This window comes from Teleopsis dalmanni, chromosome 1 (assembly GCF_002237135.1).
Source record: "Teleopsis dalmanni isolate 2A chromosome 1, ASM223713v2, whole genome shotgun sequence".
In the NCBI taxonomy this organism is placed as follows: Eukaryota; Metazoa; Arthropoda; class Insecta; order Diptera; family Diopsidae; genus Teleopsis; species Teleopsis dalmanni.
In genome coordinates, this window is record NC_051846.1 from 40389702 (window position 1) to 40452190 (window position 62489).

Sequence of the window (62489 nt, forward strand, 5' to 3'; positions counted from 1 at the left end):
ATACATCAATTTGATATTTCGAGTGATCAAAAACTATTTTATTTGAGCTGATGTGCGGGAGCTCACATTGTCGTGGTGGAAGATGATCTTCCTTCAACAGTTAGTTTTCCTCAATTCTCCGAAGACTTCTGACAAACCAATAGTCGTGTACTACTCAGAATTGTCCGTTCTACGTTGTTCAAGTAGTATAGTTGTAACATGACCGATTTTTCTGAAAAAACATACGACCATTTGCTTGGATTTGTTCAGTTTGGAAAACCCAAACAATGAATTGCTATTTTGTTTAAAGTTTATAGGCGTAGATTCATTATTCGTCACATGTCACGTTATCGTTGACGTGATTTAAGCTACATTGGCCATATTTTTCCAATAATTTCTTGCACCAATTAATATGTGCCTTCTTTTAAGCGATTGTCCAATTATGAGGAACCCAACGGTAACAAATTTTACAGGTAGCTAAATGTATATGTAAAATTAAATGTATGTTGGTCCCATTAATTGGCAAGGACGCCTCTAGCTCCCCGTATATAACATACTGATCCATCTGAATCATTTTTAGCACTGCATCTATATTTTTTTGGTATAACTTCTATTCTTAGACAACCGTTACAAAATTCGTTGTGGAGTAAACGACGACCACGCTCAAACTCAATGAACCAGCGTTTAAAAGGGGCTTGACGTAGCGTTTCACCACTATTTGTCAATTTTTTTTGTAGTTCGATATACATTTTTTATACGTATATCAAGTTATTCATTTATTATTATGTTAAATTTTTTTGTGTTTTTTGACGAAATAAATATATAGAAAGGTTTGAATAGTAATTAAGAAATAACAACAAATATTTTGGTTAATTTATTGAAATTTAGTTGACCGTACCACGCTGTTTCGAGTATTACCAAGTACTCATCTTCAGGGATCTTACGAAGTATTCGAATTTTTATATACCATAATTAGTCAAATTAGTGCGTATATAATTTGTGAGAGTGCAATTATTATTATTGTTTGTATAATAAAATGCAATTAACCAAAGGGTTTTGCTTCAATAAAGGAAATTGGCATAAATAAATAACTTAATTAGGAAAACTTTTTTCCATAGAAAATGCAGCAAATAAAACAAAATAACATTTTTAAGCTGATTAAAATTATTTTAATAAAATAAAACTTTTCTCATTTGAAAAATAAGCAATTTTCTGTTAAAAGTTTCTCAACTAAAACTTATTGAAAGTATATATTTTTTATACATAGATATTATATTTTGTAATATAACAGTTTTGACTTATTGTTTGAATATCAGATTACATACATATATAAAGTTTCAATTTTGTGCTCAACGGTTTTGGAAAATTTATTGTTTGTTTATACATTTTCAAATGTATCTGAGTTGAATTGCTTATGTTGAAATGTCGAGAGCTCATTATTGTTTGACATTAAAAGCCGACAAAAATGGAAGGTTAGCAGATGTATTGCAGGCATATCTATGATGAATGCATACCGATATTTTCATATGTACGAGTATACAAATTACGTGTGGTTGTACAGATGCATGTCTGCACTTGCAAAGTCAATGTCACAATCATGTGGTTAAATACTATTTGGAAAAGTTTGCGGTAGAAGTTATGACAGTCCATGTTAGGTTTCTGGCATAATTTTGGAATTATTTGCTGTGCAAATCAGTAATTTGCAGTCATTGCACGAACATGCATTCACTGCGTGTGAGCAGGAAAAGTCATTACTGAGCTTAAGTTGCTTTTTAAGGCTTCTAATGTGTTGAGGTGTGAGCTAACCACACATAATACAGAGGAAATAAATATGTCTCTGAACGAATAACAGCTAGTTTACAATTACTTTCATATGATTTCTATTTTCATTCATAGTCATTTTTGTTGCTAAAGCAATTGTAATATAAATTTTATGTTATATACCATACATGCAAAAGCCAAAGCCACAAAACAATGTCGAAATTATTGGGCAGTTGACACTGAAAATGACTCCAAAAGTTTTAACCTTAATGTTTAGTGCTTTTTTTCAAGGAAAAAATTTCAAAATGTGAAGTCCTGACATTTAAAAATGTTTCCTACAATTTTCCTAATTTAAATGCATAACATAACACTATTAGGAATATAAGGGATTGTTTTATTTAGATCAGGGCTGTCCAGACCAGATGCGATCGCAGGCCAATACAAATTACTGTATAGATCGAACGCCCGTAAAAACAAATACATACGTTCATAGTTCTTATTATAATTATATTATAACGGTTATACGGTTATAACGTTAAATTTAGTTTTATTAATTTATTAATTTAAATTCTTTTATTTGGTATACCACAAAAATAAAATATTGTGATTTTACCAGTACATCAAAAGAAACTTTACGTGATTGTAGTAAAGCAGTCGCGGACCGCATAAACATTAACCTCGGCCCGCATGTGGCCCACGAGCATTATTTTGGACAGCCCTAATTTAGATAATGGAATTATCTGAAAATATTTTAAATTATTTACATTATTTTATATTTTTTTTTGTTAGTTAGAAGAAAAACTACGAAACAAAGCTTTTTTACTGCTTTAATGCTATAAGATTTATCACTCTCAGATATGGATTGAACCTCCTAGAACCACTGTGAAGACCATTAACATGATGCTCTAGCGTCAGAAGATTCTTCATCAGAACTAACTTCTGATTAGTTAAATTGTTTACTCTGCTCTTTCCTCACGCTCGGCATAGCGAAGTTGAATTGTTATTCCCGCTATTCCTTCGCAATATCGTGTCATTTATCTATATTGTTTCAAAAGTATGGAATAGCATTCTTCACAGTGAGAACTTTCCTAGAAATGCATATAAGGAATTATTTTTTCTCCATATCGAGCGCATTCCAATAAATTATGTGTAGCGTGTTTCAGTAAGGTGTTTTCTATACAACAAAACTAGTTTAAATACATAACAAGCCATGTTTAGGAAACAAGACCAGTTCTCTTGTGTTGATTACACTTGAATATAATAGATTAATAATATTTGGACATTCTTTTCCTACTAGTAGTAAAGTTCCATATTTTTGCAGTCAATTTAAGAGAATATGGTATTTCAAAAATTAATTGAAAGTGTACAAACAAAAGAATATTTCTGTCAGAGATTTTGTAAGGTTGTGTAAGGAAACACAAACACATAGTATTATTCTAGTTCTAGATTTTTATTCTAGTTTTTTTTAATAATATATAATAATATACATAATTTTAATAAAAACATCTTTTTATCTTTAGGTTCTGGTATGTTGGGTGGTTGGTGGTTTGGTGCTTCACCTTCTTCACCTGATAGTAATTTTCTACGTGTTGCGAATGCATTTCCAAATCGGCGACTCTCCGATAACACTTTGATGACACCAAAAATACGCATTGCTCCTTCGTGTGCGTCATCGCCAGGCGGCACACCTGGCAGTGGTTTGCCAACTCGGCGCCACTCAAGTATTGGACCTCAAGAGAGACGTGGTTCGACAATTAATTTATCTCCGCCAACTGTAAGTAGCGACTGCATTAGTTTTAGTAATTTTGAACATTGTTTAGTTTTTATTTTGTTAATGTTTAGCGGCTATTGCCTTTCATAATAATTAAATTTTTCGTTCAATATATAAGAATTTTTAATTAAAATTAATATTCATTTATTAAAACCAAAAAATAAAAATATTGTTAAAAAATATAGTACATATTTTTAGTTCGTTTTTATGTTTGTTAACTCTTTTGTATTATATTATATATAGTTCTATGTTAAAGAAATTTATAATTTATATTTTTCAAATGCTTTACTTAGCTGCTAAATGATATTTCTGTAGGGACTTACTAACTATATATAAATATATATACATATATTGTACTTTATTTTTTTTTTTTTGTTTGTCAATTATTTTATTTATGATAAATCGAATTTTAATGATTTAATTAATTTATAACAAATTTGTAAACATTTTAAATAATGTCCTTAGACTTATGGTTTCGGTGCCCGCGGTAGCTCAGGATCAAGTCTTTCAGTACCCTCGTCTTCTGCTTATGTTGTAAGTTTAAAAAACTCAAAAGAGTGCCCCTCTCTATGAAATATAATTGAGGGGCCTCATAACGTCTGAGTGTTCGAAAGTGCGAGTTGCAGTCTTAACGTGTTGCAACGTGTAAAACTACAAAAAAATTATCATAAATGCATATATACTATTTCGAGGTCGCACGCTCGTTTGCAATGTTGCTAGTTGTCACCTAAAAATTTCTTTCAACGAGGAATTAAATGGTTGCTACGTTTTTCAATGAAATATTTTCGTTATTTATTTGTTATATTTATTTAAAATAAATTTTTGCATTTTGATGTACTATTTTATGTTTTGTCCTTATTTGTCAAAATGTCCATATTTTCTTGCATTGAATTGGTATTATCATTTCTTTTTGTTGTGCAAAATTATCGATAAATATTTTTAACTTAAAAAAAATTAACAATTTTTTGCTAAAATATTTATGTGAGTAAGTGTGACTGTGGAAATAAATTTATTTATTAAAAGAAAAAATGTATGAAAAATATTTTTTTTCAACACAAAATAATTGAAAATTCAACAATGTGTGAAATTACAAGTTGTTTTGTTAAGGACATTAAGGTATAAAAATATTATAACATATGAATATTACAAAGAGAACGAATAAAGCAGATTATATGCCTAAAGAATCAAAAAATGAGTAAGTTTTGATAGAACGTGATGAGGAGAGTAGATAACACTAGCCAAGCAGTAGTTAGTAAATACGATTAAAATATATATTTATATTGTAAATATGTTACTTATATTAAAACTAGATTGTTATATGCAGTTTAACTATCTAATAATGCAATACATCATTATGACATCATTAGATCTGTTCACTATAGAGAGTTTTTCATTCAGCGAAAAATTTTAAAAGGAAACCCAAACATAAATGCGAACTTAATAAGTTTTAATTAAGCTCAAATTGGAATGTTAGTACTTTTGTGTATTGCTTTTAACAAACAATTTAAATTATGAATAATTATAGTAATTTTTTATTAATATATTTAATTAATAGTATGTTCGTTTTAATATTATATATGAATAACTTTTGTCAGTATTAAATTTTAAACGATCCAATATATTATAATAGATTATAGTTTCGTAATATTTTCCCAGAAGCACATGATAGTCCACTAACATTTCCCAGTGCCCCACCCAAACTTATTATTAGTTTAAATCTAGTATAAAAACGCGTTGAAACTCAAATTTTTAAAATGTTCCAGAAAAAAAAAACTTTTAAGTCTTTTCTTAAATTACGTGAAATTTTAATTTTATATAGTAATAGGTAATAAATTATATACTAAAATTTGATTTATAAGTTTTTGAACACCATATTCTGTTCCAGCTTTTATTACTTAATGTAAAGCAGATGTGCAACTAAAGTAACTCTACTATTTTCGAGAAACTTGAAAATTTCGAATAATTGAAGTTTTATCCAAATGTGCGAATTCGAATATACTGAAGGAGTGCGAATATTATTATAATTAAACAATTAGAAGCACTACTACGACTATAATCAGAATATTTATTTAAGTGATATTACTATTTAGATATTTTATATTAATATTTACAACTCGAATATGTTCGATCAGCTCAATCATTTTTAAATATTTATAGTGTTCGAATTCGGATATATACGAACTGCTCGAATATTATAATGTTCGAACAATTTAGAACTTTACTACAAATGTAGTCACGGTATTCATTTACGTCTCAACTATGTTCAAGTAATTTATATATTTTCGAATATTTGCACTGTTTTAATTTAAATATACTCGAACTGTTCGAATGTATTCGTGATACCAATTTAAGAATTATTCTTTTCCAAATAAATAGTTATAATATTTACTCAATATGAAAATCAATAACCTTTTTGCAGTTTTTGAATGAATAGTTTTTATTTAAATTAAATATTACAAAGTGCTATTTTAAAACCCTGATACTGTTAAGTGCTCTTTTGTAGCACTTAATTTTTAAAATCACAAGTTTGCCATCAACATCAACATCAACTAACTTCTGCGGAATGCAATACAATACAGTATGCAATATTTGGAAATAGGCCTTAACTTATAATATGTATATTTATATGAAATAGTAATTACTGACTACTTTACTTAAAATTCATTTCAACGAATTTTTATTTTAAAATAAAATTAATATTTAAAATGTTGGTCATAAGAGCTTAAATAAATTTATTCATTTCCCAAAAAATATATCAAAACAGCTGGGTGTGCATTTGAGCGTGTATGTATATGCGAGAGGTTTGTTTTTTGATAACTTTATGTATGTAAGTGTGTATATTTTAAGAGTCCTTGGGGATATTTACGTTGTGTATCTGTATTTTTAATAAAATTATGAATAAATTTCAACATTTTATGCATTAATTGTCGTATATATATAAATATTTTATAATTTTTAAAACTTCGCTACTCAAAATAAAATTTCAACGAATGCATCAACTTTACCAATAACGTGAAAATATCGTAACTATTTAAACTGGTGTAAATTTTATTTAAAAAATTTATTTCATATTTTATTGATGTTTCAAAAAAAAAAATTAAAAAAAAAACAATTTCTACTATTTTTCTGAATATTTTACGTGTAAAGATATGTCAAACGGATGAAATAAAACTGTGACCGAATATATTTTATTGCAAATTTTTATTTTATTTTTTATATTTTTTTTATTTTTTATATATATATATTTTTTTTTGTTCGCTAAATTTTATGTTAATGTTTATGTATAATAATTATTATTGATTTGTGTTACGAAAAACTTATAAATAAACTGTATAAATCTATCCAAATGTCTGTAAACTTCATGTTTGTATATCGTTTATGTTTTCGGTTTTTTATCTGGAAATTTCGCAGCTTGCACGGAGCATGATCGTGAGTACACGTTTTCGCTTTGACTTAACAATTTACTGACAAACCTAATAAATTTTTTTGTTAAACCAAGAAAAAGCCAAAAATATATTTCAAAAAATTAATAGAGAAACCGCATTCAACATAAACAACAGACAAAAAAATATGTGACAAAGCGAATACTTAAGTGCTGATTTCCTTGTTTGTTTCAAAACTGTTTATTGTATCCTTTTTGATGTTTTTGTTTTCTTTGCTGAGCCTTATGCATTAAATATAATTATTTTATACATATTCGATTTGTTTATATACATTTATAAATATATTATATATATACATATGAACAATATATTCGTTGATGACACAAAAACTACTATCAATTAAAAGATTCTAATATTATTTTAATTTTTATTTTGGTTTGTTTTGTTGCATTGAAATTTTAAAAATGTTCAAAGATATGAAATGCAAAATATTTCTTGTTGTTTTGTTAAATGTTTTGGTTCTATCGCCAACAGCTTGAAATCAGCTTGCATAACTCTTCATCACAGTATTTACATAACATATGATACTCAAAATTAAATATATTTATATATGGTATATATATGTAAATATATTTTGAATAACTCGAAATATACAAAACTCATTTTTATAATTTTCTAAAATAAAAGAACATGATAAAGTTGATTAAAGTAAAATCAAATATAATTAAACATGCAAAACAAAAATGATTTAAATGAATAAAACTGACATAATAAAGAAATAAAATAACATATATACAAAATCACTAAAAGAAAATGAGAAAAAAAGTGTTATGAGATTCCATTATTTTTAATCAAAGCTTTACAGTCCAGTTCACGTCAAAGCGTTTCTGACTAAATACCTGATTACATACTTCTCAGAGATCACTTCAGTAAAATTTATAATATTCCTTATATAAACGTTTTTTTTTCAACATTAAACTTCTTAAGCTAAATTTTCTTCGTCATACAAAATCCTTATATTACAAGATTATATACCAACCAAGAAGTCATTTAGTCATATCAATAATAGGACATTGCATTAAAAATAAGTTTTACTGAACAATTGTACGTAAAAAAATTTAAAAATGAATACAATCATTTAATTGTATACAGTTTGTCTCAGATCCCACAAGACTAGTTTGATTCGGAAAGAGATTATTTCGGAAATTATTCCTGGACTGGAAACCTTCAATAAATTTTCTGAAATAATTTCGAAAATTATCTAAGTCATTATCAGGATGGTGTCGAAATGATTTTTATTTATCGCTAAATCCAGTTTGAAGTTAGCCAAAAATCGTACTAAGACAAATCAGTTATTTAACTGATTGTTTAATAATACGCTTAATGTTTGATAAGATAAATTCATTTTTTAAACGAGTATAACGTCATAGTGCATTATCGTGCAACAAAATCTAACTGCCTGATTAGATATTGAAATGGTTTTATTTTATCCTCATTAGCCGAAAGTTGTACTAAACCAAAGCAGATACACCCGGGGTATGATTAAATCGAAGTAAACGGTTAGCATTATATTGGATTTACTCCTCTAAAAGTTTTTTTGATGCAAGTGTAATAAATATGACATTTTATCACAACTTAGAATAGCTGACATACTGGACGGGATCATTCAGGACACTTTTCATTAAATACGCACAGACCTTCCTTTTGCCTAAATCTTCGGTATCGCAGTTTTCTCTTTATTAAAATACACAGCAGTTGCACCAAATTATGGTTTCGACTTTTTTAATGTTTCGAAATTAGTTGTAATTCTCAGTAATCGTCTTTAAGATCTATACGGCTGTCAAAAAATTAGCCAAACCAAAAATCTGTGCGTAAAACTTGTATTTACACCTGTACACACCTGTACCTGTACATAGTATCGGTATCATTTCTGAACTATGTCTAATATTTGCTTTGTGTTCCATATAAAAACGTAAAATGTGAAATCACAATAAAATGTCAAGCGAATCAGTTCAATTTTTGACTATACTAGGATGAAATGTGTACCATTCATTTATGTTCATTCCCTGACAATATGCCTCGTTTCAAGACTCCACACCTTATTCGATTCAATAAACGTCAGATAGAAGTAATATACTCCTATCGTGACTATTTTATGATACCATGCTATTTTGTTAACGATAAATCAGAGCATCTAAAATAATGTTACTTTGTTCGTGATACGTTTCCCAGATATAAGAGAATGATATATATCTTAAAAAGGTATTTGAGAAAATTGAAGTAAAATTTTGCTATTATAATATAATAAATATATTGTTAGTATTACATTTCTTTTTATGAAATGAAATAGTACACATAAATATTATTGGCAATGAATAACAGAAGAAGAATTTAATTTACTCCGAATAGTTATTATTAAAATATATTTATTTTGAAATAATCTATTAATCACGAAACTAATTACCATATATACTCTTGCTTTGTAAAATTAATATTAGTTTCAATGCATTCAAATATTTATAAATATATGTATTTGCTATTTTGATAACCAAGTACATTTCATATAAAATTTATCCAAAATTGCTTAATTCCTACACTGCTTTACTTATTCATATTTATATGAATTGTGACTGTATAAACTGTATATAAAGTGTCAAAATATGAAAATAATATATGTACAATACTAAATCTCATATAAATTCTAATTCTTCAATTTAGATTTTATTTCTCATACTCGTTTATGTCAGAATTCGACAATGTTTTTTCATTTTAAAACTAATTTTGTACACCTAAAAAAATATTTGTGTGATTCAGAGTGATATTGTATAATACAACTGTTTTTATAATTCAATTAAAATTAACTTTATTATGTTCTTTTAATTTATGCTTCGCACAAGAACACTCTTGTCATTTTTAAGAAATCCGCTTTTAAGAAACTACATAATCTTTCAAAGAAATCTACTTTATATTCCTCACAAAAACAGGGTGGCTCCATGCCGAACACATCAAGCAGCGTACCATTTTTGCTGTCGTCTAGCATGCAGTCAATACGTTCACGTCGAACATCAACTGTATTATCTGGCGGTCCACTTGGTTCTGGTTCCGGTCTTTTGCAGCAACTTGGATCGGGAATGGTAAGACAAATAACCTCAGTATCGGGCACTGCTAGTCCTGTGCATCAACTGACAGTCAATGGAACCCGTAACTACGTCCGAAAGTGTCCGTCACTCAATATAACGTTTAGTCAGTAGAAGCAAAACATTCATTTAATAACACGTTAATGCGCCCGAAATTATACAATAAATTTGTTGTATGGGAGCAACTGACTAAAATGAATAATAAAAGATTGCAAATTTCAATTAATAATCAAAAATAATTGATCAAAATGCAAAACTTTGCACAACAATTAAATATTCACTATTTAAAAATTTAAATAGTTGTATGAAAATAACTATGAATAAAAGAAAAGGTTATTAGCATTTGTTGAATTTATATATATTTTTAATTAAAATGATACTGAAATTTTCGTAACAAAATTAGCAATATTGAGGGGCAGAGGGTAGAATTTTATTTAAATTTGTTGTTTTTTAATTAGTGAAAATATATGCAATCAAATTTTTAAAATTATTTATAATATACTTTTTAAACGTTTACATTTGTATATTAATATAAAATATTTTATTTCAAATTTTAAATGTCATTATTTATCTTATGATATTCGTACGTAAATTATACTATTTATTATAAATAATTAATTACTTGTATAATAAACAAAACATGTATGATAAACATTAATCCAAGACCATTTGGTTGAATCAAGTAGCTTTAGTAATGTGTTCGAAATTAATACAAAGTTCTGGAAATATGTGACATATCGAGAATAAAAAAATACTTTTAATTCCTTAAATTTTTTCTAAAAAAAATAAAAAATAATATTATTTAAATTATTAAGTGTTAGAGTCTGCAAAATAATATTTCTTTTTAATTTAGTATTATTCTTTTCGTATATAGTTTTCAGCTTTTTGCAGAAAATTTAATATTAAACGTTCTTGCAAAGCTTTATAAATTTTTATGTTTATGCATCTTGAATAATAACTAATTAATTAATATAATTAATTTTGAATTTTAATTTTTTTCAAAATTTTTTGCATGTTATAGCAACTATCAAGTCATGAAAATATTTTAAGTTCAGAATAAATTTTAATACAGTAAGTTAACTCTATTTATATTATTAAATTTACATGTAAGTAAATAGGATAATAATAGAAGTATTCATCCTTCACACTAATTACAATTCCTAATAGGACTTATAGAGTATTATCTTGTGTCTATTATATATATATATATATATCGCTGATAAGAAAGTGTTTTTAAATTATCACATTTAAGAAAATATTGCATTCTTTATACAAGCCTTAAACATTTTTCAAAGTGAAAATATCTAAACACAAAATCTTTACAAATAGATGAGTGAAAAAAATTTTTGAGAGCTCAATCGAAGGCTTAGAGTTCTGCTAATGTTTTCATACCAAGAACACAATGAATATTTTTTTAAACAATTTTTTAAAAATTCTATTTTTTGAGAGAATTTCTTAATTATATAGTCCTGGCTGAGTTTGTCAAATAAGGCTTGATTTCTTTATTACTTAATTTAGATATTTTCAATTAGTTTTATGCAAGAACCTTATATCCTTAGCTATTTGTTAGAATTAATATATGGTCTTCAAATAAATTAATCAAATAGGCAATGAGAAATATATTACCAAAATCATACTCTTAACTTGATTGCTGTACTTTAAAAGGTAACGTTTCTCACTCTAAATCGCGAAACAATAATGATATCATTTTATTAAAAATAATATTTATTATAAACTTATAAACATTTTGCTTTAAATAAATACACATGTAAAGCGATGAAATCAAAATTTTCTTTAGGTTAATAATTCTTTGCATTAGAGGCGGGTCGCGAGATTTTATTTATTTAAACTATTTGGAGAGTTTCATAGAAACAAAATAGTTGGAAATTGCTGTTATAACGGGTATAAAGATTTAAAAAAATAAAGAAAAATAATTTCATTTTTAAAATTAAATTTATTTCAGTCATTAAAATGATTTTAATTTAAATTTTTCATAACGTTTTTGAATATTTTAATCTATACCTCGTCAAACGGCGCAGACAATTTTTATATTCAACCCTTGAATTAGGTATTAACTTTTGCGCAATACCTTATGATTTCGACACTTTCACAACAAATATACTATCGGCGGTTATTTTGATGATCTAAACCAGGGCTGGCCAGACCAGATGCGATTGCGGGCCAATACAAATCTCTGTACAGATTGGAGGGCCGCAGAAACAAGTACATACGTTCATAGTTGTTTTCGACAAAAATAAAAACACGGTTATAATGTTATATTTGTTATATTTAGTTATATTAATTTATAAATTTAAATTCATTTATTTGATATAACATAAAAATAAAATAATGTAGTTTTACCAGTACACCAAACATTACCCGTGGGCCGTAGTTTGGACAGCCACGATCTAAGAGATCAATATCCAGAACAATATATACAGCTTTCTTTTTACGAATAAATCTACTAAATTACTATAGAAGTAGAAGTAAGACTCATGGCATCATGTAAGAACAGTCTGAATTACTGAATATTTGTAAGTACTTAGAATACATACCTATGTAAATAATCAATAACTGCATTTCGGCAGTAATTGGCGAAACGTAGCATTTTTGAGAGTGTATCCATAGCGATAGATCTCCTTTAGATTATCATTACTCCAAATGGGAGATTTTCTTCTATAAATAAACCTACTAATGAGGAAATAAGACTCATATACACATATAAGTATACCTATATAATAATTAAAACTGACACGTTATTTAACAAATAATACTTAATATTCATAAAACGATAATGTTACTCGGCAGATTAAAAAAACCCCATATTCGAGTCTTATTGAGTAGCTATTAAAAGAGATTCTCTATTTTACTGTATGTTATTTTCAGTCATATATGTACATATAATTATGATTAATAAATACCTAGTTTGAATCTTTACCAAATAATACTAAATATTCATAAGACGATGGTGTTACTCAGCAAATTAAAAAAATACTAAGTTTGAGTCCTATTGAGTACCTACTAAAAGAGATTCTCTATTTTATTGTATGCTATTTTCAGTCATATATGTACATATAATTGTGTGTAAAGAAACATATTTATATAGTACTAATAATATACTATATATAAAAACTATAATAAATATACAATAAAATAGTACTAGAAATGTATGTGTGAAATTTTAACATTTTATTTTTTTGATTTATATAAGTAGATAGAATAGTTTCAATTAAGAGTTACAATTCAATAACTGTATATGTAATATGTATAAAATTAAAATTTATTTGAACTGAGTTAAAATAATAAGAATCTATTACTAGTAATCTATTTGATTCTGATTACTATATATAGCAATTTTATTAAGTTAATTTTCATATATTTATTTGACTTTTATTATGAATATTTTTGTTTTTAGATATGCAATAAAATCAATAAATGCTTTTATTAACATCAACATATATGCAAGAATAATTAAAAAAAAATCACATCTAAATATTTTGCATGAACACAAATCTGATTCAAATTGTCTTGTTACTAACTTTTTACTTTCTGCCCATCTGACATTGCACAATTGATATAATATAAAATCAAACTAAAATCAAAAATTTAACAATTAAAATTTATTATAAGAATTCAACTTAAATTTGCTTTTTATATAGAATACAACAAACATAAATACGTGTACATATGTATAAATACAAACAACAAAAGCTCACTAAACTTTTATGAAAATATTTTGTTTCGAAGATAAACTTATACGGATATTTAGCAATGAACTCTGTAAAATGCTGTCATTTCGATTTGTTTTGAGTATTGGTTAATGTATGAGAAATTGATTGACTGACACTTAAGGCCAAGATTAATAATATATATGGCTAAGAGCTTCAAATTGTTATGTTATTATGAAGTCCTTTAGCCAAAAACTCGTGCATTTCATACGTTATGCTTGCCTTTCTGTTATCGTAAATAGAGAAATTATTATTATAGTTGAATACCTAATTTATTTATACAAAACTTTACATAGTATTAGAGAGTAGTTGAAATGATGCACATATATTTGTGCTGCTATTTATTCTAAGCAAATTACGACTTAAACTATATATATACATTAATACATATCTATCCTTAAATGATATAAATTATTTGCATACTTTGAAATGTGGCTTCTAAACTATTTTCATTTCTATAATTTTTACTTTGTGAATGTCGATTATTGTCAAAAATTATTATTATATACATATATATATTTCTATATATATATATATTTATATATATATGCATATACACGTAGTAAATTTTTAATATCTTGTTGTTTTATATACAAAAAAACAAACACAAATTAATATAAAATAACTATTTTTATTTTAATAAATTTCTTTAATGAACTTCCTAAATGACATGAGAGTTATATTTTCAGTGTATGCACTTTTTATATAATTAATATATATATTTTTTCTATTACTTCTAAAATTTTAAATATATAATTATTTTTAAAGTGCCTTAAACTAAAGCAAATTTATATTTATATAAAAAAAATATATTATAAAAATAAAATAAAACGCAAGTAAAGGCTGCATACATTGAAAAGAAAATATTCTCAAAAAGCTGAAAATTTGTTATTATTTTTAATATATTTTTACCTTGAGAGCCGCAGCCTCCTGCGATATCCACTTAATTATTTATTTTTTTTCTTAAAATTTAAACAAAAATATATAATTACTTATAATAACATATAATTAAATTTTTTAATGTTTTAGTGTCAAACATAAATTGATATCAATTATTACACAAAATCAAATTCTTTAGTGTTTTAATGTGAAGTATAAAATGAATTTATATTAATATTTATAAACATATAAGATGGTAATTAAATAATACGATACCCACGAGCCTGCCTATATCTTAGTAGTAGTTGTGTGAGTAGTTAATTGTTTAGATACAATATTTAATATATTGACATACATAAATAAATGTATGTGTTTTTAAATACACGGTAAATATACAGACACACATGCATCTACAAATCTAACTTTATACTACTAACGAAACAATATTTTAACAATAACCAGAACAATAAAAAAAAAGTATAATATTTTTTATGTGTCAAAACCCATACCATTTCTAGATGTTTTCCTGATATGTTAGCACAAATGCAGCCACTTTTGTTTTCGATCAACGATGTGGAAATGAAATTTATCCCCACGGCTTAACACGTATTTTCTATTTAACTCCACCCAGTAACCTGACCCGTAAAATATCCTAGAAGGCATATTTTAGTACAAATTGCATGTTTTTTATTTACGAGTATTTTTCAACAATAAAAATTATCGTATTTATTTTTAATTTATCATCATTTTACGTATGTTATAAAATAATCAATATAAAATTTTGTTTTTTTTTTGTTGCTCTATAGAAAAGTTCACTTCAAAAAGTGTTCAACTAGAACACCCACTTAAATTTATAAACCTTATCTTGAATGAGAACCATAAAAAAACTTTGTTTTTTATGAACATCATTTGGCACAATAAACCTTTCTTTATTGATTCTTATTATCAATAGTTCCTTGAAATAAAGAAACGTTATAGAGAGCTATTCTATAACGTATGTAGAACGTATGTTCCAACTAATAAAGATTATGTTACTTCAAGAAGTAGATTAAAAGATATTACGATATTTGTTAGGGATGCAATTTTAGATTCTAAAAGAAAAATAACTTACGCCAGTTCATATCTACAGATAATCATTAAATGTGACTCAACTGTCAATCCTAAATTATGCTACGAAATTCATTCTCCAATCTATTTATTTTCAATGGATGTTCTATCTTGAGCGATATTCTCAATGGATGTTCTACTGTCCCTCTGGAATAAATGTTTGATACCCCATACCACAAATTTCCAAAAATCACATTTATGTCTTTTCAACCTGGATTTCAACAATTTATATTTAATAAATATAAATTTATTTCTCCAATCAAAGAACCCTCTTATTTAGTTTCCAGTTGTGATAAATTCATGGATTGTGGAACTAGCATTGGTATTAGTTTTAATGCTAGTGCTAACTAAACTCAGCAGACTGATTCAACTAACTGTTATAAAAAATTTATTATAAATTATGATTGCTTATAAATTTACGACTGCTTCTGATCATATTTCTTATAATTATTAATGGCGTTTCTGATTCATAAATCTGGATTCGATCTAGATTTATTCTCGATCTGTTGAATTTTGTTGCCCAATCGAACGTTTTTAGACTAATCTAATATTTATGTAGTTGTATTAGTAAGCATTTATATCTTTCTGTTTATAAATTCATATGTTGAATCAAAACAAAATTTATCTGTCAAAGTAGACCGATTTTTTAGTCTCTGGCACTTGTAATGGCAATAATATGTTTTTAATAGCATTAAGAATTGATCCATGGCCAAAATTGCATACATAGAAATGATAGACCTGGGGCATATTTTAAATGTACGTACGTAGGCACTTTACGTACGTAGGCACTTTAATTTAGAGAATTACTTGCATCAATACAATTTTCTATGTACTTTGATAAAGTAAGTCATAACCCAAATGACTGCTATACTCTATAAGATATCGTGCTTTTTAAGAACTATAGACTTTATATAAAATTCTAAAACTCTTGCTATGTATAGGTTTTATATAATTTTTCTAATAATTTTTAATAATTACTAATATATTTTTTGCATAATTCTTTTTTCTTTATAAAGTAGATTTTCATTTCTTGTCAGTCTCTTCACATCATAAGTAGGATATACACTATTATGTAGCTTTGCTTAAGCCAAAAGTCAACAACTTTTTATTCAATATACAATAATTTTTTCTATATTTCCCTGTTTCGATGTTAAACTCCTACAAGTTTCCCCTACACTTTTACTCAATAATATTAACGTGCATTTATAACATTTTATTGTTTATTTTTAAGACTCTGAATGTTTTTATTTATATACATTGTACTTGTAGCTGTTAATAGAATAAACAATTTTTTTATTTTATTTGAAACAAAAATAAATAATATATATATTATTTTCTTTTTTTTTTCATGGAATGGTTTGTACCAGTACCAATTATTCTCCGGTCGAAACTAAGTATACATTTGCAAAGAAAAGAAGTATAACTTGAAAAATTAAAACACCAAATATATATAAACTATTTTTATTTAAACAAATATTATCAATTAACTATATTAGCAACAATTTATTCACTTCAACTATATATTTATATATATATATATTTAAATATTTACATAGTAATTACAAATGATATTGATGTATGTGTGTAGTAAAGAAATGCAATATTTAAACTTTTACCAATTATTTAAATATGGATTTAGGAAATTTTGAATGTTAGAAATATGATGTTAAAAAATTTTCTTACATAGTACTTATATAATGATATTATAGTATATATACAAATACTACATATAAACTAAAGTTTATGCATATGCAATCATTTTTGAAAAGCAAAAATTAATAATAAAAAAAATCAAATAAAAACTATATATATTCGTATGTCAAACGTAGTAAGAAATTATTATTTTTAATTATTTTTAAAGAATCATTTTAAAATTTGCATTATTAATGTTAGTTGAGCAATTTTTCAACAATTTCTAGGTGTTTTAGATATTTTAGTCTTTAATAGATATAGTGGGTAACCAACAGTATACATGTGCATAAGACTTAGTGGATAGCACATACCGTTTGACTTAATGAGTGATTTGCAGCTTTTTAATTTTTTGAAATTATTTTAAAAATAAATTTTAATAAAAGTATTATGAAATTAATAAATCTTAAAATTTTGATAGTTTAAACAAAACTTTGGTCAAAAAAATTAAAATATTTATTAATAGAATTAAGTTTCATATATAATCAAAACATTATAATATAATTTTCAATTATCTAAATAGATTAAATAATATAGTTTCACACTGCTATTCATATAACATAAACACAATATTTTTAATTTTAAAACTTTAAATGAATTATTGTATTTATTATGTATTTTTCTACCTACTATATAAAAATAATATTTATGATTTTGTTTCCTATGTTATAATTATAATTTTTTCAAGCCCATAAATATAAAGTTAATTTCTTATTATAGGACTTGACGCGTCTTATGACTAAAAGAAAGTATTGCCAAGTACTCTACATCAGTACAGTACTTGGCAATACTCGAAACAGCGTTGTATGATTAGCGAAATTTCAATAAATTAATAAAATACATGTTGTTGCTTCTTTATTATTGTTCAAACTCTTCTTAAATACTGATCTTTCAATTAATTTTTTTAATTTCAAGTAGAAAACAGTTTTCTTCAATTTAATATTTTTCAATTAAATAATCTTATTAAAAGTATCTAGTATTTCCAAATAAATTTAAACCCAATTTAAGTTAAGAATTTAAATAAAGTGTGTATACAAAACTGAAGCATTATTATTATAAAAATATCTTACAATACAATTATAACTTAAACTAAAAACAAAGGTGGTAACGATTTGATTATTAGGTAGAAGTCTGTTGACGACCATCCCACCATTCCCACCAAAACTGTCAAACTGCGCATTATATAGTTAGCATGAATTATAATCGAGTTCTGCTTTTAAAGTTTTTATCTGGTATTGCTAAAATGCAATGTATAGTCATATATTAAAGACGAATCAGAAATATACTTCAGTTAAGTTAAAAATACTTATTTTTAGACCAATTTTAACTTTAATCACAAATATTTTATAATTCAGTAGTATCACAGATACTCGAATATATGATCAGATTTACTCAGAGTGTTAGGTTGTTAACACATTATATATTGATTGCATACATTATATGAAATAATATATTTCTCAAATTATTTCGACAGTGGAAACAATCAGCAACCTTTTCATATAAAATTCTTTTTTCCTACTAATAATATCTAAAGCATATTTCTAAATCCTTATTACATCTTAGTGGCTAGAATGTACTAGCTGCCGATGACTTCGACTTTTCATATAATGTAGATCATTTTAAAAATAACCTAACAACAATATAAGATCAATCCTAATAAAGAAATATGGTTTCATTCGAATATAACGAATATTAGCAAAGAAATTCATATATGCATTATTTATGAAGTACTTTTAACATATTTAAAATATGCTTGCAAATATTTTAAAGAATGCAATTTTTATGTTATACGTGCTCACTTAAAATGCACTAAATGCAATTGATATGCAATTTTTGAAAATATGTATAAAGGAAGCTACCAATAAACTCCAAAATATTTAGTTCAATAAAAATTTTTGAATGTTAGGGAACTTATGAAGTTAAATTTAAAGCAAAAGCTGCCAATAAAGTTAACACTTTAATTTTTCTTATTATTAAAATGTCCACCGACTTAGGTAATTCAAATTAAAACATAGATTTCTAGCATTATTTAATTAATATTTATATATTATTTATAATAAAAACAATTTTAAGCGAACTTATTTAATAATACAATTGCAATTGCATTATTATATCGTACATATTGTGCAAATAGGTCCATATCGTCCAATTTCGGTTACTTATTTTAATTTTTTTGAAAAAGTTTTTTTTTACACATAATAAAAGACAATCACTGATATTGAACAACGCTGCAAATTATTCAAAATTGAAGTTAATATTCATTATCTATTCAATGTTATTTTATTTATTACAAAAGAAATTATTCAAAAATAGTCGTCGTTATAAAAAAAATAAATATTTTATTAAAACAAATAAGTAAAGTAATGATTAATAATAGAATTTGCTTTCGATTTGATGTAAGTAAAAAATGTTCAACTACTACAGCAATTACTACTAAGTAAAAGGATTCTCATGGGCAGGCCCCAAAATTAATTTCCCTAAACCGAAGGCACTCGTAATAATTATATTTCCAATTAAAAGATGTGTATAAACTAAAACAACTGTTCGAAGGCTTCATGCTGGACATTGGAGCATGTTTTATATATAAAAGTAAGTTAAGTAACATTTATTAGTTAATATAAAAATAATACAAAATATTTTTAATATACAGTGGCATAAAGATATTTCAGATTTTTAAATAAATTGGATTGAAATCATATAAATTTCTTTATATATATTTTATAAATAATAAATCCTCAAAAGTACCACATACACAACAATGACACTAATATTCCCTTAAATAAATATAATCTGTAGATGATTTTCGCTTCGAATTTTTAGTGCTCAGTACATGTTTAGTATTTTATTGTAATCGAATTTTAATCTTATTTTATAATTTGGATGAAGTTCATTGGCCACAAGTGCTGATTAGTTTTTCCTGAGACTACATTAGATGAATTATAGGTGAAGATAATTCGTAGACCACGGAAACCACGGAAAAGAAAGAACTGAGACATATATTATTTTAATCACCTTCTTAACTAACTGAAATGTGACAAGATATTTTAATTTTAAAAATCGAAAACACTATGTAAAAATCATATTATAAAAACTGGTTTAGATCTGATTTAAGTCCTGCTCTAATGTCTAAGCACTTAAAGATGAAACATTTAGAAATATTTTAACACTATCTTCATAACTGGATCATATAAAAAAAATGTCGTCAACATCTTCAAAACTGTTTCTATAAGACTTTGATCAAATTTCTTGAATTAACAGGGAACTAGTCTGCATCAGAGCAATCTAAACCAGTTTATTTTCTCCAATGTAATCTACTTTTATATAAAATTAATGATTGCATTCTCATTGCATTATCTATTATATTTTAAAAAAATTTAACCTTTGACTATTATAATTACAAGACCTTACTGTTATTGGTCGTTAAAAAGATTATGAAGTAATTCATTTTTAAGCCAAGTTCCAATTTTTTTCAGCAAAGCTTAAATTCGCAAAGAATTTCAGTAAAGGTAACTAACTCAATATGGCTTAGTTTTAAACATATCGGTTATAAAAGTTTGACATTTTTATATAAAAATCGCGATTAACAAGTTTAACTCATTGTTTGTTTAATCAATGTAAAAATTGATACATTATTTGAAGGTAAAAGCTTCTGTAATATTTTGTTAGTAAAATCTATATAAAACCGTAACAGCTTTAAATTTAGATATCTAGAGGTGGGAACAATATCAGCATTCAATATCAATATGAACGTTGTTACTCAAAATAGCTGACTCTATTCAAATTAGTCAAACCAGCGTGAGCAGGTGATCGGAATTGCACCAATTATTATATATATAAAGAACTAATATGATATTAAAAAATACAATCAACTTTTGTAAATTCGTTATGCCACTGTGATAACATAAAAAAAATATTACATTTTTTAAATATATCTGAACTCCAACACATGTGCCAAATATTATTAATTTAATGTAACATTTAAAACTCTACAATTTAAGTTGTAATCTTGTTACCATATTGTTTACACTCCAACATATTAGAAATAATATATCGATATATATGCATACGCTTAGAGATCTATGTAATAATTTCTGTTAAAATAAACATCAATTGTAATAAAGATATAAATAGATAAAGAGATATTTAATACATATATGTATATGTGTAAATTGTTAAAACAAAAATGTGTAACAGCAATAATTGTAGAACCTCAAAAATATAATTACTATAAAAACATACTTTGAATGTCAATTTTAAACTAAAAAAAAAAAACAAAACAATTAAATCTAATCACTAACTAAAACTATGACTATAATTGATGTGCACTATCAAAACAAAAAAAAAACTAAAATACTTTTTATTTTTATTAAATTATTATTAAATAATTTATTTATTTAAAAATAATTATTGTGTTAAGCAAATTTATGAGGAACCAAAAATATTTCTATTTATTGATATCTTACAAATGCTATAAATTTCATATTAATATAATGAGTAACAGCACTGGCATTTAAGATCTTCAATATTTGAATACTATAAATTATAAATATAAGAATTGCTTACAAAACTAACTTCTAGACATTGACTTTTCGTTATCCATTTATAAAGAAACATATATAGATACTATATTTGTACAGTTTATAAAATACGATAAAACTGTTGAATTCGTAAGTAAAACAGTTCAGGTTAAAATTGAGGAAACTGACACAATATTAGTTAATTTTTGTTATACTGATTCTTGTCATAAAAATTTTGGACACCCAAAATAGTGGTGACATTGTATTTAAGCCAAAATGGTAATAGGATTCAATACTTCCACACAAATACCTTCAGATCATATAATTACTTACTAGTTCTATAAGTATCAATAGTTTTAAAAAACTACCATCGATGTGCACTATATAAATATAATAATATAATAACCAAATGCTTAAACTAAAGCTGCAGCTGAAGATGAAACTTATTCGATCAGTTTCGCTTTGGAACAAAATCATATTACTTCGTCTCTGGTATAGCTTTATTTAAACAAAATATAATTGTTGTAGTCTTTAACTAACCTGTTTCGGTGTGTAAGTCTCTGAGATTTTCAAACCAATTAAAAAATGATTGCTGTAATATTGCAAAAGAATTAAGTAAAATTTCATTATACTTTAAAAATGATTACTAAGTGTTTTTCTGTAACAGTACACGTGCTAAGTAATAAATAGTCACGAACTCAGAATATCTAAATAAATAAGTACAAAGCACACCAGCAGTCAAAATAATGTGAAAATATCCACTATGATAAGTTGACAGGAAAATTTCGAAGAAATTGATTAATAATAACTATTAACGAAATATTTGCAAAACATGACTTATTTATCTTTAATTTGTTAAAGATAAAAAGATAAACTTAACACCAATAAGGAACAAGTTAAACAATATGATAGTTCTTAATACTGAAGAATTACTCAGTAGAACAGTAATTTTTAATGTGATTATGTTAATTTTTGAGTTGCTACAGTATATTACAGAAAACATTTTTCCTTATGATCAACACTGAGGGAATGTACTTACTACACTAAATTATGTATATTTATTGCGATATGTTATCCGATTTATCGCGATTGAGTATTTACAATTATAATGAAGACATGCTACTTAACGTACTTGTACCATATATGTAGGATTCTATTGAGTTCAATACCCGAATATGAACAAATATTTAAACTCTCAAAAATCAATACTTTATACAAAACATTACAATAAAAAAATTTTAATCTATGAATGAAGAGATAATTCATAGATATCTCTTCCCGGACATCTATCTCCCGGATGGTTTTTTCTAATTAAATTGGTTTATATGGTTTGTTTTATATATAGTCAGTTATAATTAGTAAATTATGCAAAATAAACGAAATATCCTAAAACCTATTATAACATTCCTTACAGTATATATTTTCTGCTTTCAATAACTTAATACAACCTCTTTTAATATTTGTTTATTTACGAATTTATTCACAATCAAGTTTTTTATTCCAATTAATATAGCAATTGCATGAGTTTAAATCGATATTATCAATATTTTTTGGTTGAGATACAATTTAACGAGAATTTGTTTAAATTTAATGCACATTTGCATTAAACAACTGCAGTTGGTCGATGTATTAAAAATTTAATCAATGCATTTAATTGTGGAATTGGAATAAATTTTCAATGAATCTTACCTCAAATGTGTAAATGCAATAATTAAAGTGAGTACAATTTATAATGACATATATTTCGAAACAAACATATATTCTTTAATTATTGTCCCAAATGTAATACAATAAAATTTTTACCAAAAAACATATTTTTCAATCTTTAAATCTTTAAATTTCATATTTAAAACCATTTTTAATTATTTAATTTAAAAAATCACTTTCTAATATAGCCTATGTTTTGCGTACGATAAAATTTGATTTAATACAGTGTAGTCACACATTTTATCATATGGTTAAGTCCTACAGTTTAATCATATGGTTTAATTGTGTGACTTGATCCTCCGGTTTATTCGTATCCGGTTTAATCATACAGTTTAAACTGATATTCTCTCTTTTGCCATCTACAGTCATCAAAGATTCAAAAAAAAAATTCAAAGAACAATATATTAATTTATGGTTTATATGAATAGATTTGGTTACCTCATAATGCAACTTAATACTATCACGTCTTATAATATAACGTATTGTACTTATAACTTTAAATTTTTTCGGTCTTCACTTTTTTATAAATCTATAATTTATAACCTTGAATAATTTATTATCAAATAATTATACATTTAAATTATGAAGGGACAATCAAAATTCTTGTACTATAAATAAAGGAATTAATTGAAAAATTATATATAGTAAAGTATATTTCTGAAAGGAATACTTTTTGTTAATTAATGTAAAAATTAAAAAATTTTATTACATGTATAAAAAGTGACTAAAAAGTGTAACCATTATTATATTAAAACTATTTATAATATTATGTGTTATATTCAAAGTGTTGATTCTGATTTTGATACTTTAATTCTATATAAAGTATACAAAATATTTACAATTTTCTGAATACTAAAGATATTATAAAAATAGTGTTAACTTATTTCTTATTAAAAATATCAAATCAAATTTGACTAAAAGTTCATTTTACGACAATCTTAAAATCTATCATTATAAATATATATATTCATATATGTAATTTAAATTTTATTAATTTTAAGTATTTAAGTTAAAATTAATGAATATACTTATTATAAAAAATTTAATTTTTATTATTTAAAAATAATTATTATTTATAAAATAATATTATTATTAAAATATTATTATTTTAAAAAAAGTTTAAGAATAATAAAAATTTTATGTGTATGTTTTAAATATTTTTGATTTATATTGAATTGAATTGAATTAAATAATTTTTGTTTAAAAAATAAATTAAAGCATATCACTGTAATTTTTAAATAATAAAATAATTTATATTTTTCATTTAATTATTATGCTATTTATTATTATAAAAACAAAATTTTTTAAAAATTATTGTGAAGATTAAATTTAATTTTAATTGAAGCAAACAACAAAAAGGGGAAAAATAAAAGCTCAAACTGGACTGAATTTATTATTAAATCTTTATATTAAAATAAATTTAAAAAAGTTATCTTAATTTAAGTATTTAATTAATTTAATTTTAAGTTATAGATTGTAATTTTCAATATTAAGTCGTTGTGTGTATGTGTGTGAAAATATAATTTAAATGTAATTAATATACAGGCTAATTTAAAACAACTAAAAATATGTAAAAATTGAAGAAATATTATAAATTAGCCAATATGAAAAGAAAAAAATTAATGTACAAATAATGAAATTATTATTCCTTTTGTGATTGTATGTGGTATTTTTACTAAGAATTAATTAATTTATTATTTTTTCTATTTAATTTTTATTATTAAAAAGTCATCTCAAAAACTTAAATAAAAACCTAAATTTCATATATAAATGTTAGAATACTATTTTTAAATAAAAGAAAAAGGAAATTTATAAATTTACCACAATCTTAACTTTCAAAAAAAATTATTTTACTCAAAAGTATATATGCAATTTAAATAGCTATAAATATATTTACTTGATATTTGAAAACAAATAAATCCTGCACATGGAATTAGCCAAAAAAAAAGAAAAAAAAAAACTAAAAATATGAATACTTTATTTATTCAATATTTATTAATTAATTGTACTTTAAAATGTGTAAAACTGCATAAATAGTTTTGAAAAATTTTGAATGTGTTTATATAAATAATTAGAATGTACGTACCCAACCAATATATAATAATGACAAAAGGTATTTTTAAATATTTAAAGCAAACTAAAAAACGCAAAAAATACTTTTTGTTAATCAAATTGTAATAATTAATGAATGATTTTAAAACAATTCATTTAACATAAAAATATTTACTTATTTATGAATGTATTAATTCATATTGATTTATGTGAAGTCTTCAAAACAGTTATAATATATTTGAATGTGAATTAAATGTGAAATAAATTATTAATAAAAAAAACTTTCCGGATTTTTATTTAATAATAAGCTCTTCAGCTCAGCTCAGCTCTTCAGTTCAAGTATTTACACTTTAGCTTAAAATTTTAGAACTTAGTGAATAATAAAACAAAAGAAAAAGAAGCTATTTATTTATATATATATTTTTTTCAATATTTGGTTTTTAATTGATTCTATACCATATTTGCGTATTTAAAATCTTTTTAAAATATTCATTCATTTATCCACTTTTTTAGAATATGTATTTTATATAAGATCGATTTTAGATGAGATATAGGTTTATTTACATCTACAATTTTGCAATTTAAATCAATTTGTTTTTGAAATTTGTTTACTCAGATTTATTTTCTCTTCGTTTTTCCAGAAGTTGCACCCATAATTACTATATAAGATTTTTTTTACTAAGACAATGGACTTAAAGATTAGTGTGTCTGGCACACTCGTTGGTATGGCAAATGTAACTGAACCATAAACGCTAATCGAGATAAACCCGAAAAAAATTAAATAGGATAGTCTAAAAATTCAATAATAATTTAAAATTCTAATACAAAAAATTATCTTTTTGAAACAAAAAATAAAGTAAATAAAACTAAAAATAAAGGTCTCTTTTTTTTTGTGCATAAAAATATAGCAAACACCTTAATACATACCCCGATCTGCGAATTGTTTAGTGATGAATAACTTATGTACTGATTGTGAACACTGTCAGTTCACTAGAACTTTACAACCCAAATTATATAGAAGAATAAAGAATAACTTTTTGGGTTTAAATAAACCCGCAGTTCGTATGCTTATTAAACTGATACTGTAATATTGCTGTGAAGCTTAAATGGTTAAATATTATAACAAGTGCACTGGATAAGAGGAACAAAGATGAAAACGTGGAATCACTCCAGCAATGCAACAATATCTTTATATTTCGACTACAAATGATGCGACCGCTTAGGATATTATTTTGGTACAAGTCTGACAAAGAAAGCGAAAAGCCTGCTAAAAAATTACAGGCACCTATAAACGATTTTGATTGTAATAGCTCTGGGAATATAGTTTCTCTTTTTCTTTTTCTTTCTTCTAAATGAAGAAATGGAAATTATTTCTTTCTAGGTTAAAGATTAGTTTCATGCCTATAAGCAGCTAGGTTGCTCCTTTCTAAATGCGTTTAGCTTATGTTTTTTTAAAAATTAAGTTTATAAAATAGCAATTGTTCAAACGAAAATATTTTGAAAATCATAGACCATGCCAAATTTTTTGCTCTTTGAAAATTAGGCTTTAAATATTGGCCAAGTGTGAACTGATTTTCATATATATTATTTCTTAGTTGTTAATATTACTATATACTGTATAACCGAATATTATCATATGTTTTTATTTGATATTATCTATTTAGTATGCTTCTTTTAAAGAATTCATCATCAGGTCATATAAATGAGCATTAACATTTTCATTATTGAATAGCGGTTGGAGTTGATGAAGAATTTTGATTTCGAAGTTGATGAAGCTAATTCTTTTCAGTTGAACATATTTAAGCCATGTGAATCGTTTGTCCACCGTGATGCCTAGATATTTAATGCTATCCTCCCAGTTTATTACCATATATCCCACTCTCACTCTCGACGGGTTCTGTCTCCACTTACGCGTAATAAATAGAAATACTTATATAGGCTATGAAAAGAATATCTTCCAGTAAATGTTTTAAATAATTCATATTCGTTATAGAAATGATAACTAAAAATAATTCATTAATACGAATCGATAGGTTGTTATATTGATGATTAAAAACTTACTTTTCATACATATAATATAATCCAACTTATTATCCTGTTTGTATGCAAAGTCTCAGTTACTCAACTCAGTTTTAATGATAAGACTAAAGATCAATTAGTTATTAATTAATAACGCTTTTATTGCAATTTCAAAGCAAAAGATTTTATTTATTTATTTTTAAATACATCCATATTATATATAAGAATTGTATGGGATTTTATATATAAAAAATTTTAAATTTTAAAATTGAAATACATATATATATAAACTAACTAATAAACATTGTAAAGTTAATAATAAAGTAAATACAAAGTACTACGTGTATATATATAGTAATATAAAATAGAAAAATATATTATATAATGTTCTAAGTCATCCATTTTAAATGCGCAATATAGAACCAAATACTGACTTATTAGAATTAAAATTTGAAAATTTATCAGTCTGCCTGTCACATAAAAAATTATTATACTAACAATTAATTGATAGAAATATTATCAATTTTAACACTCATTGCACTGATAATTGATATGTTCTCCAAACTGAGAAACTCGATATTTATAAACTGCTATTAAAAATATCAGTATATATATATATATTACTATATAGAACTGTATATATAAATATATATATACTATCTATATATATAGAACTTACACTATATATAGAACTTATTATTATATAAATTTTACTACGTCATAGTTAAAGACTTGATATTGATATTTTTTTACTTTAATTACTTCATCACACAGTCCAAACTCTACTAAAGAAAATAAGTTATAAGCACTATTCGAAAAACACACGATTTTTGTTATATAGCTAATTAATTTACTGCTTTAGTTTGAGCTTGGTTTTAATTGATTTTGGGCACAACACCAATAAGTTTTTGGTAGAATTGTTAAGCGACACTTAATCATCTGACAAGTGTATACGTAACATAGACCTTGTCATAGACCTATAGACATAGGCCTATAATAGAAGAAGACATAGGCTCAGTACACATGAGTGGCTACTGGATGCAGACCCCATCGTTCTTAGAAGTTTAATTTATAATTTGTCCTTTTTAATAGTCTTGGGTTTTCTATAGAAAAAAGAAATTCATATTTAATGCCGATCAGATTTATATTATTTTAGAATGCAAATAAAAGAGGACTTTTAAATGAACTTTGTAATTCATAGTCAAATTAAATGAAAATTGTTTTTCGTTTTTTAAATTAACAAAAGACAAAAACAATTTACAGAAGTCCACCTATAGTCTTCATGATAACATATACTTACATTTAATTGGTGTGATATGAACTGTTGAAATAAGAGAGAAATTGGGAATACTGGCAGTTGCGCATCTGTCATATGTCCGTATACTTTTACTTAAAATTATAATGTTGTATATAAAACTATATAATAAATGCAACAATTCTTCATTTTAAAGTTGGATCAAAGTATTTCTCTTTAAGTTAGGTTAGGTTCGGAAGGCGCGTTCTGACCGTTGTCAGCACTTTCACTCGGAGGCATATATTGCCCATTGTGATGTCTTTAAAAATTTTGCAGGGAGAGGCGAACTGCTAACCTTTGCAATCCTTGTTAAACCATTTGGTTTTCCAGATGAAGTTGAGGAGATCTGATAAGTTTACTTTCGTTATCTCTTCCAAGTCAGCGAAAAAGCGATCCCCGAGACATTGAAGTCGCTTTGTGTGAAGTCCTGGACAGAGACAGAGGAAGTGGTTGATAGATTCTACCTCCTCTTCATCTTGGCGTATTACCATACTGAACATAGGATTAAAACATCTCTCTTTTTGTGTAATACCTTAAATATCAAGATTTTAGAAATGCAGATTGTTCTTATTTAGTGTGTATTTAATATAGTCCACATATAGTCCACAATAAAGTTGATAATCCAACTAAAAGAGCATTGTTCTCATATAGTTTTACATCACTGTTATTACCCATTTTAAGAACTGAATTAGCCGAATATTTTCTATAAGACGGACCACCACTTCAAACTACCATCTATGATGGTATATGCAATGAATTATGAAATATACATTAATAACACCTAAAACAACATCCATTTGATTATTAAACTTGTAACATAAATGCTTGAATGAAACTAAATAGTATAAATCATAGAGACACGTGGAACTATCAGAATTTAAGGATGTAGGTATTGAATCAATAAATTGAATTCATCAAAAAGTGCACTGAACATCTGTGTCACTTCCAATTCACCTTCTATAAAGGTAATCAACGCTTTGCGTACTGTTCTTTGAACGCCAACATCAAATCCTTGAGTTAAACGTTGCATTTCATGCAATTCACTCAACACAAAGCGTAGATAGTCACAATACTCGTCATCATCCATATTATCTGGTGGAACATAGCCAGGTGGAACATCGCCAGGTTGAGGCTCTGCTTGCTCAGGATGTTCCTGCTCATGTTCTTGCTGCTCATGTCCTTGCTCTTGCCTCTCTCCTTCCTGTTGCTCAGGCTGTTGCTCAAGTATCATTATTTGTTAGTTTATAATATAAATCCTTAGAAATCAACAAGCTATCAGCGACACAATTATTTTGCAACAATCAATAAAATTTATTATACACATATGTATACAAGTAAAATATAGAGTTACCAACTCCTCTTGTGTTAATGTCACGTAAGCAAAAAACGTATGGAATTATCTACGTACATATAACATATTTAACACCGGATTTTATCAAGCGCAGCCGTCTTTATCACAGAACTATGTTAATATAGTTTTCTTTTCGAGCTTTCGGGTTTTAAAATTAGACATTTTTATATGAAAACGACTAACAAGTAAATGCGACAACTGCAGTTTTTGTAAGTGTGAGAGAGATGAAAGAAAAAAATTAACAATTTTGTATCTCCACATCTCAAGAAATAAGCTACGTCGGTATATAGCGCAGAAAAAAAAGTTGCTCAAAGTACCTGACTTTACTAAAATCTGATATCAAATCGGTTGGACTGGAAAATTGGTATCACGTTCATTTATTTCATGTTTTTTTTTGTATCTACATGAAGTAGTTACTCTTTCATGAGAAGTATATTTTATATATATATATATATATTTTGAACATGTCCTGGTTAAATAATAATTGTTTTTTCATGAGAACACGATTTATTATTCACCGTTAGTTTCAGAAGAGATAATTACAGTTATTAGATAAATTAATAACTTTTGTTACTATTGATTTTTATAATCAAGCGTTATGTTAAACAAATTAGTAATATTAATAGTATATAGTAATTTGTTTTAAAACGTAAAAATCTTACGTCATTTGCTACGTTAAATCGCACATAAGTGCCACCTAGCGGCAATTTTGCACTTAAATTAGTTCATGTACGCACCAACTGCGTAAGTGTGGTGAATATGAGCGGGAAAAATAAGAATTTGAATAATTTACTAAAATATATATATTTATTAATATTTTTTTAAAGCAAATTTTTTAAAAATTATATTAGAATTCACTTTGGTACATAAAAAATATTAAGAATTGGTCTCAAATTAAACCGCAGACTGAAAGGTCTATTATTTGAAAAACAATCTTATCTATTTTTAGGATTTTTTCGAAGTTTAAGTTTCTTTCCTCTATCTGTATTAAAATGTTTCAGAAACACAAAAATAATTTTTTGTAGCAAAAGGAGCCACCTATGTAGACAAAAAGATTTGAGATTGTACAAGAATATGATTTTTCACTTAGAGACACGTAGTTCAAATCAGTCATTAGATTTGACCGTATATACTGACAACTATAAAATGAGTTGTAAAGAAGTTTTCTTGAAGTTTCAAGATTGCTGTCGACTGCGAGTTTCTTTTAGACAGAAGTCTGGCAGAAGTCTAATCTATACAGTGATTTCTATTGGCCCGCGATCGCATCTAGTCTGGACAGCCCTGGCTTATATTTTAAAGTAGATATACGTTATAAATCCTTGAGTTCAATCCAATTTACATCTAGGACGTTTTTTGAATGCTACACATCTCGAGATGTCGATAAACATGTGAAAATTGAACAATACGCAGACATTAATACGTAAGTAACTATTTAAGAAAATGTTTTGCGATCTCATTGATAGACGTCAACGAAATATTAGTCTTGTGGTAGGTTTGTTGAGATAATCTTTTTTGAGGTCAGGTTATAGGTTCCACCATTTACAGCGGAAGATTGAATCACCCATTTAATGATTGCTTTTGCAGTTGTGTGGAAAATAAAAAAAAAATGCTTCACATCTGTAATGCTACTATACAGTGCGTGCACAAGGATGATTAATTCATGATTAATTATGCTACGTACTTACTTTTTAAACTATCGTGAGACTTTAACACACTATAACCACCCCTTAATAATAAATGCAGAAGATTTCCCCCGAAATGCAGAAACCTCATTCCAGCAATTATGGGAAAGAGATTTGATCAGGAGCCTTTATACCTAGAGGTCTTTATTTATCAAAGGTAGGTACAAAATATGTTAGTCAGTATTAAGAATTTTATTTTTATAGAACGTTAGGCTCTGGTGGTTTTAAATAATTTTTAAAACTTCAGTGATAAAGAATAGCTCAATCGATCAAGTGAATCCCAAAATTCACATAACGAATAACGAATAACGAATAACGAATAACATAACGAATAGTATAATCCCTACTATTCATTTTAAACCCTTTGGCGCCAATTGCTGCTGTCCTATATGTTAGGATCAATATTGGAAAATAAAACCAGACCGTCGATAAGTCATATAAGTTTTGAAAAAATTGTTTTGCTTATACGTATATCTCCTTTTTCGTTTCATGTTATGAATGTAAACAGTATTTCTTTTATCCTACAAAGGTAATGAGTTTGAACAAAAATGATCGAAGTTAAAACGAACATTTCGTTCAGATATTTTTATTGTCTTTATTAGTATATTGAGTAAATGGAATTATTTAGATTTCATATACTTATTGGCGTCTAAAATGATCAGTTGGGTATTACTTTCGATTTCTAAGCCATTTTGAAAAATGAAATTGAAAAACTAAATATATAATTTACTCAAGCGTTTTACTAGTGCTTGAACTTTGAAACTAATACAAATTGCATTTACATTTGTATCTTAATAATGAATGAGGTTATCTTTTTCTTGGAAATATTTTTAAAGCAACATTTTAGTCCTTTGTTCATTATTTATTTAGTTCTTGAATGCGTTGTACGCATGAAAATAATTTCGAAAATTAGTGAAATGATTTTGGCACTTCTCTAAAGTATATTACAGACTAAAACTTAAAGATCGGTACTCCTTAGTATTTAAAATTTAAATATTTTAGTCATTATTTTTTTATTACACTTTATTTAAAATTATGAATTATGATATTTATAAATAGTTTAGGTCTTTCTTACGTAGAACTTGTGTGTCTTTGTCTATTTTCTATCAATTTGTTTTATTTTTATAGCTTTCGTACATTTTTTTGTAATAAAAGACATGTTAAAATCTTGTTTGAAATTAAAAACAAAAATATAAATAAAAATATATTTCTCTAATAAACTATTAGTTAGCATTTTTATTATATAGGCTGTCGTTTTTTGTAGAGTGAATGGATTTTGGGAGTCCCCGTTTGTTATTGTGTGACAGACGCTTAAAAGCGTGCAAGCTCAAAAGCGCTACATTTTTTATGAAAGTATGTTTCTTTCATAGATTGCTTTTTGTAGTTCACAATATAAACTTTGGTACAGCGAAGATTTATATAATTAATAATTCTTTTATTTGAATAAAACCTTATTATATTGAAAGGTGAGATCTCCTATTAAAATGTGTACTATAAATAAATAATACTCAAATTGAATATTTTAACATAGAATATTCAGTCTCTAAATATGCTATATTCGATCAATTTGAATTAATGAAAGAAAAAATTAAAAATGACAACATTAATAAGATTTCTGTTTAGAACTATTGTTCTATAAATACAAAACATCGAAATAATTTTGGGTTAATATATAACCAAAAATATATTATATATGCATATTTATATTATATATGTAATATATATTAAATGGATTATACTTCATACGGACAGAATCTAAATACAAATTAATAAAAAATTTTATATTAATTTTTTAGAGATTATTAAAAATTAGAGCTTTTTGTAAAAGGCAACCGCGGAAGCTGATTTTGTAAAGATATCTACAATATACTTAAAAACATATAAGATAATATTTATAAATATTATATTATCTTGATGTTTATTTAAATATTTTATTTTTTAAAAATCAAAACTGTTATCTAGAAGTATAAAATAGCATAAATGTTTATTCGGTCCGTTCTAACTAATCAAAACGAGGTATGAGTTCTTCGTATTTTAGATTCCAAGCGAATTGTAGACTTTAAAAGAAAAATTCAAAGACAAATACTTGATCCGATCATAGTTGGAAACTTATATAAAAGTCGATCCAATTTAAAACTTAAAAACTAATTAATCACATAACAATTATTTGTTTAGTGAAATCACAATGTTTGAAATGACTTAGACACGTCAAGCATGTATAAGTTATTATCGCATTAAAGAGAATCTTAAAATTATATCAATATGTATCCCGAGCTGTGCATTCTCCGAAAGTCGCTCTTTAATTACAATTAAAAATATCTCAAATAAGATAAACATCCAAGATAAGATACTATACTAATTGATATGGAAAGAAATTATGAAAGAAGTCATGATATCATGAAAGAATACAAAAGCTTCTTGCATAACATTGTAATAATACTTACTCGCAAACTAAATTAAATAATTCAAAAACTTAAAGCTAAGCTATATACACATATATTTAAAAATTTAAAAACAATCTTTTAAAAACTTGCATAAATGCTAGTCTTAAAAATCCTGGAAAATAGATAACTGCTGTCAGATTGATAACCTTAAAAGCAAATGTGTAATTAACGCAAACTTATAATATTTATAATGAAAATTGATTGATATAAACAAATTATTAACAGTAAAGAATAAAAAATTATAAAGTGAAAATTATTAGTAATGATATTACCGGATTAAAAAAATAAACATGTTTCCAAGTGAAATAAAATTTTATGTTTATAACAAGGGATATATGTGACTATTTAGGAAGGCATTGTGCATAATAATGAGACAAAGGTTATATGTGGATTATACATATAATTCATATGTGGATTATATAGTTTATATATGTGGATTCAAATATATTCAATGTAATAGAAACTTTATTATTGTAGCTATATATATGCGATTTATTAACAATAATATATAGAAAAAAAATAAATTTGATTTCAAGGTCAGCTACGATGGCAGTGACTATTTTATTTAATATAAAAACATTGTATTTAATAGAGAGGTTCCGAAAAGTACAAAATTGCAACAATTTTTTAAACAAATTAAACATTTTTATTGTTACAATTTTTTAAAAAAAATTTGAAATATTTGTTGTTGCAATTCATGACTGTTCAAAAAAAATTAAATAAATCTCTACTGCTAGGAGATTAAAAATGTATATAATGTAACAAAAATTTTTTGAAGAAATTATTTTTTAAATATTGACTAAAGCGAAAAAAAAACATATCTAAACTATGCCACTGAAATTGTTAAAGTTTAATATTAAATTTAAAATGAATCAACTCTCCCTTTTAAGAAATGATATCAACGTACTCATATATAACATAAATACTTACGGCAATAAGTATACATATATAGTAGAACATAGCCGTAGGGTGTATTTGTAAGGTGGATAAACTTGTAATTATTAAATGTATCTAAAACATAAATTGATTCTAAATATACAAAATCTATAACAAATACAAGCTCTGGAATAAAAGTTAATATAAAAAGCAATGAAAAAAATATATATTACAACAAATACTATAAATAAATTGTAGAGGGTTTTCTTAAGAACTTGTTAAGTTGAAACACATAAGATAAACTGTATTTTTCCCACTTAGTCAACGTTGCGGATAAACAAGTCGCGTGAGTATGGAGTAAAGCTGCATTCGATTCTCAGTTAATGTCTTGAAAGCGATCTGACTGGACACAAAGTTCGCTGTTTCTAGTGCTTTTGTGGAATGTAGTTTGAATATTAATAAAGTGAGACAAAAACGTAAATGCAATAAAACTTTTTGTTACTATTGTTGTTTTTAAATAAATCGTGCTTTATTTACAAATATAATATAAAAATATAGACAAAAAATAAAAGTAAAAAAAAAAAACTGGAAGAGTATATTTTTAAATAAATTTTAACGTAACAAAATGTATGAACAGAATAATGAAAGCAATCCGTTCACTACGGCAGCTAACAATGCTTTATGGAGCTTACAGGGACGTAGAGCAAGTAATGCTGCTAGTCCTGCTGTAAACAATTCCTCTCCAGCCGAAATACCTCAAAATATTTTTTCAAATCCCGCCATACAACCCTCCAGTGTTATAAATTTATCGAATTCAAGTGATGTGGTTATTGGACCAATGACACAATATCAGGGACCGGTCACAATATATCAATACATGGACGCAACTGTTGAAGCGCGCTCAATGCAAGCAAACGGCGGTAAATATCAGTAAATATTGCGCATATTTAAGCTTTGAGATAAACGCTTTGAAACTGTGTCTAGAATTGAGTTTATTTTAAAAAGCATGGAATTTTTAAGCTTTTTTGAATTCCATTAGCAATGTGATAACTTTTTAAGTATTTAATTATCAACAGAGTAATTGCAAAGTAAACTTAGTTAATATATTGATTTGACTTTGTAATAAATAGTTTTTCATGTTGATTTATGTTCAATTAAATTTTAATTCAAATAATTAAAATAATATAAAATGATTTTTTGTTGTTGTAGTTCACTACTCTTCGAAAAAAACCTCTTAATTAAATTTTAACTTAAAATTTAATAGAAGTTACACTATGCAAATAAAAAAGTAAAATATATGACAAAAATACCGGTTATATTATCAAATAAAAATAATAATTAAATTTGTTAGGGAACATTTTTATACGAATTTATTTAACATCACAGATCAAGATATAAGTAATTATTTTGTAGCTTTTATACAAAAATAGCTATTAATCAAGGTAGGGTTTTCACACAAATCATGAAAATAGTTAAATTTCATTTGTTAGTAGTGTACAATAAATACATTAATTATTTGAGGAAATATTTATTAACAGTAGTTAAATTTTTGACAACTGTGCACTTAAGCGTTAGCTGCTTTGAAATTATCTATCGATGATGCAGCAGTTTTTGTATTATAGATAAACATAAATATTTCGTATTTGTTTGGAAAGAATAGTAAATTCAGATCATGTAAAATTGCTTAAGTTTGTTTACTTTATGAAGGCAATACAAAATATGATCGTCACACACTTCATAACCGAATTTAGACAGTATTTACATTGATTATTTTAATTCTAAAAAAACAACTTGATTTATGAAACATTCAGTAGTAGAGTATATATGTGTATATATGAATAATGACGATGACCAGTTAAAGGCACTCTCAATTAATATAGACAGTCAAGCATAGTTATTGTCTTCAAAGAAATTTTATTATAGAAAACCTATTTTTAAAATAGTTTCTAAAACCCAGAAAGGCCAACTTTACATACAGTTATTTAATTAAAGAAAAAAATATTTTCTAAATTATTTTTAAAACCAATAAAGGTCAGAAATATTTAAAAGCCAATCATTGAATTAACGTAAATTTATTTAAAAAATTTTTATAACAAAGAAATGGTGATTAAAATATTTACTGAATAAATATGTTATAACTTGTTTTAATGGAGGAAATAAACTTACTAATTGTTCACTGTTTCCATCATGCATATTATAAAGTAATTTAAGCAAATTAAATCAAGACACAATAAAAATAATACTCAATTAGCATTAAAGAAAAAAGTAAAACAAAAAAAAACAAAAGACCAAAGTATCTACACCTAGAATAGTTTTTATAGTTGATAATTTATTATTATTTGTTTAGTGTTTACTTTAAATTTTACCTTCTTACTATTCTTAATTTGTCGGACTGTTATCTAAACTTAGAGAAAATAAGCAGAATATTATGAATATAGAATATTTTCAGTGTCAAACTGATTTATTTCTCTAAAAATCTATGGTTTCTGTATGTCAAAACTGAGCAGTTTCAGATAAAGTGTGTGTTTGTCTTTTCTTCATCAAAGTTTCCGCAATTTCTGCTAAACCGTTTCTCTCCATGTGATCTGACACAACAGTGGCTGAAATATATACGGTTCGATCTAATAAAAAACACCTCTGTTTATTTTGTAAGTATAAATCACAGAAATTTTAGGGATTTGTCTTAATAAAATAATGATTTCATACAATAATGACAAATATAATCGTTAAAAAAATATATATACATTAAATAATATTTTTAAAATCAAAATTAAATTATTGCTTAATATGTTAATATATGAATAACATACAATGTTAGAACGTTAAGAATCCATGCATATTAGTTATAATTAAAAAAGAACTCTGCTGATTTCACATAAAGAAAAAAAGAATTTATTCTATTTCAATATGCAAATTAGTCAAGAAATACCAAGTCATTTCACAGATCAAGACTTTTATCACCTCTTAGTATTAAAAAATTTTATCACCATTTGTCAATCCATTTGTTATCACCATTGCGTTTCTTTGGTACTATAGTTCGTAAGTGTAATTGCTGGAGTACTAACGGGCTAGAGTACTTTTGTATCGTTTGCGCAATTATCAAGCAGGCTCTCTAAGAGTTATGATAAAGAAGAAGTGAAATCTAACAATCACTTTACATGTCTCTGCTCGAGACAATAGAAGCGGCTGCATTGTTTAGAAGATTATTTCTCCACTGACTAGGCAGAATTAACTTAAGGAAATTCCTTATGAATGAACATCTGGAATGATGTAACCAAATGATGTAACAAGTACATATATAAGAAACATTGATAAGTGTAGCTTATATATATTACGTATATATATTACGTATTTATGATTATATTTATAAATATATATATATATAAATATATTTATATAAAATTTGTAATTAATAGTATATATTTAATTCATTTAAAAATAAAAGAACGTGACAGTTTCTAAAGTCGAAATTATACTTAACTTTCGAAAATGGGTTGATTTCAAATGAAATAATTTATAGGTTTTACTTTAATTTATTTTAGATGGAAATCTAAATTATTATGCGAAAAAGTTTCCGTTTAATTAGTTTTTTTTTGGCTAAAAGACGTCATATAGCACAAAAGAGTCATAACAATAAAATTAAAGTGTTATAAATTATTAATGTCTATTAAAATAATTGTTATAACTAATATAATAATGTAATTTTGTGTGCATAAAAAAATAATTTATAAATTTACAAAAAGTTGTCAGTTCCAAATATTGCTGATAATATAAATATTAAGACTTCGTCTTAAGTCAAAAAAGAGTCAAAAAGAATAAAATGTGGTCTTACACATAAAAACTAACATTTTTACTTGATTATAAAGGGATTTATATATATTTATTCTTTTGATTCTTTTTATCTTTATTTCTAGTTCATTTAAGTTGCATTGAAATTTCTTAAGGGGCCGATTAAACCCGCTTGTAAAGGCCAAAAGATCTTTGGTGCACTGCTAATATAACATCAATTAAGATCATATTTTCTAAACTTTCATAAGAGTTATGTATAAACCACCAATTTTGTTAGTGTTAATTAGTATTCATGGCAGTTGGAGAAAAGCAAGCAGTTTTAGAAAATATTCAATAATTTTATTTTTGAAGGCATAGATTAAATAGTTTTAATATATTCCAAAAATATATTAAGAATTTTATAAAATTCGATAGAAACCATTTATTTAATGTGAATGATAAAAATCATAAAATTATCACGATGTAAACTCTTAAAACTGGTTCCTTTAAAAAACTGTTTGGTGCTTGAACTCAACTTTTAAATTAATGAATTAGTTAATTGCTACCTATTGCTAACTATTAATGAAAAAAAATTCTTCAAACTTTTCATATTCTTGCTTTTTCTTTTTGTTATTTACTGCTTCGCATCTGCACCATAAAATGTAGATAAGTTTTCTGGATTGTTGAAGTAACTTCACTAATATGAAAAAAGTTGCTTTTTTAATGCTTACAATGCCACTAGAACGCAAAACACAGTTTAGAAGACTCATTACATTTATTAAATACTATACTATATCCATTAAATTATATCCGATAAATTAAAAATTTTATTATTTAATTATTTCAAGAAATTAAATGGTATTTAAAAGACAGTAAGACAGTACTTGCATATCAAACCCCGTTCTGTTATCACGGATAAAATATTGTTCATATACTAGACCTAGTCCATTGACAAATCCATAATTAGTAAAAAATTGGTAATTGGGTTCCTTTTTTAAATTTACTAAATTTTTACTAATCAAGATTGGTTCTGATACATATAGTAAAGTTTTCTATTCTTTTATAGAAATGCAATAGTAGTATAATATAGGCCAAATCTCAATCTTTCTAACACGCAGAAACCAGTTAACACAGATACCGTAGTATCGATTAGATTTCTCTTTAGTTGAAGCAACTTATAGGTGTCATTTTTGTTTAAATTGGATTAAATAAGTTTTGAGGACTGTCAAAATATATTCATTTTAGGCCATCTTTGCTGTTTTGTGAGAAATCACTTTTAGAGAACAGTAGACCTACTTTAATATTGTAAATAAATATAAAAACAACTCCATGAATTGTTTTATACCTAACTCCGTACTTTTACTAAATAATCTTTTTTCACGTGTTATTTATCGCAGTATTACAGAGTACATAATGTGTTTTTGTTATATTGGCCATGTAACCAACTAATACACTTATTGTTGGAAAATCTTACCTGTGGATTAATATCAGGAATGATATTGTATAGAATGGAACCGACTACTGCGCCTTTACTTTAGACAAACTTACATTGTTAAACTAACTTGTCACACTTTACTTATACGCCTTTTATACTTAATTAAAATTTTTTTATTTATTTTTGGTTAATCAACAAATAATTTTTACTGCTAAATCTAAAAAATTGACAAATTATCCATCTAGTATTTCTAACAATCAATTTATAACTGCTCTTTCTTATTTTCCTACTTCATATAGAAGAAAAAAATATTCAATTCTTCTTTTTTATTCATTTAATCAATCATTGAACATTATAATAGTGATTTCAAAATTCGTGGGTAGAATTCTATTTTGGCTATAACACTACAAATTTTATCAAACTCTTCTAATCGCTAGAAAAATTTTTTATTCTACGGCGAAATTAATTCTATTAGGAAATGATGTCCACATGCTCTAAAGTTTTTAAATCACCACAGAAAATTTTGAATCTACTCATTGCAAATATAGCAGAAAAGGTCATAACTTCTGTTTTCGTTATATGCATAAAATATATTATTTATTTATTTAATTATTTATTTGTGAGTTAACACTAAAATTAATTTATACGTTTTCTAAGACTAAGGAACTGGACTATTAGGTCTTTCGCCCTACCTATAAAATAATAACCGTAGATTATTTAAAAACAGGGATACAAAATTTATTTGTATGATATTTTTATATGAACTATGAGTAAGAATGTAGAAGAAAAAATGACATTATCAAAAGAAAAAGGTTTTGTGTTATCACAGTATGGCATTCTTTTACAAGACATAATTAATATAATTTCAATATATACATATAATTGACAAAATTTAAGGTTGAAAAATATATTAAAAATTTTTGGAAAGTTTAATATTTCCTTCATGTTATCGCTGCCCTAACAAATATATTTCGTTTATGAATGAAGGACCTAGTAGTCCAGTTCCTTATTCTTATTTATCTTTAAAATTAATTTTAGTGTTGACTCTGAAATAAATAAATAAATATTTCGCAAGTTCATACCTTAATATATGTATACCTTTAAAGATATATAATAATTTTTGAATTCAAAATTAAAAATTAAATTTTCAAAATTATAATTAAAGTTCACACTTTTTCTTATTTGTGTAAATACATGGACTTAAGTAAACTGCAATATCATTGTGAATTTCACAAAGTATTTCAAGAGTTTTGAGATACAGTACATACATTGCATTGTGTTCACACCAATAAACGTTTCTGGGTATGTGAATGTGAGGTAATTCGCTTGATCGGTTGTTTACTCTGACGGTTGGTTCATTCTATCGTCACGTAGTAGAATCGCAGATATAAACGTAATTAATTTAAAATCTGATTTATAGCAATTTATAATTTTATTTTTTTGTGCCTTCACATATAATTGATGAAAAAAATTTTTATTTTATTATTCAAACAACTTTTATAATTTACCTTAATTTTGATTTGTTTTAAAAAATCGCGAGTGCTCAGAAACGTTTAAGCAAATTAGCAACACAATGAGTGAGGCATGCAAACTGTCAAGTAAAGGTAACCCCCTAAGCTGAAAAATAAGCGCTGTATTATTAACCAATTAAGATATAATAATACCGGAATTTATATTTAGCGAAGCTACATTGTTAGTATACAAGCTCTCGCGGATAATAATGCAGTGCCCAGAATAGGCAGTGGACAGTCTGACGTGAACGGTAGAAAGTCGCACGCGTGGACGGCTAAGCCCACATTCGCTAAATAATCGTAAAGGTCTTTGCAGACAGTGATCAATACAAAGCCAAAAATGGAATCAAAAGAAAGAAAAAAATGTCAATAAAATGAGTAAAGTTTGTATAAAATTAACGTTTAAGTTTAGTACAACTTCTGTTGAAGACCGATAAACAACGTCTAAACTCTTCAAAAGCGATAATGAAATTTTAATGGTTTTGAGTATAAATGAAAATTATTTAAAAAAAATATGATTAAAAAATTAATGTATAATTAATTGCTAACACAGAAGTATAACATTTATGTGAAATAATTTTTTTCGTGTGTAAAATATATAAAATTTAATAATTTTTCAACACATGAAATGAAAGTTGAACGGAAATACACGCTTCGGTTGTCTATTTTTGTAGTGAGATACTTGTATGAATATATCAGTCACAAATGACAAACGCTAATGTTATGACGTCACAAGCTTACTCACAGCAGTTAGAATTTTTATGTTTTTAGTTCAGTCAATTCGATTCATTGTACGTAGAGTATTTGTCTGTCTTGAGTCTTGTAAAGACTGACGCCATGCTTTCGCGATAAGAAAATATATATTAATAATATAACGAAAGTGCAAAAATTGTGTACATAACGAAAAATAAATATTGCAACAAATTTATGTGTAAATATAATAAATAATGATATGATCCAAACGAACTTAAATGCTTATAAACAAACTTAAAAATTTAAAGGCGGTGTATTTAGATCTACAAAGCAGTGACCACAATTATTCAATATAAATTAGCAGTTATATACGTAATTACATAAAATTTATAGTAAAAAATTAAAAAAAAATTTATTTAGTATGAAATTGCTACTAAAAGTAAACTCAGAAAAAACGCGTAAACGTCATCGATGGAATTCGCCGGAAACTAGTTCGAAAACAGCCGTAACATCACTGAAAAGTACGTATTTCTATAGGAGAAAATTGCTATTTTACACTGAGTTATCAATTTTGGTTAGGAAATTTTACATTTTGCACCACAAAATGATTCAGTTAATCTTTAATGATGCAAATATATGGTTTCAAAAGTAAAAATATGAGATAAGAATCTGCTAAAATAATTAATTCTGTACATGATTCATTAAGATAATAATGAAGAGGAATTAAATTTATTATTTTATAAGTCAAAAATCTAATAAGCTGAGATAATTATAGAATATGGTATGTACTATAAATTCTTGTCTTCTTCATACTTATATTTCAGTATTAATTTTATTTGCATTATAGCTGTAAATTGTTAAGTATGTATTTCTATTTATATTAACAAATTTAGAGATACAAAAAATTTTTTTTAATTTAAAAAAAATTAATATTCTGTATAATAAGTATATGTAGTTATTTTAATTATCTCTAATTAATTTAAATTCTTTTTTAAATTAATTAAATTTAAAAAATTAATTAATTAAAATCATTTTTTTGACTTAAGAGTGGAACCCATCGAGTATAATAATGCTACTAATAATTTACTAATGCTTGAACCAATTGTTCTTTAGTGATTTTTTTTACGACTGCAATTGCATTGAAATGACGCTTGGTCTCTATTGACTTACTGCCATCGTAGTACACTCAAAATTATAATTGTAAAAATAATTGAAGTAAAAACACTGGTTAACAGATCACGATCAAATCCTAAATGGTACCACAACACAAAGACACCATCTTACAGAAGAAATATAGTAGTATATTTTACAACTGTTTATAATATTAAAAAGATATAACAAAAGTTTTTTTCAGTCTTATTTCAGGCGAAATATTTATAAAATAAAAATTATTGTAAAATAAATTTTGAGTTTTTTTCTTAATATTTATTTTTCATCAATATTAAAAAAAATTTTGATATATATGTAAGCCTGAAAAAAAGCACTTTTATTAAAATCGTTTTGTCATAAAATAATTAATAAATAGAAAGATATAGTTCTAAAAAAAAATTGTAATAAATGCATGAACTGTAAAAATTTCATAATAAACGCCCAATTAAAGTAACATGTCCTAATTTCACTCAAATTAAGATACTTAATGAAGTTCGAACCATTCCAACTCAAGCACCCAATGGTTATTAAACAAACTAATGTCTCAATAATTTGTAAAGAAAGATCATTGTCGCGAATAATTGCCTGATACCTAGGCCATATGCTGTAAATTTATTTATTTCTTTTCAATTAAAAAAGTTTTTTAGTCAATAAATAATATTGAACTCCAATTATAAATTACGGATACTTTTTTTTACTCTTTTTGAAGTTATATCTGGCCTAAAGATTGAAAATATTAATATTAATTTTTAAACGATTACCAAAAACATATTGTACTTATCAAGGTGTTTAAAATATAGTACATAAATTATCGAAGAACTTGTAATATACTATATATACGAATATAATATATACACATTATACATGTGACATGACAACTTATTAAACTTGTCTAAGAGTTTATAATGCAATATAAAAGTCACGGAAGAATTAACTGTATATACACTTCATATATATATTTTTGATAAAATTAGCACAATTTTTGATAAAATGAGCAAGTTTAACTTAGTCATCTGTGTATGTAAAAAAGTGATTTTAGTAACACAAAGCCGGGGTAAATATTTAAAACTATAGTCAGAAATGCAATAGTCAGAGCACACATCTACTTTATGATACTTAATTTTAAACTATTCTTTTAAATTTTGTTCTTGACTAATGAAATTTTGCTTATGTCAACAGTGTGACATTATATTTCTCAATCTAATACTGTTGTAATGTTCACGGTTTACGGTTTACCTAACTTCATATATCCACATCTTTATCTCGGTTTCCACAATATAGGTGACATACCGACATGTCGCTACTTTATTCACGTAATGTTTTTCCAACTCAATGGTTAGTCTCGGGATTTAATTTCTTTCGATGTGGTAAACTTTTTTATAACAACTCCTCACAATTCGCAGAATTTACCCTAGATATTTATAAGTGAAGATCTAAATGCATTTTCCAATTTTTTTAAAAGACTTAAGACTTATTGATCCATCTATTTAGTTAAAATTAAAATAAAACTATATATTACAAGCATTCTGAGAAATACTTTCGATAAGTTATAACTTGAAGGATGGCCTATGAGCTAGTGATCCAAATTCGAATTTTTAACTATATAACTTTATAACTATATTATATATATGGAATCTTTGAAAATTTATTAGAATAGATTAATTTGAATATAAGATTTTATACGAGTATAAACATTTTTTGTAATAAGATTTAAGTGATTAAAAACTCTAAATAAACAGTATTATTTCTACGACAAAACTAACGTTAATCTTGTTTTTGTGTTTATTTAATATTAAATAAAATAAGTATTTTGATATAAAAATAAACAAGTATTTCTCTAAAAATGCAGTAAAAGAAAATAAATACTTAAATAAGATTATATAAGAAATTTTTTTTAACTGAAGTTTAATCTACAAGAGTATATAAGTATTGTAAAAAATTTGGATAAAATTGCTATAAAAAATTAGGTCTGCTCAATAAATATTTACCAATACAATATTTTTTTGACTATGTTAGAATTTGTTTAAAATATTATAAAATGAATGTAATTTTGTTTTTGTGAGTCAATACATCAGATTTAAAAACAAGAAAAACCTATTGGTTACAAAAAGTTAGTGTGACCTGAACTATCGTGTCAATGTTCTGTTGTTAGAACCTAAGATCAATTTTTGCAGTTATAAAAAATTGACCATAAAAGAAAGTGTAGTTTTATTAGCAAAACACATTTTTGCAAAAAAATTTTTAATTTATCCCACATTGTTTACATGCAATTTATATCTTAAATGACTTATTTACTGATTTTTCAGCAAAAACAAATTAATTTTTATAAATGAATTAGTAGCCTTATGAATTTTATTTACCCAATGCTTTTTGGTAGACATGCAATTAATTTTAGAATAAAATGCTACACCATAGCACTTGAATGCATGATAGTGATAGTATTTCAACTTATATTCCTTAAATCTGTATAAAGTAAAAGCAATTGATTTTCAATAGTTTGAGTTAGCACATGTGCATACATTAATATTTCAAATATTAAGGTTATTGTTGCTTTCAAACGATCATCATCATCATCATGTTTGATATCTATGTTTCAACATTTGAGAAAGATTTGCATGACTAAGCTACAGTCCCCAGCTACAGTAGTTGATGAATTTAATTTTAGTCTAATTATATTGAATAAGCTACTAAGTACTGTAGTCAGTTATTGTTACTCAATCATGTGAGTGCTTTTGAAATCAAAAATATTTTTTTACTATATTCTGACATTTTAAAAATCACACTTTCGCTCTACTAATATTAAGTTGTTCAATATTAACTGCAATACGAATTATGAATTTTAAAAACTGTGTAAATGCAACACACAAACCACGTTCCGCAATTATTGGATTTAATTGTTGCATGATTAATTATTGTAATTATTTCTGAATTCCTTTTGAATTGCTTTGTTAAAAAGTTCATTGCTTTCTGACTTTTATCTTAAGTTTTAAAATAATATTTTTTGATTGCAAAAGTATCTTAATTTAATTAAATTTTCTGAGGAAGTTACTTGCAAGCAGGTAGGGTAAGCAGGAACATTAAGAAGGACACTGAAATTTAAAATAAATCGAAGTAACATATACATACTGACAACAAAATTATAAATATCTAACTTGGAGTGTTTCTCCAAGATTTTGGTTTAAATAAAGTTAAACATAGCATGTATATACATATATATTTTATATATAAACTTTTGAGTTATTTTCGATTTTATGAACATCTGTTGGAATTAAATTTATTTATATGCTTTTAAACAAACTTACGATAAAAATGAAGTATTTACCATATACGTTATCATAAAAATCAGTAATTTAGTATTAATAAACATTAAAGAAATATTTAATCAATTTTATGCAATAAATTTAATATCATAACCAACTTGTAATCTTAAATTAAATTGATTTTTTTAGCAATTCTAATTAAATTTAATTAAATTTATTAAGATTTTATTGGTAACTTTAATAAACAAAAGTATAAATAATATACGTATTCAAAATTTAATCTTATAAAAAAATTTAAACAATAGTTTAATGCAAAGAAGTGCTAGAAAATTATTAGTTTGAAAATTATTAAGTTCACTTTGGTCCCAAAATAAATAGATGAAATTAAGCTCACAGTAATTACGAGATTTATAAATACTCTAGAATTCTTTTAGTTCGGCATTCAGCAACACAATAAATCTTTCAAGCCCCGGTTCATAGCCTATTATTTAATAATGATATAGCTTTACTTTAATCCGTTTTGGTAATTTGTTGTGTCCTTTATTTTAAGTATCTATTCAGAAAATATTTGTTATTATCCTGCAACTAACGTTCACTAAATATTTGTTTCATAAATATTCATCACTAAATATGACACAAGACGGGTTTCTTGTTATGAAATTAGCAATAGAATATTAAAAGCTTAATCATTTGCCATAAAGTTTTCTTATATTTTTACTTTTTGAATAAACTGAATCCTTTTCAGAATACAATAAGGTTATATATTGGAACATATTTTTGATTTTGATTACAACAATTCTAAGCAAGTACTAATCAAAGCACTAATTTCAATTCGCACGGTCATAATAATGGTATCCTTGACTATCTCCAATTATTTTCAATAATAACCTCTTTCCTAATACATTATTTCATTAGTAAATTTTGTATGCAGACTTCATCTATAATTTTATGTCATAATATGCGAGAAAAACAATGTCTCCATGAAAAAACATTTTTCCAAGTTTGAAGTACTCCTTGGAAGAAACTTTAAGAAATAAAAAGAGAGCAAAAACTTAATCTATCCCACTATTCCGCTGAGTTCCGCTGGGTTTCAGAGAAAACTACAGCCACAAACATATATTTAGTAACACTAGGATAGTTAAGTTATTAGTTTTAGCAGTTAGAAGTTTATATAAATAATTCTTGTATCTAGGTAATATGTTTAGTTTATAGATGTAATAAAGAATAATGAAAGAGTGAAATAAATGCAAATGAACACCTTCGAAATTTTTTTTGAAAATTTGAACATTATTCAAAAGTTCAGTAGAAAAATCGCAAAATTTTGTCTATTGAACATTATTCAAAAGTTCAGTAGAAAAATCGCAAAATTTTGTCTATGTATAGCCATAAATGGCCCGAAGAACACAGGTATGACATGGTCCGCCCATGATCAGAAAATAACTAAACAACTGATTAGTCTTGCTCGTCGCACGCAGATGCATTAATGGCTCCTTTCAAAAACTTCTATTTTAACTATAGATCACACGAACAACTCTACTCTACTCTATGAATTACTCTGTCATTGCTTGGGTCTTACCAGAAGACTCCCATTCACTCTGAAGCTCCATTGTTTTAATGTCTATCTGATATCACTACCATAGGCGTTAAAGATATTGACTTTTATTAAAAAGACAAAGTGTCTTGTACAAAATAAATCTATCTATACCTTAGTTCCTTAGACCGTTTAGATCGAGCTTATAAACTGTGGTATCACAATTGACCTAATTTCAGATTCTAAGTGAACCAATATTTTTGCGACACAGGCTACTACTTGTACTATATCTTAATAGAAACTTAATATTGTATTGATATCAATTATGACGTTTTCATATTAATTATGATCTAAATAAAAATATTTTTTGGTTTTCGTCATAATAAATACTATTACCATATAAAATTTTCTTAGATAGGAAAAATTTTGCGATGCGGAACACGTAAGTTGGTGAACTAGAGTAAGATACCACAACCGCAATTAAGACGTGAAATATTGGTATGTTTCACGTCTTAATTGTATTATTTAACAATGAACAATGAATAAAAGATATAAAGAGAAATATAAAATATAAATTTTATTTAGTCAATTGTACTTAATTAAGTACAGTTTTAATTCAAAAACTGTTAATAAATTAATTAAAAGACATTTATAATAAATATATCATAAAACGTATAACGGATTGTAATTTAATAATTTTAGGAATCAATCAGAACAGGAATGCTAGTAGTACCTCCATCACACAAAAATTGACTATCACATCAAAACTACTTATCCTGCTAATAGTTTTATTGATCATATTGATCATTGCCAGTGTGGTTGTGTATTTTAATGCAACTGGAAAAAAAGAGACGGGACCAATATTATTTGGGAACAATTATGAACATGGAACTTGTAAGTATTAAAAAATCGAAAGTTATAATTTATATTATTCTACTCATGAAATACGATTCACTTTTTTATTTTATTAACATCGTTACATTTTAATCTATCAACCATTTGATTTTATTATTATTTTTAAGTATCTTAGTTCCGAATTTAGGAAATGGACATCTAATAGTTGATCGTATACAATGGGGTGCTTCAGAATTGGCTAAAAAACTAACGATACCGTTGAAACATCCCATACCATATGTACTCATAACACACATCGGTGTACAGTCAGTACCTTGTTTAAATATATATAAATGCTCCATTAAAATGCGCACTATACAAGATTCAGCAATTGCTGAAAAGAATTTACCAGATATACAGGCAAACTTTTATGTGAGTCAACTTAATTGCCATTTGATCACGTACTTTTTTATTCAGCATTAATGAATTGTAATGTTTTTCCATAAAAGGTCGGTGACGATGGCAATATTTATGTGGGACGTGGCTGGGATTACGCCAATACTTATGCAAATGATACCTTGGCTGTGACGTTTATGGGTGACTATGGTCGCTACATACCAAGTGATAAGCAATTGGAAGCCACACAATTTCTATTGGCTCATGCAAAAACAAGTCAATACATTGACTTGGCTTATAAATTAGTAGCACAAAATCAGGTATAACCTTGTCTGTCTGATTTATTAACCTTTATTTTAAATTTATATCTCTACTTTTTTGCAGACAAAATCAAGCAAGAGTCCAGGTGCAAATGTTTATCGTTATATAAAGAACTGGCCACACTTTTATCCCTGTGGCATGGATGACAACCCCAAGTGTGGTAGTGAACTAGGTATGCCTGAGAAATGGGATGGAAATATGTAAAAGCTATGTTACTATACTTGCAATGTTGTTTCTTGTTTAAATATTTTCACATTTGAAATAATTTACATTAGATTTTAAGTAAAAATTTAATGAAATAAAGTTTTTATATTTATTGTTGAAATAAATCAGAAAGATAATAAATTTTTCAAAATATTCCTTATAAATATACTTAACACTTTTTATAAGTATATGCTATATTTTTTTGAAGATAAATTGATTTTATTTATCTAACAATAATAATTTAGCTCCCACCTAATATACATTTTTGATTTTTTTTAAATTGATATAAACAAAATATTTGTTCCTAAATATATAAATTTATATTCTCTGTTTACTTAAATTGCAAAAAACCATTTAATTAATTATATGAAGTAGGCGCTAAAAGTTATACCGTGCTACTTATACGGATATATCTTTTCATTTAGTTTGTTTGTATATATTTTATTATTTTTATTAGTTATTAAGCTCTTTTTTACTAAATTCGTTATCGGTTAATATAGTCAAAAAATAAGTAAAAAATATTATAATAAATATTATTTATTTATACTTGATAAATTAATTTAAGTGTTTTAGTAAGATATCTAAGCAGCAAACAAAAAAAAGTAATATTATTTGTTATAAATTAATTCTTATTTATTTTTAATTTTTATTAAAATATTGCATTATTTTTGATTTACATTTATTTATCCGATATTTTTTTAATATATATATTCAAATATCACAATATACCAAATACACTTAAGTAATTTGAGAATAAAATATATTCTATATTGTATTTTATTATGTTTTTTTTTAGTAGACTTTTTTCTTTTAATAGTATAGTATACGTTATTACTTACATCAAATATGATATAGCAAAAAATTAATTTATATCATATAACTAAAATTTATTGGCATGTGTCCTCAATCTCAGTTATTCCTAGAAAAGACGCTACTTATTAAAAAACCTACAAAATTGACAAACGAAACCGATTGTGAGGTTTAATTGCTAATTCAAATAACATTTAAGGATCATTTAAAATTTCTAATCAGTACCTCTCAGATTAGTAACCAACGTGGTCTGGTGTGTAAGTAAGGTTATACCGGATTCACTTATGCTCATCGACTAATTGTGCTACCATATAAAATCTCAGAGTCCATCTTGATTCCAACTTCAAAACTATCTTCAAGCCTTGTCGAAACCTAGAATGTTGTTTAAATGGAGGTCTTGAAACTAACTCAGATGTTTTAAAAATTAGATAAAGAGCAGAACTAACGCTCTTTATTTGTTTACCCAATAACTGCGACAGGAACTGTTAAAAAGGAGATTCAATCTTCTAGTATATTATCCCTACGAGGCAAATCAATAAGATTACTGAACTTTTTTTAAAACAACTGGGTGAAATTGCATACAGTTTGTTATGGTTAAATATTCTTATCTTATTTTAAATTGCTCAATAGAGGAAGATTTCAACATATGTTATTATTAGCTATCGGTTTGACCAGATTTTCGACACGTTCCGCATATGTGTCTGAGACAGAGACTCCCAAAGCAGAGAAGAAAAACTGTTCTAGATAAAAATTAAAATTAACTCAGAAATATTAAAGCACTTTATAATAGCCAGCATCATGGCGATATCAACACTTTTTCGAAGGAGTTACTCCAATCACCTCGATGTTTATATCATGTTAAATTAAATTTTAATCTTTAATATGGCTGTTTATTTCTGGACAGAAGCCCATTAGAAAATAGGAATTTAATACCCGAAACTTTGCAAGCTAATAACATATTAAGTCTGTCTATTAGTATTAAATAATAACATATCTGACATCTATGAGGAATACACAAAGGAGCTCATGAGTTGAATTTCAATTCACAACAACTGGAATTCGACATCCATAACTCAGTTTATAGTCGAATTGTTCAACTCAATAAGTATCTTTTTTAAAAATAACTTTTATGAAAATAATACATAATATTGTATTACATCATGATATTATAAGTAATATACCTTGATATACAAAGGTAGTTACAATAATAACTAAAACGCTAAAAGCTGCTCAATTTATATAATTGATACACTAAAATTATTGTTTTTAAACTATATCTTAATTAAATTTAATAATTTAATACATTATTTACTTTACAAAGATATCGATATTAGATATGATATCGATAAGATATCGATAACGATATTAGTTCAATGCCCTCCATTAAAGCTTACGAACTCACGGGTCAGTCCTACATCACTTTTTGAAATATGTCTAAATATTATTTTTAAGATTCCGTCAAATCTGTGGTTTGCTTCTATATAGTTACATTTTCAGATAGCCTACTCCAAAATGATTGGAGTGGACTATCATAAACATTATCATTTACATTATCTCTCAAGTAGAATGAACCATCATCTTGCTGAAACCATATATTCCCATTCTCTGCTCGCACGATTGAAAAGAGAAATTTCTCATGTATTAAAATACCTCATGCATTGATCATAATGCTTGTTCCAGCAAAACAACTGCAAGTGCAAATAACTACTTTCATAATTGAAAAACCACAAAACTACTGAATTCTTGCATAATGTAAAAAAGAATAAGGTGTTCAATTGAAGACTAAGAAAAATACATTCTTTGTATTTTTCATAGTTACTTTTACTGTACAGTAACTTTTTTATGTTCCACAAACCACTTACGATTTTGAGAAAGGCGCTTTCAGTGGATTGCGGTCATAAAAGAAAAAACGCAAAAGAAGTTGAAGGTCAGACTTAAATTAGCATATGATATATGTGTGGAGGATTGGCTTTAACGCTACTGTAAATATTTTCTTCTCCCTAGTTCAAAGGCGACAGAATAAGTTTTTTACAAAGAATATATATCTAAAGTACCAACCAAATTGTACTAAATTATACAGTCAATTATAATTACTTGATTAACAGTAATTGTGAATGTTTTATGTACAGGTCTTATAGCTTAAAAGAACAGTGGGTAACTCTCAACAATTTCTTGTATTAATGCTTTAATTATTGATTATAAAAAATTCTAAACAAAATGGATATAAACTTTAAAATTTGTGAGAAGAAAATACATTAAATAATACTTATGGAATCTAATTGATGCCTTATAAACCTCGTATATTGCGTAAATTAAAAAGAGAGGTATAGTTTTCGTGATTATTTTTATTAAAATTTACGGCAGCTAGTTTTTATAATATAACCTCATACTCATCTTTATAATATAATACAGTCTACGGCCATAATTAAAGTTACCGTAAAGGTTTAGTGGTAATCTATTTTGTAACATATTGCTATTGGATATATTACATTGTTTTATAATGGTTTAATTGGAACAATGTACTCGTTGCATTTTTTTTTAACACAGTTGAAATTCATTTTATTTATAAAATATATACTGGTATTGCATACCAAAAATATAATCAAAAGGTATATAAGAACTTTTTACACTATTATTAATATTTTTTTCCAAATGTAATTTTAAAAATTAAATATATAAATAAAATACTACGTAGTTAGAACTGTGAATCATATATACTTCTAGTTATATTCTATTTCATTTATAAACCTAATATGATATTTTTTCTAATAATTATAATATCGAAAGTTGCTATTCAAACTACATGTTGCTTAAATTCTTACTTTAAGTATTTAAAATGAATTTATACAGATTGTATTAATTAAAAAGTTGTAATGCATGAATAACTTTAAGGTACGTAATACTGAGAAATCATAATAACAATTAAGAAATATGATATAATTTATAATAAAATAAAAAATTTGATTAATTTCATATTTATACTAATATATAAATATTTTCTTTAGAATTGATTTAGAATTTCGAATTATTATTAGATATATTTCAATTTGTTGAATAAGATGACGAATTTTTTCAAATCTATAAGAAGAAAAAAATTTATTAATAAAGTAATAAATTTATTAAAATAAAACTTTAATGAGCTACAAACATATTTTAAAGTTTACAATATTTATCTAGATATAGAATTACTGAAATTCAAAATATATCGTGATGGTGATGAAATAAACCTAGGACCCCCCAAATGCATGGTGATGAAATAAACCTAAGACTCCCAAACTCGTCAGTTACTAGAGGTGCATTCACTCTGTCTTGCAAACTCATTGCAAGGTGTACGACATGCACAGATTGTACAAGCTTGCAATGGATTACAATAAAATACACACACAAAGTTTCTTGCAATCTTGCTATATTTAAACCCATGTATAAGTTAACACCTACGGCCTCTTGAATCCGGACCCTGTGCTTGGTTTCATTAACGGCAGAATTCTGCAGGACATCAACTTTTTTTTCTGGAAAAGTCACGTTTGATTTTCGTAGTTGTCAACTCCGCGAAAGTGTGCTCGCTCACTTTTAGTTGGGCTATCGCAGAGGAAGTACCTAAAATAAATCATTGTGTTAATATTATTATTAACTTAACTTTGCTTGCAACGAAATAAAAAATGAAAAAAATCAGCTGTTTTAACATCTGTTGCTTCTCATGTGGATGTAGTATGCCTTAAAAACAGCTGTTTCATTTTGATGTTGAAATTTCGCAACAGAGGTGCTTTTGCTCTCTTGTAATATTAGTATAACATTCTTGTAAAAACCTTGCATGACAGAGTGAAAACCTCTTAACTATTAAAATTCGATACAACTCCTGTTATAAAACTTAACACTTCAATGAAAGAATTTTATCAAGCCAGACAGTTGCAGTCCCACAAATTATATACGGATTATAAACTAATTAAATAAAAATTCGAATATTTCCTAAGATCACTGATAATAAGTACTTGGCAATACTCGAAGTAGTTTTGTATGGTCAACCAAATTTGAATACATTAATCATATTTTTGTTATTGTTTCTGCATGACTGTTTGAACCCTTCTAGTTTTCTTTTCGTCATAAGACGCGTTACATTTGACAAAAAAAAATTATACTTAAAGAATTTGATTTCTAAATAACTCTTGCTGACGAAGACACTTACAAACTATGTCTAGAAGAAAAGAAGACAGTGGTGCATATATTGTGCCAATGTCCAGCACTGGCAAGTAGGAGGAAGACTGTTTTTGCACACCATTGGGTTGGTGATGACTTGGCAGGCAACCTCAAGCTAAATGAGCACGGAAGCAACTTCAGTTTTAACTCAATAACGACATCCGAGCATCGAAGGATGAAAAAGGACCCAAGTAGTTTCGTTGTCTACTTCGACTAATCTTTCAGTGGGATCACTTGTTGGACGGTGCGCTGACCCAAGGTCCCACAATATATAAAATATAAAAATATCTTATTTCTATAATGCTAAAAATACTAATAAAATGTATAAATTATTAGAAAATCTTCTTTTCTTTCCTCATAAATAGATTTAAATTTAAATAATATGTAACTAAAAGATATTTCTACTAATCTTCAAAACAAGAATTTAATTTATAAATTGTTAGTATTAATTTTCATATTATTTTTTATTTTTTTTTTTCTGTTTTAAACAAACTTTTCTCTCTCTTGAGTTCAACTGAGGCTCAAATTGATTATTAATTCTCATTGTGTTTGAATTAAAAGCTCGATTCTCAAAATCTTTGCACTTGTTTGTATTAGTAAATCAACAGTGCAGCCGAAAGAAAGCTGGATTTTCCAACATTTTTTTAATATTTTACATTTTTTCCATTGAAACTTGTTTTCTGAGTTTAATTGAGTTTCTGTGTTAACAAAAAAGCTTTGAAGAAAGCATTTTTGTATCGAGATACGGATTGTTTGTTGCAGATGTTCCACAGTTGTTTTGACGACTTTTGTTGCTGTTTTGAAAATATTTCGATTGCTTTTTGCTTTTTTAACAATTTTTAATTTTTCGTATGCGCACATCAATTTACGTATTTACGCCGAATTTGAATAAAAAAAATCGCTTCTTAATTGAAAATTCAAATGATGTCTTTGATGTGATAACAAATTTTAGCAAACCTGTGACTCATGCCATTTGATTGTCTAGCTCAAAATTGGAATAGGTACTTTTAGTAACTATTTTATAGCGAAATTTTTTTATTTAAAGTTCACGGAACAAAATACTCAAATATGGCATATAGCGATAATTCGTTAATATTATTATTAGAAGAAAATTAATATTCAAATTTAAATATCCGTCTATTTATTAATTTATTTTATGCATATATTAATATTAATATATTAAACTTTTTTTGTGCATCATTATTTTATATTTTATTTTACACTTTATATTGTCTTAGACTTGAGTGCTAATTTAATTATTTAAATAAAAATGGTTGGGAATAAAAAGAATTAACTTCAAATCACGGCGCCAATAAGAAATATTTTATTGTAAGATCATTGAACTGTTTATGTAAATTATATATTTTTCAGTAGTTATACAATATATTTAAAGGTTGATTTTTGTAAACAGAAAGTAAATAAAACTCCGACATAAAACTGTAATATATGAAAAAAATTGAATAAAATAATAATGCTGACAATGGTTTCATTCAAACCGTAAAATATGTTATAAGCAATAAGTCGAATTTGACTGAACTTTGTAATATTATTATATGATTAAGAGTTACACAATTAATCATTAAAACTCAAACCGAATATTAAATAATTTAAAATTATGAATATAAAAATTTTATTAAGTGGTTTTTTGAACAGTAGTGAACGACAACAACAAAAATTCATTTTATATTATTTTAATTAATTGAATTTTTGGCTAACCATACAGCTGCTTCGAGTATTGACAAATACACATCATCAATGGTCTTGGAATTATTTCTCATATTTAATTATTCTTAAATAATTTTTTTTGAGGTTAGAAGTACTATGGGCTTAACTAGTTCACTTAACTCGTTATTGTAAAAAACTTAAATAATATAAAAATTTACCCAACAAAGGCGTATATAAGAAATGCAGAGATTGGGAACAAAGAAAATTTTGGAACTTCTCTTATGATTAACATATGTCCTACGTTGTCACAGTAAGTCTTAAAATATTTGCGAGCTCTACAAATTGGCAATTTGAAAATTGATTTCAGATGTAGAGGTTGAATCACTGCTCATATTCTTAAACAAAAAACCATTGAAATCCTGTTGATGGGTGCTGGTTGCTTGCGGTAAGCCAGATTTAACTAACCTAACATCTACATATCTCTGCAAAATTTTATATACACTCTACTTCCATCTACAGTGAATAAAAGAAAATAAAATATAAAATATTAAAAGGTTGCAGATTTAAAAATGCAAACTGCAATATATTAGTAGTAAACTTATATAAGTATGAATGTCTCCTCAACCAAAGATAGTACTGTCTCAATGTATCTTCTTTCCATAATATCAGAAGAGAATTTTTATTATCGTAATATCCTAAAAACAGTTAATATATTATAGCATTCTAGTTTTAGTAGTTGAAATCTTCCAGGGCTATATGCTCTCTACATAAAACAAGATTCAAAGAGGAATTTTATTAAGGAATTTGTGTTACTTCCGGTTGAAGGTTGTGAATGCTCAAGAATAGATAGTCAATATAAAAGTGTGTACTGTGCGTTAAATTTAGTAATAAAAGTTGTTATCAATACTGCCAAATAAAAATAGTTATAACAATAAATTCTTTCACCTTCTAATACTGGAATATACGAGTATTTTATTTATTTTTTTTTTTTCAATGGTAATATTTATGAATTAAGTAGGGGAGCTTTATTTTAAATAAAATAAACTTCAATAAATAAAATGTGGTAAATATTTTGCAAAGTTAGAACAGAGGATATAACGAAACCAATTTTTTAAGCACATTTGAAAGAATTTTCAGGTTATATTGTTGAATAATTATAATTGAATATACTTACTTCTAAGTTATGACATATACGTTAATTGTTTGTCTGTCTTATTTATTCCAAATTCAAGTGAAGGTTTTAATACTCCTTAAATTGAAGCAAAGAAAATCAAAATTTCAATTTTAAATTTATTTATTGGGTTCTTTTGTTTTAAGAGCTCAAAGGCTTGGAATTAAAATTTAACACCTTCAATATCTAAATAAACGGTTCTAAAATCCGAGGGAGGGTTGAAATTAGCATTTATTGAACTTTACTAGGCTTATAAACAACTCCCGACTACTGTAGTGTATTTTAGGCAAAAGTATTGATAGTTAGAAAAGCGACAGAAGTTATTTGCTTAAAGCAACAGCTAACTACACAGCCAAGTGGTCATTAAAATTATTTGTTCATACTAGCCATATTTCAAAATTTTTAAACTAGCCATATGTCAAAAATAGACGCATTGACTCATATACCTTAGCGTTGTGTATATTACGGTTTTACCCATAAAGTTATAAGGAACTATAAAATGGTTGACGAATTTGCTAAAATCGACACCAACTTTACAGAGGACGAAATTAGTGAAATACTAATGCATCTACATGGTATGTACAGAGAAATCAACAGACATATATTGAAAAAAGGGAATGATATGTGCGTAACTTAAGTACCTACAAAGTCGTCGGTATCATATGCATATACATATTCAATGAAAAATATACCAAATCTACATATATTGCTGTTCAAGCAATCTATTACACTATTTAGTTACAACTGATGTGCGTATGTTAAACATAACCAACAGTGATGATTACAGGAAATGTAAGAACTTCAAAGAATCCTGAAGTAATATGCTCTGTTTCTGTGAAGCTTACTCGAAAGCTCAAATAAAATTCATTTGAGCTACCAGTTTTGAGGTGTGAAATTTACTCCTTATGTTTAAGTGAACTATAACATAAAATTTCGTCATTATACTTTTGTTATAATCTCAGAGTAATCACGGTATGCAGAACTTAGATCAGTCATAATCACGTAATCTGAATAGGAATACTCAAATTAGTCAGTGAGATGGATGGGAGCCTGCAAAAACTCTCCAGCTATCAAAGAATAAAAGTGCCCAAATACACTAACTCGGAAAAGGCTCAATGTTACATTACTTTTGTCATTAACTGCTTTAAGGAATCTTTTCTGGTATCAGTATAGATGTAACCGATCTATGCACGGTTTCGACAAGTCAATATTACCTATATAGTATGATCGTATGTTCATAGTTTTTGTGTTTGAAAACTATAACTGATTTTAATGAATTTTCAATTATATATAATTATTAGATATATAATTATTATTATCGTATTAGAGAATATGATTAGGCAAGATGAATGAAAGCATTCTATTAACAATTATGTGATGCGAAATATAATGAAAATCAAAAGCGAAAAACCATAATGTTATGAAAAATAGAATAAACGAGTTAAAATTGAATAAGATTGGTGAAGAAGCCACATAGAAAATATGCTACTAGAACAACATGTAGTTTGTTAAGAAAATATGAAAAGTCAATGATAATAATTTTTTCATTATAATTTTTATATAATTTTATTTTCATTTTTTTCAATTAATTTAAGTGTAGCGAAACGCCCAGACAATATAGTACTTTTTGTATTAATACTAAATCACTAAATCAAATAAAATTAAATAAAATTTACTAAAGATATATTTTTATAGAAAATCATAGCTCCATATTGTTCGCTAAAATATTGTTTAAGTCAGCTTTTATTGAAACGTAGATATTTTTATAGAGTAAAAAATAATTTCATTATTTTTCAATTCATAGGTATTAAAAATAATGAAGCAATCCATACAACATGTACAACTTGACTTGCTTTACCATAATAAATATGTTCATCAAACATCTTCAACTACAACTATTTGTTATTAATCAAACAATGGACTTAATCGGGCTGACAGTTCTTGGAATTCAATCGCCCATACATCTTAAAAATTATAAACATTGTTAAAAAGTTAAATGAATAGAAAGAAGACAATTTATAAGTTGTATGAAATACTCCATAACAAATTAAGATACAAAATTAAACATTTTTAATTTAACTTTCCTGGACTAGAGTTAAGATAGTTTTGCTTGCGTCTTCGCAAAAATGATACGTAAAAAAAAGCAGTCAAATCATTATCACCATCAGTTGATCAATTACACAAAATTTATTGCGCATAATGGAAATAATTACATGTGAAATGTAATAAAAATTTTAAATTCATTTTGAATATAAATTAAAAAATCTATTGTGAGTCTATTTCTAAGAATTCCGAAAAGCAGTAAATTATCTCAAATTCTGCTATACAAATGACCTACACTAACAAATCGCAATTACGTATGAAACACACGTGAGCTCAAATATATATACATTTCAGTGCATTTGCTTGTAGATATATAATTTTTTCATACATTTCTTTATTTTTTTTATTTTATTATATATGTATGTTCAAATGGACATTTCATCTTTAAATATTTAATTTTTAATTTTATGTGATAAGCCTTTGTTACGACTCAACTGGAAAAAACATACGTAATGAGAGTTTTATTAAGACGCTATTTATTTGAACTAAAAAATTTATTACATAAAATTTTATAATCATTATTATAAAAAACTAAGAAAAAAAAAATTGGCAAAGGTTATCGCACAAATGCGGTTGTCAACAATTCATTGCACTCGCTTTTGTATTAAGGGGCAAATCCACAAACTCAAAATCAACAACCTATGTACACTATGTAAATTACAAAAAGAAGAAACGTTGAATCACTTTATGTTTGACTGCCCTATGTACTCCTAAGTACGAAGCCACAATCTTAATTTTTTACTTGCAGTCTTCAGAGACAACAAATCTTTAATTTCAACTGCACTGATCCACACAATTAACTAAAGCAATATACTCATATATACTAAATAGACTTAAAATCAGAATAAGATTTCACTAAAATTATTGCAATAGATACATATATGTTACATATATATTTTCCTTTCTTTTAAACCCAGCTATAAGTAAACACCAGAACTTCTTCTGTTACAACTTCAAGTTTATAAGCAGAAGTATATATATATATATTTGTTGATAGAAGAAATGTATTTTTTACTTGTAATTATGTTCACCAAAAAGAAAATTGAGTCACCAATCCATATAGGATTCCATATAACATATAATTAAATCAGAAGAATAAGCATTTTACAGTTTTTAGGTATATAATTTAATAAGTCTATTCAGAAAGACATTACCTTTTTAGGTGGTACTTGAACTAGGACATCTAAGCCATACAAATGCAAATCTTCTTAAATGGAGACGTATCGTTATTAATATAAGAACTGTTGTTTTGCTTTTAAAACATTTATTTATCAATAGTAGGTCTGGGTACATCAATATTTTTTATAGAAAGCTTTATTACCACCGTTAAACTTGGAAAGGATTTATTTGTTAATAATATGAATTGTTCATATTCATATGTAAATAAAAATATTTTTAATATATGTTTTATTTAATTAAAATTCTAAAGTTCTTGACTAATTTATGGTAGATTATTACAAATAAAATATTCATTGAAATATTAATTTTATTATTTAGCAATAATATTTAATATTAACCGGTCACTGTAGATTGAATAAGCATCTAACGAAGTTACGAATTCAATCCAACTCAGACTGCAGTTACTGTAGACAAGAAAGATAAAATACATATCACGTGCTTTGGGGAGTGCCCGGCATTGCAGAAGACATACCTAGGAGGATATTTCATGGATGATAGGGATTCAAGACTAGGAAAAATAAATTGAATGAAGAATGAAAAATCACAAAAATTTGTTTTTCAAATTAATTATGTACTATTATTTTTTTATTTTATTCTAAATACGTTTTTCTGCATTTAACAAAATGCACGTTTAACTAAATTTTTAAATGTCAAATTTTAAGTAATTATCGAGTTAGTGCGCCTAATGCTGTAGTCAACGATGCTGATTTAGTCTACATGGATTCAAAATTAATTTCTGTACCACAACTTTGACTACAGATAGATTTGGTCTGCATGAACTCCAAAATAATGTATGAAGGATTTAATCAATTGACTTGATTTGCTGACTATATGTTACATATGTGATCTTATATATCTTATATGACATCTTATCTTTCATACAAATATA

At 25.8% G+C, this 62489-nt stretch overlaps 1 protein-coding gene across 2 annotated transcripts; it reads left to right on the top strand.

Moving 5' to 3' along the window:
- Window positions 1-35956: 35956 nt before the first annotated feature.
- On the top strand, window positions 35957-50536 carry LOC119672809 (peptidoglycan-recognition protein LA-like). Of its 2 annotated transcripts, none has more exons than XM_038083949.1 (5): window positions 35957-36296; window positions 49426-49617; window positions 49754-49989; window positions 50067-50273; window positions 50338-50536. In XM_038083949.1, exons 1-5 carry the CDS (start codon window positions 36002-36004, stop codon window positions 50476-50478), a joined length of 1071 nt encoding a protein of 356 aa, XP_037939877.1. In that variant the 5' UTR covers window positions 35957-36001; the 3' UTR covers window positions 50479-50536. The 2 variants fall into 2 exon arrangements, with proteins under 2 accessions (XP_037939877.1, XP_037939878.1); XM_038083950.1 differs by lacking the exon at window positions 35957-36296 and adding an exon at window positions 42672-43304.
- Window positions 50537-62489: the final 11953 nt, after the last annotated feature.

Excerpts from the sequence above, each read along its gene's own strand:
- LOC119672809 (XM_038083949.1), top strand. The coding sequence starts at position 36,002 with ATGTATGAACAGAATAATGAAAGCAATCCGTTCACTACGGCAGCTAAC. Across the intron at positions 49,618-49,753 it reads CAATTATGAACATGGAACTT|TTCCGAATTTAGGAAATGGA; the intron begins GTAAGTATTAAA and ends TAAGTATCTTAG. Across the intron at positions 49,990-50,066 it reads ATATACAGGCAAACTTTTAT|GTCGGTGACGATGGCAATAT; the intron begins GTGAGTCAACTT and ends TTTCCATAAAAG.